A 57,998-nucleotide genomic window follows, 5' to 3' on the forward strand; every position below is an offset into this window, starting at 1 on the left:
CCCCCCCCCCCCATTTCTTGACCCGAAGTATGTAAAACTCAGGTATACTCATCCTCCTCGAGGGGCACTTTTAAATGCCCGAAGTCAGTGGTTCACATGGGTCTGTCGGAGCTCGGAATTTTGGCGCCATAAAGCCCCTCCGGACACGTGGGCTCATTTCGATGGCGGGAAAAACAGGTCTCGCAGGGGTTAGTATAATTTTCGTGCAATTCGACTTACCTGCCCGGTTCTCAGCCCCTCAGCTGTGTCCAAGAGTGTTAACCGCACGTCAGTGTCATCTTGTACTTCCTTCTGGGGCTTGAGGGGGTCCGCATCCTGCTGTGAAGTACCTGGAGTTTGCTGCAAATTACAGGGAATATATTTACTCAAGTTTGCGAGAACGGGAGATGAATATGGAAGTTTTCCAGAAATTACATTGAAAACCTTCCAACAGTGGATTTATGAGAAAATGTGGGAAATTTTCTTTTGCAGGAAATCTAATTATCCGTGAAAATAGTGAGGTGATTTTTAAACATAATATTATGATTGCCAAGTCGATTTAAATCATTGAATTGAATTTTCTGTATAGATTGAGAATTCAGAATCATAATTTCCAGGATTTTCACATTTTTCGATAACATTCCACGTCGCCTGAACCCGAAAAGGGGAATTTCATTGAACATTCCAGGAATTAGCTAATTTTCCACTAACAAAATATGAAAAAAAGTAAAGAAACTGTTTTTTGTTCATAAAAGTGAAAATGCAATGAATTATTTTTAATAATCCCCACGCGACGAAAGTTGACGAAAACACACCATAAGGAAAAAATCGGCGGGAAAACTAGTCGTTTCGCGTGTTTTTCCGTCCCTCAATCATCTCCCAGGGAGCCTTTTTCCCACACCTCCCCCCTCGCCATCAGAAGACCCGACCCACACATTTACCTTGAGCCTAATAGTTTTCCCTACCTGAAGGGCCTTTTGTCTCGAAGGTGCTCGTCAGCTGTTGGCCCCATGAGCCTGTGGCTCCCCAACCCCCGGATCCCTTTAAATTTTAAAAGCCACATCTCGTACCTTCCCTGTGTCCCTCTCCCTCCGGGATTCTACTGACTTTTTCCAAGGGTGTAAACAAAACTTGTCTCGCAAGAGGTGTGTGCGTGTGTGATGGGCAATGGATCCACAAGGCCCATGGGAAAGGTGGACGAAATTTGTAAGGAGGGTGAGCAAGTGTGCGTTGTGCATTGTGAGCCAGCACAGCAGGTCTTAAACTGCGTGAAATTTCTTCAGTACACCCTCAACCTCATTAATTCGGTGTAGAATCTGTACTGTGGGTTGAGAGGAATGAGGGATTGCCCTGCGCATAAAACCTGATTCTGACGGCAGAAGAAAGTGAAAGATTCGGAACCTTTGGGAAGAAGGCACCGAGATGAATCATGATCGTTTGAAAAAGAATAGACCATTTGGAGAATTTTGCTCGAATTTGGTCAGGCTGAGTGCTGTCAAGAAGTATCTAAGCATGTCTAACGGATTCAATTATTTCCAAACAGACGATATCATTCTGTCATTTTATCGTTTTGTTGGTTCTTCATCAAGATTAAAGAAGAGACATCTCATGACAAGCTTATCCAGCGTCAAAGAGGTATCAGCCATGTCCAAAAAGATTCGAATGGCATCGTTCGGCCTGGAAATCATCGGCCCAGATTGCTGTGACAGACCCACGTCTATGATCAATATCATAGAAAGATTTCAGGGATTCTGAAACTTGAAGATATGAAGAACAACTCCTGCTTGTCATTGCTGTACCTTTGCACACAGATCAGGAACTTAAAAACCTTGAAATTCTTCGTTCATTCTGTTATTTTTCTTCATAAACATTGAAGGAAAAGTATAATAGCCAAGTTCATAAGACAAGCTTGTCCAATTAGGTCAAGTCTAAGTAACGTCTAGAAGTATAGGTCAAGTCCAAAAAGATTCGAATGGCACCGTTTGGTCCAGGTAAATCATCGATTGAAATTGCTGTCACATACCAACATCGCTTAATCAATATCATGAAAGGTGATCAGGGGTTCCGAAACCCTCAGACAAGCTTAACCAAATTTGACCTAGTCTATGTTACATTAAAAAAGCATAGATTAGGTTCAAAGGATACTATTGCGTCCTTTAGTCTAGATGAATGGTAGAATTGAATATCACTTCATATTGTCCTGGCAACACTTTCCCCGATGAATCAAAAAATTTATAACCTCGGACTTTTTCTTTCGTTCTTCAACTTTTCATTCCAATTTTCCCCTTCATTTCATCAAGATTTTCCTTTCGCTCATTTTTTTACTAAAGTTTTTCTTCATCTGCAACACTTTTTTCGAGTTTCATGGTAAACTATAAACGAATGAGCACGCGTTCCAGAGTTTGGCCACGCGACAACCTCCTATTTCCAAGAAACCATTCACGACGATCCCGGGGATATCCCTTGTTCCCTGTTTTCCTCTTGCCTCGGTAGATCTCCGTGTCTCGACTACTGTCGGCATCTCAAAGGAACCGCACACACGCGCTCAGAATTCTTCCGTTTCTCGGCGCACAAAGAGCACCGGAACATATAAAAAAAGGTTTTCTTCCAACTTTTTTTCCACTCCTCACGGAGAAAACGAGAAGAGGATTTCTAGGCGTATCTTCTGGCAAAGTCGTAAAAAGTTTTCAGTTCTGTTCAAACTTGAAACCAAGTCACTGACAAGTTTTATGATTTGAGGTGAAGCGGTTATCAATGGTGTGTGCACGTGCGTTGTCTTCTCAGTCCTTTCTTCTGGGCCAACGTCTTTCCAACGTCCTTCTCTTCTCTCTCCAGAGGAATGCCAACCACGAGCCAGCGTCTTGGAAACACGAGGACGCAGATGGGATTGCGTTTAATGAAGTCTGGCCGGCTAGCACCTGCCACTTTCGAGAAGACCAAACGGCCGTTACACAGCCTCGAGACACAGAAATTCCCGCGCAAATTGAATTGGGCGCGGGAAAAGGAGTTTCCCGATCAATCGATAATTCAGTCTATTTTGGAACTAAATGTAGATGTCTTAATGAAAAATTCAAGTCAGTTTAGTATTTCTCTTTTTCCGTCTTTTTGAAAATTTGGAATTTCATTGAGTGTTGGGAAAAATCTAAAATTTTACGATTTTATTCCCCCTCAGTAGAATTCACTGTCATGAAACACATTCCTCACAATTAAATATTTTCCTTCACTACATTCCATGCAGCTGCATATTAGAAAATCGTGCAGTGAATTTTCCCCTGTATATTCGAAGGTTATTGAACTGCTGATGGGACGCGGGTATTTAAACGACGGTGACTCTCGCATAGATTTCAGGGGGAGGATCGACTTCCTCCTTCAGCATGGTACGAGGTAATTCGAGATCCTGCGGGGGTTGCCAAGTGTGCTGAAGAGCGGAAGGGACCCTAGTGTACACGCTCACCACACACTGATCTCTAATTACTGGCATCTGGCTATTTATCCCGGAAGACATCATCCAAATGCCACTCGACAATTTATTCCGCGAGACAAGAGTTGACGCGATGTTGGGAATTCCCTAACGGTTGCCGAATTGCAAGGCTCGTTCGGGAAAAAATACACTGAGAGAAGAAACCACTTCTGACAAAGAAGGTTAACTTGATGAAAGAAAATATTCTCATCAAGTTCTCAAGAAGAAATAAAATCTTACAGAAACTTGGCGACTTATTATGCCTCGAAAATCAAAAATTCTTGAACGTTCAACAATTTTTATGAAGCTGATGAGTTATTTCTACGTTCCGTAAAGTTTCCCAATCGTTGAGGAAAAATTATGGAACGATACTTGTTGTCCCCACAGCGGTGAGTCATCATACGGCTGGTTAATTTTTACAGAACAAATCGTAGAATTTACGTGGCGATTCGTACAATTTCAGTTCTGACTCACACTTTTTATTGAATTTTACTTCGCTCGCGAATTACGTTTCGAAACGTAATTTTTACATTTTTTTTTCTGGTAATTTTTATTGAATTGTTCTCTCCGTGCGCAGGTTTCCCCAATTTCGGAGTTTTTCTATCAGTTTACTCTTCAGAACGAACATTTACGACACGATCTATCCCCTAGGAACAAGCCCCCAATCGAAACTACCCTAGATCACCCAAAAATGATTCAGCAATTCTCATCATAAAATTTAATCACCTCGCATCTGGCAATTCCCGGTCAGAAGCGAAACGAATAATCGATATATCCTATTCCCCCACACCCCCACGAGACCGATACCACCGGAGTATCTGCGGTAAAGACGGAGTGCAAGGCGTGACCCATGTATTTTACGAGATCCTTCACAATCCAGCTGCTCTGGTGAGTGAGGTGGCTCTGTATTCTACACGTCCACCAGCAAACAAGAATTCTCACCAGCCCCCGAAAATCTTATTATCTCACTCTATCCACCGGATTGCTCTTATGTGGTTCCTGCGATAGCCAGCGGAGATAGCAACAGGATCGCTGAAGGAAGGAGACGACGCGGTGGGAAGAGAGTGGGAGGAAGGGAACAGCTGGTGCTGAAAAAAGGGACCTTTAAAAGTACACTGGCAAACTGTTCCCAACGGTCTTTAAATTTTTCCACTCTCATATCTAGAATTTCGAGACTGCAGAGAGAAAAGTTTCTGGTTTACTCACGGGGAAAACACGATAACTAAAAAAATGTTCTGAATTGATTGAATGGTGGCTTGAAATATTGTTTGGATGTCCTTTCGACTGAGTTCAAAGATGAAGGTGATAGCAATAATGGTTTTGATTCATTCAGTGACTTGAAGAGAATTAAGAGAATGAAGAGTGAAACATCAATGAATGATTTTTAATCTTTGATTAATTTTTTTTTAATTTTTTTAAATAATCTGATTAAAATGTGTAATTGTTGAAAAATTAGGGGAGGGCTATGAATTGATTTTCTAGAGAACTCAAAAAATTTCTCGAATTATTTGGGCAAGCGAAGAATTTTCATGAGTTTTGTAGAGTTTAGAATTTATGGATGAAAATCTGAGAAGCAAGAATTGATCATTTTTGCGTATGATAAATATGAAAAAATTAAAATACTATGTTAAAAAAATTTAGAAATACTGTTTCTTTTCTCATGATCAACAATTGGGAAATTTAGATATGTTTTGATATAAAGATAAACTTCACACATGAAAAATTGAAAAATATGACGCAGAATTTTTTTTTGGCATTTGAAGAATTTGAAAATACCGGGAATTTTTTTCAGCGACCACTTCACGTGACTCATTGATCAATCAGAATTGAGGATTGACAATCAGGCAGTTTCGAGATATTGCGATATAATTTTCGACTAGTCGTTGATATTCTGAAAATTGGAAATTTTTGCTGAACGCTAAAACCTTTTTTGCCCTGTGAATTGCCGAGGTTCTCTTCGGATGAAGATGAAGACAAAGATGTGGATGAAAAGGGATGACTCGGATAAATGCTTCAAACTGTTATGTCAAGAGCTCCACTAAAAAGGCGAGGTGGAGATAAAAGTTCCTTGGGCTGAGCGCGCACTTTTTATGGAGGACTGAGGCGAATTTTTTTTTGAGCATTTAAGTATTCAAACCGCCTCGAGTTGTTATGGGGTAATTGGACAAGCTTATTCACTGTCGTAAAAACATTGTTGAACCTTGGGGCCTCGAGAACTCGGTAACCGCTGGTCTGTCAGTACGTCAATGCTTTCGGTTTTGTTTTTAGAGGGCTTTGTGGACACGTCGATAATTCATGGGAGTTTTTTCTCAGTGGGGTTTGGAAATTTTCGGGTTATAATGAAGACGTCAAGTAACTTGGGAGCCGGGGTTATAATTTTAGGATGTAAAAGTGAGAGGTGAAATGGTGAATATGGGGAAAAATTGTTTTGAGAGAGATGGCGGAAGCAGTGGGAAAAAGCTCTCAATTGGAACTGCTCCGGGAATGGGAATGTGAGAACTGTACAGTGTTGAAAATTTTTTTGATGAAATTTTCGGCGTTGATGCCCTATCATTATGCCCTTTTTCATTGCAAAAAGCAAAACGCCCGATGAGAATCATATATCCCAATTTATCACCTGTTCAATTTTCATATTACAATCAATGATTCGCTCATGCTCTATTTCCCATGCTCACTGAAATAAGATTTTAATCATAATTACAATTCAGTTCCTTCTAGAACACACTTTAGAGTGTGAATATCTGAAATTCAATGTTTGTTGATACTCTGAAAGTTCTGAATTAAAAACACATCTGCCTATCAACATCCCAAACCCCTTTCCTGTTTTCAAAAATTTTGCAACCCTCCAGTGAACCGTTGCCACGAATTTTGTGAATAAGAAACCCTCGAATCCCCCGAAGAAAATCGAAGGGTTGATGATTGTCACACGTCACCTGGACCTCACGGTCAGAAACCGAAAAGGGTTGTCTCTTTATTCTCCTCCCTCCCTCGCACTCCCGAAAATAAAAATGAAAACACACCGTCATGTTCGAGTTCTCATTTTCAATTCGAGAGATTACCCGTGCTTTTTTTAGAAAGTATATTTTTGAGAAAATATTTATTTTTGTTCTCGTAGTGTCGATTTCGAATTTTTTGTGAGAGAATTGTTCGGCGTTTTTCCATGATACCATATCTCTGGCGATCGAGGGCTAACGGAAGATCTGAAGTGCCCTGTGTAGACAGCCAGGTGCTGGGGCCTAAAAGGGTAGAGTTTCAATATTTCTCGATTTCTTTTCCTCTCGGGCGGTCCCTCCTACGATTTCCAAAACAGTTATTCGAATATGGTTGTATTGAACCCTTCAATCTGCAGCGTCAGCCAGTCAGCTGGCGATAATTTCCGTTGTTAATAATGTTGTGGGGTGATGCATCGAGATTTCTCTCCTTTAAATATTCCTGTTGTCAGCGATTTTCAATCGGTGGAGGAGTGATGAGAGAGAAATCAAGATCGTTGGACAGATATCCTTGAGGGGAAGGAGTTCAGAGAAGGTTCCACGACTTTTCTTTCCCGACACTTTTTCCCCGATATTTTTTCCCAGACATTTTTCCCAATTGCCATTTTTTCCTTGTCCCTTACTTCCCCGCCATTTTCCTAAAACAAACTGTCTCCTCTTTTTCCCATCGATACCTGAACAAATAATAATCCCTACGAGCAGTAAAGTGAATGAAAAAAAATTAATACAAGTCATAATCATGTTTATAAAAATAAAAACACATGAATTCCCACTCAAAAAATATCTCCCCGATATCAATGAACACGTTTTTAAATATATCGCATCCATCTCCGGAAGAACGTGACAGGACTCTCGAGTGTCGGCTTTTTGTATCCATCAATATTCCCTTTCTGACAAAACTGCAAGCCACAATGATCACCAGTGGGATAAACATCACTTCCGGGATTGTTCACCGACAAGAGATGGCCAGGGAAAAATGGCAACACTTGTAAAAAGCTCAGGCGACCACCAAAGCGCACGCTGAGTGCACATTTACGTATTATAGTTGTAAAAAAAAATGTGCATTTATCCGTCACGCCAGGAAATGGGTGTGTTCAATGTTGGTAGGATTCACTCTGAAGTGCATCGACTTCCTCTGGGTGTAGGTATAGAATACCACTCTCGTTTGCCAACGGTCAATTTCAGAATCGCCTGTAGGCGCATCCGGTTTTGTCTTTAAAAATCAACTCAAACAATCCCTAATGATAACGTTTCTTTCATGTTTAGATCATTTTAGTCCCTCAATTTACAATTTTACGGAAAAAATGGGAGTTCCTGGGGAGGGGAAGAGGTGGTAACTAAAGCGGAAGGCATGAGCATGAAATAAACCGGAGGAGATGAATGAAGAGCTGAATGAGGATACGCAAACTTTAATTTTATTTTATTCGCATTTTTACTCCCATCGCGTAAATAGTTTCTCACTGTATTAAAAAAATCCAAATCAACTTCAGGTGATAAAAATTTGGTAGTTGAAATTAAGGTTCGCAAATTAAGGGTCACAAGGGTCGAAATAAGGGTCATAAAGGTTAGAATAAGAGTCACGAGTCGACATAAGGGTCATGAGGGTCGGTATAAGGGTCACGATGGTCAGAATAGGGGGCACAAGGCTCAGAATAAGGGCCATAAAGGTTAGAATAAGAGTCACGAGTCGAAATAAGGGTTATGAGGGTTGGTATAAGGGTCACGATGGTCAGAATAGGGGGCACAAGGGTCAGAGTAAGGGACATAAAGGTTAGAATAAGAGTCACGAGTAGAAATAAGGGTCATGAGGGTCGGTATAAGGGTCATGATGGTCAGAATAGGGGGCACAAGGGTCAGAATTTCATTCTGTCCCAGTCAGTTTATTTCATTCAAATGTGTCATTTCTCCGGGTGTATTCTCCTTGAGAATATGAGAATTCTCGGCGTGTATCAGAATACGTGAGAACGGAGTCATTGCGTGGAATAAAACATCATGATTAGCACGATATTTTTTAGAGCTGAGGATTAACTCCGTGAGGAAGGGGAGGAAATTCGCTCTTTCCTTCTGATGGTATCGGTGACGCGGAGTATGTTGATTTTAATGGGTTTTGTCTGTGTGGAGATGTTTATTTACATGGAGAGGGAATTTGCCAGTTGCATTTCAAGCGAGCATTGTTGATTAATTACGGTGGGGGGTAATTGAGGAATTTCTAATATTTCGCGAATATCTTTTGAAGGAATGGGATTGAAGAAAAACAAGAGGGAAATTGCTCTCGTTACAACATAGCCAATAAATTTTTGCCAATAAATTGGCAATTGGCTTCCAAATGGAATATCTATGAGGATTTATTTTAAATTGAATTCACTGATTAAGTGAATTCAATTTTCGAATTTTTAACTTTTAGAAAAAATTTGAAAATTGAAAAAACTAATCGGTGAATTAAATTTTAATTAATGACGATCAATACACACATCCAAAACCTGAATTTGAACGATTACAAAGCTTCCATTATTAATTGAATTCAATTTCCGAATTTTTATCTTTCAGAAAAAATTTGAAAATTAAAAAAACTAATGGACGAATTAAATTTTAATTAATAACGATCGATACACACATCCAAAACTTGAATATGAACGATTACAAAGTTCCTATTCGGAAAAAAATCGTAGTCTATGTGTATGGAGACCGAAAGGCAGAAAATTGTGAATAATTTTCGAGGAATGAGATAGCCCAGTCCTCGGGAGACTGGTTGAAGCCATCCATGACCTTTCTCGGGCATAAACCGTGGGTGGAAGGAATCGGAATTTTCAGCCCAGTCCCCTGTTCAACATCCATTCTAATTACTCCCCCCTTTATTCACGACACTGTGAATACGACATTTCTCGTCCCGAACACGAGCAGCTCGAAGGGATTCCTCTGGAAAACATAATTCAGCACTTTTCAATGCATTTTTCATTCCACCCGGTGATTTTAAAATACACGAGATGATGAATAGAGTTGGACAGGAGTCATTAAGTTAATGTCAGAATGCCAGTGTGCATGGATTCCCCGTTTGGCAAGCGCTGGAGAAAATCCGGGATAATTATGGGCAATGGGGAGATTCCTTAACATTGCACTGCCTTGGGGCAACTCGTTAAAATGTAAAATGTTATGTTCCTTGAGAAATCTCTGGGGAATCCTCACTGGGTAAATGCAGTACGAGTAACAATTGTCATTTCTCATTTTCAACATTCACTTGGGGGAATTTTTTCGTTACTGGGGGGAGTAATTTGTACCCTGAAAAAGCGAAAATTCAATCGTTTACGCCGCTAGAAATTCTTAGAAAATCGAATATAACCGGATTTCAATTCCCAATGTTCTGAGTGTGAATTCAATTCATAGTAGTTTAAATAGACTTCAGTTCATAGTAGTTTGAATGAACCGTTTACGATATTTTAATGATACAAATTAATTGATTGAATGTCGAAAAAATTGACCGGCAGCAGAGAAGAGGGTGTCATTCATCGAGAAGCGGATGTCCAGTTTCCGTGTTAATTTCGCCAGTTACAGTCTGATGCGCAGTTGCTCCCGCAAAATGGGAGGGAGAGGGCGGAATCAGGCATACAGTTAGTCTCACACACATCCTAAATTGGTGGTGCAACAGGAATTCAAACTCCGGTCAAGTGACTGTTGAATACAGACACCACTCATTACGAGGAATTTACCGACATTTCCATTAAGATAAAAATCTTCTTTTAAAAACTAAGCGAAACATTTTTGCTCAGCAATGTATTTCTATTCATTAAGCATATGCTAACTTAGGAGTTAGGGGAATCCAGCCTCAAAGTCAGTTTCGACTAATTTTTTTTTCAGATTTTCAAAATATTCTCTAACGGTTCGCCATCGAGATTTAAATTCAGAGCTGCACAGGTTAAATACTAAAATCATTGCGAAATTTCCGGTGATTTCGGGTTAAATGGGGCTCAAATGAAAGCTCCGATGTTCCATTACAGAAGTATAAAAGCATTTCACTGGAGAAAAAATAGTCAAAGCACTTGGATATCCTTAACTGAACAAAAAAAAGTTGGAGCCGTTGAAAGCCATAAAATCCAGAATTGAGATAAGGCGATGTCGCGTCGAGTGGGAATGCCCAACGGAATTGGCTGTATCTTGAATTTCCTCCACTTTAGGTATCCTTGACTGCCCCTCAAAGGGTATAGGGGCTGGGGCAGGGGGTGGCCAACTCTGTGTATCACGGTGCCAAGGTTGAATGAGGGTAGCTGCGACCGTTGGAAAAAAAAAAATATCTTCCACATTCGAAATCATGCGGGCGAGAGGACAGGTGTGTGCAGCTCCGCATTGTGCGGCGTGACCAGTGGGCGTAACGCGCTTCATTACAGCAATCGTGATTACCCCCGCAGGATTTTCTGTTTTCTCGTTGTGTAAATAATCAGTTACCCCCCGGTACAGTAGCGAAAAAAAGACGGGAGCCCGATTGAAATACGAAAGTCGCAATTTTTTTTTCATTTAGACATTCTGGGAATTTCTAATCCAGGATAATCAACAGTGAGTAAACACAGTATGCGCTGTGTTTATCGTAGAATTCACCAGACTTGAAGAATCAAATAATGGCAATGGTAATCCGGAAATTTTGGGTGAATCCTTGCTGATGACTGGTGAACGTAGATGTTGGAGTAGTTCGTCAATCATAATTGAGTTTATTGAGTAGTTCATATCTTCGTCCGATAAACACCCATAATTTCCACGGAACAAATGATAATTTCAAGAGGAAACTGCAATTTTCTCTTCGAAAACTGTGTTATTGGCAAAACTAAATAATTTCGAGGGGACAATTTTTTTGGGGAAAAAATATTCTTTCCCTAAAAGATAAATTTTCTAAAAGATATTAAATTTTCTTCTGGAGTAAATGTTTCACTTCAGCTAATTTTTTCGCTCAATGTACAGATAATGAATAAAAAATTCCCCTAAAAGTAATTTTTCAAAATCACCAACAAGATTGATATTAAAATTTCTTCTCAGAGATGCATTGAATGCGAATAAATGAGGTTTGCAAGAGATCAAATAATTTCCATTATTCATTTATGAGAACGCAATGTCGAGAAAACGATTTCTCTGCTAACGTAATCCAAATGAACAAGTAGGAGATAAAACAACGCCTGGCATTTCACAAAATTCGAAATTCAAAATAACTCTCGTTACTTCGATTCTTCCAAAAAAAATCATGTACTCAATTCGAAATTTACGAACGAAGCCAAAGCGCCAGATTCCAAGTCCCGATAAACCTCCGCAATTTCCCTATCCCCATCCCACGACGAGAATTAAATCCACGTGCGCACATGTGAAGCGCGATTGCGCGCCAAAAAATTCATCCCGTGACTCGTCCCAACCCCCTCCATTCAACCGAACAACTAACCCAGTTCAACCGCGCATTTACAACCGTCTCAGAAGACTCTCGATTTCTCCACGAGCCATGCACACCCATCCCCCCCCCCTCCCCCGGGACACGTGTGTCGACGAGAGATCTGCCCGCTTTTTTTCCCTTGTCCACCTTCTTTGTGTCCTCGCCTTCCTTTTTCTTTCGATTTTCACGTGCCCCTGCATCTCCCTTCCTCAGCACTCTTTTATAGCCGTTGCATTCGACATTGAAACGATGATGCATCGGGGAAGAAAGAGCTCGGAGTTAGTCAATACACCGAGGCCAAAAGGTATAAAATTGATGTAAAGTCTTGAAACTTGGGTACTTTATGTATTTTGATGTGGTGAAACCGAATATGTATTCTTTGCAAATAAGTTAGGCATTTAGGCAATAGTCATTGGCAATTTAATTGTTTGAATATGTTCATTGTCGCCATTTTGATTCGTATGGAAAAAAGCTTCGAGTAAAAAATGTAAAAAAATAGCAAAAAATTTCCATAAGTGTGCCAGAAATTTCCGACAAAAATTGAATTCCCCACTTTTCCTGCCGCGAGAAGTCGTCTCCCCCCTATTGCATTTATTTTCCTCCACTCCCCAGGAAAAAAACCCCAAAAAATCCCACTCACATCCCTCCATCCTCCTCAGCTCCCAACAACCTTGCCCTCTCCATCACCCCCCTTTCCGCTCCCTCCACCCCCCTCCGGCAACCGTATACCTGGAGACTTTTCAAAATCGCTTACCATAATCCGTTGGCCGGTTAGCAATAGCCAAAGCCTTGGGACATCCCGCCAATTTCACGCGCACCCTCGACGCGCGCCAATAGAATTTGAACGCTGTTCCACGTCTGTAGTGGGGGTTAACCTCGTGGTGTCGGTGCGTGCTTGCGGCGCAACCGCCGCAGCTCCGAAACACCAGAAACAGTCGGACCGCCCAACCGTGCACACACCAAATAATTTCCGAATCCATTCCAATTACATAATTTCGTCGATCATCACAGAGAACAGTCGATTCCACCGATCACAGCGGCGTAAATCCCCCGCCCCCAGTGGATTAAACCAAGTGTCGCGCCAGTTCCATAATTAATCCGATCGATTAATTGCGCGCAACCTCAACCATTTTTCTCCGCCGAGAGAAAAATCGCGCAGTCAGCGGTTTTTTTTTTCATTTCGTCTCAAGTTCTGTGAAAACCATCAAAATTACTCCGAAACGGTGTAAGATGCTGGCCGCTTCGATCCGCCGGGAGGTGCACTTGGGTAATATGCTGTCCGCAAGGATGCAGTCGCGTGTGCCTCGGTGTCTATTCGGCCCGCCAAATCCCAAAGACACGGTGGAATTGCTTCAAGAGGCTTTGGACATGGAGAGAAGTAAATTTATCAGCCGATGGGGAGTCGACCCACGTGACGAGGATAAGGAGAATTTTCAGATTGTAAAGTGCGAGGGAAGATCGCCGAGGAAAAGTAGGAGTGCGCCTTACAACAGGCAAACAAGCATTCACGGTAAGTTATCATTTTGCAAAATTTCGTCGATGAAAAATGCGAAAAATCGTTGATCAATTAACTCCATCGATCGCTTGAATCAACGAGTATTTTTCCCCGGAATTTTTTTTCGACTGAAATTGTCACTTGTTAACGATAAATTGCTTTTGACGCGAATACATCATCAATTGGCTCGATATCGAAAGCAATTCTGGAGCGGGGGATGCATGGGGAAAAGGCCCGCGACGCACGGGCGTCGGCGTCTCCACGTTGTGTCACTTTGGCGGGAAAACTAGATCGACAACGGCCCGTCGGCACTCCACTGGTGAATTACCGGGGCCTCAGAGAGAAAGAAAGGACTCGTATCGGGCGCGTGGCCGAAACCCGTTCCAGCATTTTATTCGTCTCTCTCTTCGGGTATTTCTCTCTCTTTCTGTCTAGTGGGGCTTAAAACTCGACCCTTTTTATTATTCCACCAGCCTCCTCCATCTCCGCTGGCTTCTAGTTTTACGCCACAATGCAGCGTTTGCTATTCTACTCCGGTCAACGTTGAAATACGAATTTTCAATGGATCAACTTTTTTTTCGGGGGTTTTGCTGCCGAGTGGAGGCATTGTACTCGTCAGCTCCGAAATTTTCCATTTTTTGTGGCAGGATAAATTATTTTGGGGACAGGAATTCGAATATTGTATTTTTAGAGCTTGTCCGGATGGACACTGAGGGAAAAACAGCAGTTCTCAAGCAAATTTTACTTGTGTCAATAAATCGTTTGTTATAAATTATAAAAAAAGGGTTTTTTTGTGCCAAACGTGCACTGTTAGAAAATTACTCTTGAAATTAGTTTAATGAAAAATCCACGACACTAAAAATTACTGAGAAACGTGAAAATTCGGGCAACTTTTCTTCTGAATTTTAAATCTGTTGCTTAATTTTCGCGATAGGTTTGAAAATCCAAATTGTCGTGGAAAATCCAACGACAATTCTTTCTAAAATAGTGCTCGTTTAAATTGAACATTACCGTTCGATGTACCCGAGAGTTAGAAAATGTGAAGAATTCGTGGAGAGGATGCCCCCAAACGAGTCTGGACTCGCACGCGTGAATCACTGTTCAGTCACTCCTGACTCATGCCCAAGTCCACAAGCGAAATCGCCTGTACTGGGCCCGAAGGACCTCTCTGACTCACCAAATCCCCTCCCCAGACCCATTATTCAGTGCCCATGTACCCCGACGTCACTTAAGTTTCTCCGGAGAAAAAAAAATGTGTAATTGTCGAATGGCGCGTCAATCACGTGATCATTGAGTTCTCTTATTAGAAATAATAACAAAACAGTGTCATTACTTTGGAGTGCAGAGTCGTGAGAATTCCAACCCTCGCTAACGATAAGATCTTCGCCCTTATCGGGAATAGCCACGGGTAAATACGAGGAGGGCCCTATTTATCCAAGAGCCTGAGTGTTCTTGACAAAATGGCCGCCAAGTGGCTCAACAAAGAACTAAAATAACCTTAAACTCTTTATTATATTTCTGAAGTGTTATCCAACAATCTTGAAGCACTTTGGGACAGGAAATGGGGCGCATAACGGCTGAGAATTGGGGAGATGGCGATCGCTACAATAGTTTGCTAAATCACTGATTTTCGAGAAGGGAATTCCCGAATTTTTACGGCGCGATAAAAATGTCAAATAGTCCGATACGAGAGCACAACTGATAAGAGTGAAATTATGTCGTTAATGAGTCATTTTATGAGAAAATGTCGGAAATCTTGTAGACAATTCAACTGTCTACAAAAAAATTTACTATCCCACCTCCTCCAATAACTTGGTAATGACGTAATTATCGAATTAACTGGAAATCTATTTTCGTTATCAATTTTTTAAAATTCTCTTTGTACTAAAATATTTGGGCTCAAATTGCTCGCTAGCCGCTACCCATTTACTAGGAATTTTTATCACGTTATAGTTTCATTGAAGTTTCAAAGAATTTCGTTTAAAGAATCATCACATTTGAAGAAACCATCAGAATGCTCACTTTCAGTGAAGTTCATGAAAATTTTTAAAACAAATCAAAATAACGATTATTGATATCGCCTTCCTCTTTGAACTCGGCCAAAAGAACATCCAAACAAATTTTTTAAGCCATCATTCAATCAATTCAGAACATTTTTTTAGTTATCGTGTGACAACCGATTTTCGAAATAAATCGAAAATTAAAAACCTAATCGATTAATTCAATTTTACCAATCGCAATCTCAACAATACCTACATTCTTACTCCTTAGCTCAAACTAGGTCGATATCATTCCCATCGTAAAAAGAGAAAAGAAAATCGATCTCGACATATCTAAAAATCTCGAATAAACGTAAGCGTAAGACTGAAATCGAAGCGCCACTACGTGAGGAGATGACAACGCGCGTGCGTAGCACGCGCAGCCGATCTCGTAATCCAAAAAATCCAAACCCCAAGTTAATAGCAAAACGAATCCAACTAGACAGAGTAGGAAGCCCGATCCTATCTCGGAAAAATCGAAATCTCAACGCTAGATTATCACCACCCTAGACCGGAAGAAAGCGAGTAGTCAGCGGAGCGCGACAGAACTCAGCGAATGCGGGTCCTTTCGCGACACCTGTTTAGCACCGTCGTAAGGCCCTCGTCCAGTCTCTTTTTCCCACGTTTAAATCGTTTGAACACGCGATACCCTCAGTATTGCGGAGGAGTCCTCGGTAAGGTCGTGCCACCACCTGTTCCCTTTTTTTCCAAGCAGAGACACACATCTAGGCGAAACGAAGGGAGTTCCCCCCGCAATCTTGGCACGAACGACGATCCAAGCTGTTGATAGAGCTTAAATCCGAAGGATTGTGACGCCAGGCATGACGACTAACGCCGTTATCCGTCTGGCTCTCATACCTCCATTTGAATTAACTCGTCGCTAATTCGATGACGCAAAATCTCGGCATCAAGCTAGACTCCTTAGACACGATATAATAAATAAATAAGAGAAGAAAACCCATCAGCCGAAAGCCATTATGACATTCGAGTGAAGAAATAATCGTCGGCGCTAAATTACGGTATTCCGTTCCGGTTTTACACCAACAATTCTGTCTCCATTGTTGTGAACACATAGCAACAGACGTCTCGGTTTTTTCTGATCCTTCCCAAGCGGTCGTCGACCGCGTCCAAATCATTGCGGAAGAACTTCTTCTTTCTTCTTTACACCATTTTTTCCTCACTCTCTCCATCGCCTGGTCTAAAATGCCTTCAACGCGATTGCATTTGTTCCTGAATGCCCGCAGTGTCGTAAAATGCATAACGTTCTCGGTAGGATGTATCGTGAGAAGGTCCTGAGGGGAATTGAAAAAAAAAATAATAAAAGGGAACCTCTGAGAAAAGCCAGTAGAGTTTCTTCCTTGAACTCTCAGAATGGAGAAGGGGAGACTTATGATGGAAATGGCTGTGTCGTTTGCGCCTGATTTTTCCGGGGAGAATGGTGGATCCCATTGAAATCAACTGCTGATCTTTATGGGTGGCACAATGGTCTTCTTTGTTCGGTACTTTGTCATTTGTACATCGAGACGTATTTCACTTCTTTATCGTTTGGTCATTACGTGTCTACAATGTTGTTTGGCAGATGACGTCAAGCGTTAGAGGAAAATGCAACTGATGAAGGTAATGGTGCTTTTCGATGTCATTAAATTGGATTTCGATCGTTGAACTTGGCTGATGCCAGGGGATGTGGAGGTTGGAGTCTTTATTCTGGGCCTTGAAGGAGGCAGTCGTTGGAGGGTAGGGAGATTATTACAAAGGAATCCTAGCAAGGTGTACGCCAGGTTTGGGGATTTTTTTTTTCTACGCAGTCGCTCAGGTAAACGACAGAAAGTGCCGGATCGGTTTTAAACAGATGTTGTGGGGAATTCTGGGGAGAGGAATATGTATTCGGAAATTTGGTAGCGAAGTGGTGAGGAATGAGCGCAACAAAGGTATATTTTACGATTTATTATGCGAATGTCTGTGAAGATGATGTGGGTTGTGAGAAAATGTCGAAGAACTGTTAGTGATTTTCTCGAAACCTCTTACTTTCAAAGAAATTGGCCAAATGGGAATAGCTTTCTTACGACCTTCTTCGCGACTACTTCAGGAATGGATTCGTTGAAGGATTGACTTGGAATGTAACTGAGGTGAGGTAAAAGGATATGGTAGAGGTAGCTCCAACCTTTTTCACTTATTTTTCAGTTCCACAACTTCAGAATTCAGAAAGAAAGAGCTTTTCTGAAAGAATTCTTCTTTGCTGACAATCTTACTTCTTTTAGTGGGCAATTTGGCATCGAAGTGGCGAAGAGTAAGGGCAACTTCAAATATATTTCACAAATTCTTTTGCGAATACCTGTAAAACTAAGCCATTGGGTAATAAGCAAAACTTCAAAGGACTTTTGATAATTTTTGTGAACCTCTTCCGTTCGAAAATATTCACCAAATGTAGATCTCTTCCTGTTTACCTTTCTCCTGACTACTTCAGTAAAATCTTGATTCTGGGATATCCACATTTAACAGAAAGTTTTCACCATCTCACCTGTCACGTGGCACGTCTTTTGGCATTCAGCAGAAATAGGGTCGTATGAGGTGACAAGCAGGACAAGAGGGAGAGAGAAAAGAGTAGTGTCTACAAAGAGCTAAAATAGAGAATGGAAAAAGGGAGTGCTCAGGTGCTACCTGACCAAAGAAGGGTGTTCCTTTGGACCGAGGGAGCAAACGAGAGTCCCCTCCAAGACTTTTTTGTGGTGCCCTCCTTTGTTGTGGAAATCTCGTATTTTTGGTAGGGGCGCCCCTCGCCACTGCTGTGGGGGTGAGGTAGAACCATCTGTGTCCTTGCTTTCATATTTCTTTTCGTTTTAGCTCCCAACGAATTCCCTTTCTACGTCTTGTGTTGCAATTTCCTACTGTTCCGGTCAATGTCGCGTAATACTATTGTCAGAAGCCGAAGGATTTGCAGAGTTTACTTTAATCTGATTACTCTCGCTAGATTTAGACATCGCTTTGAACAGTTTGTGGATGATTTCACTCATGATTCGCATTTTTCTTTGTTACAGACTACTGGAGAGCAAGGAAAATGTGCGATGTCAACCCGAAGAAGTCTTTAGTGTCAGCATCGGACATGTCGAAAAAACCGCAAGACCTTCAGAAGCCTCAGAATTGAGACATGCAATAGGAGAGATACATTATTGATCAAGACGAAAGTCATGGATGCTATTAGGTTCTCTTGAATCTAACTCATCGCAGTGATTAACGATTTTCGGCTATTTATTACGGATGAAGCGAACTGTATATTTATTTTCCTCCCATTCAACGAATCATTGTATCAAGCTAGATGTATTAATTTTAGACGCTATGTATGCTTGTCTTTAGCTTTTTTGTACATAACTTTTTTCGAATGATTAGTGGAGGTTTGGGTGGACTATCGTGAGACTTTTATCATCGAACTGATCAAATGGAGTGTTTCGATCTTCACGAGATGTGGAAGCCTCTTGTTCGGATCGGAATGAGTATTAAGTGATTAGATTAGATGTACTATTGTTCGATTACTGATTGATTTATTTGTTATACGATAATGGGGTGGGATCCCTTCATGATTTCGTCTCACGAAAGGTTCATCGGAAGCCTGAAACGGTTGATTCTTCATTGAAGTCAACGATGCAGCGCCTCCAAAGACTAATTAACTGATTGATCAATATCAATAATGAATTATGAAGGTCCACATAAACCTTGTTCCTTTTTATTGGGTTAATGTGAGTACTATGTATAGCTGACTCTAGGATTATATCAATTCTAGTCAATTGTGTTTAAGGCTTAATCGATATAATAAAATACTGAGGAGATTTCTTTGAATTGTTTTGTGTTTGATACTTTTTTTGTGGTACTCCTTGGCATTTATCTTTTATTATCGACGTTGTGGAGCTGGTGCGAGTGATTTTGGGATCGAATGGCGTCAGCAATGGGACGTCGTGCTGACGTTATCAGTCCTCTGACGTCGGGGGAAGTACTGGTGAATGAATTGGTTCCATAAATCAAATGTGAGAAATTTGAGTGGTGGTGGGAGTGATTGATCTTGATATCGTTGGTTTTTCGATGAATAGTGGGGGTGGCGGAGAGGGCTGAGGGACTATCGCACTGCGTCGGGTGCGTGGAATCAATTTGGTGATGAGGAACTGGAGATAAGCCCAAATGATTATTTTAGATATCTCAGGAACTGGTGGGGGGTTTAAGGATAATTTTTGAAAGGATGTTTTTCGTAGTCTCGGACATTTTTAAGAAAGAGGATTGGGGGGACTTCTTTTGACTCTTTTGGTACACGGGGACGAAAAGTTTGGGCTGACACGGACAGAAAAATTGAAGAAAAAATTTCAATTTCTCATTTTTTAATTTTTTTATTCCAAAATTAATTATTTATCGACCATTTATGGGCCATAAATAATGAATTTTTAAATTAAATCAACCAGAAGGTTTCTATTCATGGTAACTTTCGTTTAGAATTTATTTCAGATTTTAATCTTCAATATTCATGTTACGTTTCCACTGCTTTGAGACATATGCGTGAAGAGGGTGCAGTAACTATGGGGATTATTATGGGCACCATCCGTGGGGGTGCGTGAGAAGAGAAGTGGAGAAGAGCTGAGGGAAAAGTTTGAACTACTAAGGTCAAGGTCCATCTCCGTCGGTAAATCTCGTGACCCGCACATGGAAAGTTAGTGATTTATCTCGGATTTTATCATGTAGACTCACAGAAGCTGCATCTGCAGATTTGATCTCAGGGTCGTTCTTCGTCTAATGGCTTTCCGATATTCGTAAGGTGTTTCGGTTGAAAAGTCAAATAATGAAAAAACATTGGAAAATTCATGGGAGAAATTTTCTAAGTATGCTGCATCATTGAGAATTTTTGCACATTTCCTTCAGATCTCAGTTTCAAGAAAAAAAATAATGAAATTTGGATGTTTTTGTAACCCCTCCAGCTATAACCTCCGAGGTCACCCCATTCTCAATTAGGCAATTTTGCATGACACCCAAAAAAATAATGAACTATTGAGGAAAAACTAGTGGGTGATAAATCAAATCTTTCTTGAGAACACGTATAAGTTTCAGATTTTTTTTCAGATTTCATAAGAAAGTTATTTCAACTAATAATTCAGAAAATTATGAGTTTCGTATGGGTTGGACCCTGGAACCGAGAGAGAGAAAACACTCGACAGGTTTACCAACTCGAGCCGCATTTTAATATTATTTCAATAATTAGAATAACATAAAAAAAAATTATTTGACCCCCGTAGGTGATGAGAAAAAAATCAATCAATCCGATAAATAAAATCAATAATCAAAAAATGTTCAAATGCGCACTTAAATACTTACTTGAAAATTGGAAAATTTCATGCAAAATATTGGTGTGCCTGGAATGACAATTTAATGACGCAATTAGAATGCCAGGACTAGCTTCCTATCTCCGATCTCCCAGTGGCACGAGTGTTCCACCCACTGATGCCCAATTTTTTGATCGAATGTCCACGTATCTATGTATAGTACCCGCAAAATCGGTGGCACGCGTTCGGGGTGGAATCCCCGAAATTAGGCAGCTGAGTGCTAGGAAACATTGGTGAATCGCACAATTTCTAACGTACGGATCCACCTGGACGTGTGCCATGGGGGTCGTTGTCACGAAGGGGTCAATACCAATACCAGGATCAGACCGCCCTCAATCCTATCCCCATATAACGGGACAGCAGCAATACACTGATGTGCTGGCAGTGGTGTGTTGGCTCAGTTGCTGGATGGAATTGAACATGGGGGCGGCCTGTCAGAGGTATGGTTAATTATAATGTGGTGATGCGCCACAGTCTGCTGTATCGCTCGTGCCAGCTGCACCGATACTCAGTGCGTGTCGCATTATCTATTTTTTTGTAATTTCAACTAATTTTGAAGTGACCATCAACAATTTCTGGCGCCCCCTGCTGACAATTTGCTGAGTAATGAGGGGAGATAAATTGAAAGTCGAAATTTAATATTCAATTTCATGGAGAGGAACTTTTCAAGTGTGACGATATTTTTCAGTTTTTGTGGGCGAGAGGAAATTGAAAATCTACGGGTTCAACGCGACTTTGTGACTCCAATGATTGAAGAATGAAAATTTATTTCGATTACTTCAAGCGATTTTTACTATTGACAGGTTTTCAGGGAATATCTCGAAAGCTGAGGGAGATAGCAAAATTTTTGTCACAAACTTTTTTGCAGCCATAAATTCGCTCTATAAGAAAGGTCATTACGAAAATTTCGTTATCTCCTTTAGATTCGGAGATATTTCTCGAAAACTCAGCTAAGGGCTGAATCGACTTGAACAGTTCAAGAGAAACTGTTTGGCAGTTTGTGACAGTTTCTGATCATCCTCCGTTCGATTTTTTTTTGCAACATTTCACTGGAAAAATTAACCGCTCATCGAGCGCTTCACCGGCTGATTGATCCGTATTTCTCAATTCGATCTGTCGGCCCTTACGACTCAATGAGAATTTCTTTTTTCAACATCTGGAATTGGATATTGCAAACGCATAAACCCGTACGTGCGGATTGTTTACCGTTTTATTTATGGTAGGCCGTAAAGTCAGGGTGATATACGCACAAGATGACAATTATGTGGCACTTTACGATACGATGAACAACAATTCGCTGGAGGAGCGCGCTCGAGAGACTCGCCCCGGTCTTTGACGTTCAGCGATTTTTATTTTTACTCCCGAGATTTTTTTTTCAGTACTTAAACAGCCCACGAATAAAGCTAAAGGATCCTGACGCGGCGAGAATACCTGGAGTCTTAAAAAATGTCGTCTTATATTTCTTCGTGAATGGGTGGGAGTTGAGGATTAGATGAGCTACACCACGAAATCGTCGTTTGTAAATATGAAATTCACACTTGGACACACGGTGGAAGTAGACTTGGTTCTTCGCTTGGAGATAATGGAACTTGTCCTTGAGCGAGCCTAGTTTCAACAAAAGTATCGCGAGTTAGAAATTACTCGGGTCGAGATGAAACATTTTTGGCCCGAAATTTCAAGTCAAGAAGCTGGAAATTTTTAACAACCACAAAGTTACATGAAATTTCTCGATATTTCTTTGTTGACGAGTCACGCTGTTAAAAATTTTTGTCTGAAATTTCCGGTACACTTTTTGGAAATTTTTATCGAATTTATTTACCACTAGAAATTTATCGAAATAAATTTCAGGGAATTTCGTCATTGAAAATTCAGAATTTCGTGGAAAAATCAGAGAGAACTGTAAATTGTAGTTCTATTTTTTCCTGATAATGAATAAAAAAACAGAAAATCATGAAATTTCAGATTACAATGACAATTCAATGTAATTTGGCACTGAATATTCATAATAGATTGGAAATTCATTGAACAATCAAATATTCCATTAATATTCTGTTCAAATGTTCTAAAAATCAATAAAATATTTGATTTTTCAGTTCAATTATTCTACGAAAATTCAGAAAAATCAGGAAAATTCAGGGAAAAATTGAAAACCCATGTCATTTCCACTGAAAATTCAATCTAGTTCTGAAATTTCCATCTCACTCCCACCGAAAACTCTTGAATTTCCGTCAATTCTACAGAAAACTTGAAATTTCATAACTATTTTTCCCCTACCTCCGATTCGATGTCAACCGCATGAGAATGACTACCGTATTTTCCCTGAAATTCCAAAAAATTCGGTGAAATTCTCCTCAAATAACTGATAATTTCCTGAAACCTCAATCTTATTTCCCCTCTCCGCCGCAATAAATATTTTTCACGTGAAAGACTTCCAAAATATTTCGGAAACTCATTTTATCACTGCAATTGTGCCACTCGGCAATATTCCCAATCGCACGACTTTTTTCTCCGCAAGTGACTTTAAACAACTCGAGGCTTCCTCGCAGGCCCATAAATGTCCATTAAACAAAACGGTGAATATCGGCCTGGGCCAACAGGACCGGGGATCTCCGAGCCGCCTGGCATAACGAACGAACCGTCGGTAGCCAGGTCAAGCCGAAAAAAAAGATACAAAAACCGAGCGAGATGAAAAAAAAAAGCCGGAGAAATCGCGAGTCGTAACTCAGTCGCGGTGCGATAAATAACCTTGCGGAAGACGAGTAGCTCGAGGTGAACACATGTTGCTATTTATGCGAAAACATGACGGGGACTCCTCACGCCGGAATACCGGGGAACAATGACATTATCGGGAGCGCCTAATGAACTCGTTCCGTGCATTTATTATTTTCGCTGAGTCGTTTTGCCAAGGTACGTTCATCAGGTTTTATGTACCACCGGGACCATTTTCCCTCCTATTTTTTGCCCGCGCGGTTTATCAGAGACGGGTCCGTGACACTAGGTTCCATGCAAATGACTGCAATGGCGGACGGGCACGCGTCCAGAGAATAAAAGGATGTGCAACCGGCGGCTCAATTACGGCTATTCATTGGGTCATTACCGGGCCCATCAGGAGAGGAAAAAAAATCTTTTATTTTTTGTTTTTGGTCCTGTGGGTTTGTGGTAATTGGTGACTTGTGTCGCGACTTGTTTGATCGATCGAGGTGAAGAGGGAATTAATTATTTTTAACGGCTACAGTTTAGAGATTGGTGGAGGGGGCGAGAACTCCTGATTCTGCGCGATTTCGACGTTTTACATTCATCAATACTCTTTTTTTATTGTACAAATATTTGATAACAACAAGTAATGTCGACCGAATGTTTTTAATTTTCTCCCGTGAAAACTTTATCAGGAGGCACTTGCATGGAAATTAATTTTATTATTTTCATGAGGACGAATTCGTTGTACGTTGCGCATTCGTTATTTCAACCGGACCATAAATTGAGGATTGAGTTACCCGATCGGTAGCTGGATGCCGGAATTTAACTGGTGTCACTGGAGATCGCCACAGGTGGCTGAGGGTTTTGGGTTGTACATTACCACTTGCAAAACATTAACGTCCCACGGGGCTACTCGAGAGCGTTGGACCAAGACCACCGCAAAAAATGAACGATGGGATCGGATTTGAATCGGATGGTGGGGTCTTTCTCTCGCGAAATACGAGTCTGGGAATTGTGGGGGGACGACATCCGGGTGGAGTCACCATTGCGATGGGAAAGTAATCAATTTTTTGGACGAGAGAAGTCGGAATCAAAACGAACGCAGAGTTGTGACAACATTATCCAGTGGGGTCTAGGAGTCTCCCCTGGTTCAAAACCATCTTTAGCGGCATCAGCACGCCAAAACTCCAAAGACTATTTATTTGAGAATATTCGAAAACTGGGCTCTACACTGTTGAAAATTTTCGTCTGAATTTTCCGTGCCAAATTCCGGAAATTTTTATCGCGTTCAAGTACCACTGAAATTTCGGGAAATCTTGTCATTGAAAAATCAAATATTCCATTGATTTTTCGTTCAAATGAACTGGAAATCAATAAAATACTTGATTTGTCAGTTTAATTACTGTGTTAAAATTCAGAAAAATCCGAAAAATTCAGGGAAAAATTCATGTAGAAATTCCCAAAACAACGAAATAAGCAAAAAGGACTCTAAGGAGGCGGATGCCTCACCTAGATCCTGTCTGGATGCGTCTGGCAAAGATTCCTCTGAACCGTGAAATCACTTCCAGCGTGAATAAACGGCAAAATTGTGCACTGTGTCCATTTGTTTCGGCCGTTCCACCCCAGTGGTGTCGAGGAGTCATTTAAATCCGAAAACAATGGCCCGCAAAATGTAAAATGAATGGATGAGAGGGAGAAAAAGAGAATTTTTTGAAAATCATTTCGAGAGCTCGTTAGGTATGCTCCTGCGTAATGATTGACTTCCTATGGGTCCAAGAATCGGACTGAAATGATGATTGTTTTGGGGGAGGAAATTGACTCGGAATTCTGATGAACTCTCGAGCGCGGTGCAGCGACCTTTACTCAGAACTGCTACGACATTCTTCGGGCGCGTTCATTTCGCCGTCGGGAACGCTTCTACTCGATATGACGGGGCCATTCGTAAATTCGCAGATAAGACCCTGAAAGCCTCATATTTTTAAGATTTGAGTGAATAAAAAACTGGAGATTTCAACGGGCTAGAGTACATTTGAGGTCGACCTCGACTCCTTCTTTCTTGATTTTACTTCTCATGGGGGAGAGATTATGTGCTCTAAATGGATGCCCACACTGAGAGAAAAACGACGAAAGTTCTCAAACAAGTCTTACTTGTGCCAAGAGAATAGCTTTTGAAAATTATCAAAAAAGGATTTTTTTTGTGCCAAACATGCAGAGAGTGCGCCGGAATGAAAAATTTTTGTCGCAAAAATAGATTTAGCAGTTAAAAAAAATTGCATTCTCTGTACACCCAAGAAATCTCATTTCTAGCACTACTCCTTCGTTATTCGATACTCCCATTCGTATTTTGCTCCCGAAAAATCTTTGTTTTATTCAAAACAAGGGATACTAGTTTTTCGCCTGTCTAATAATCTCAGAAAACAAATGAACCCTTAAATGAAACAATAATAATGATATGATAGCAAACTTGCAACTTATGGATAAAATATTTGTTGATAAATTTTCCTCTATAAACAAGACTCGTTTGACATGTTTGGAAATCCGGGGATTGTTACCCGAAACCAGAAACCCTTTTCCTCTGCGGTTATCCAGAAATCAAACCCAGAATCAATCATACTCTTAAATTTTGCCCGCTTGCGTCTGCTATTTAGCCTCGCCACAGAATTCAATTACCATCGATTTGTCACACAATGGTTAATGACTTTTCACGGTTCTCACGTTGGTAATGTATTTGTGAACACATTACTCATATAATGGCCGCATGCCATTGTCATTTCACCATGATACGCGTCCCTTATCACGAGCATGTGCTGTAAAACGGGTCTGTTTGGTTATTGATAGACCAAACATAATCAAAACTCGAAAATACTGATAACTTGTAGAGCACATTTACACCTTCGCCTCGGACTTTTTGGATCATACTGGACCGATATACAGTGGAGGCTTCGTATAATATACCTCAGGGACAGTAGGAGAGTGGAATTCGGAGCGCGAGGTATCTTATAGAGAGGTATCTTATACAAAGCCTCTGCCGTAATCGAAAAAATCCAAAAATTAAATTAGAACGATTAGCTCCCGTTCGGAAGCAAAAGAGAAATGGGAGGATTGGGCTTTCGCTTTCATTCCGGAAATAAACTGTTGGGGCGTCCGGCCGCACGCGGTCTCTCCCCTAGCGTTTGAAACATCCCCCCTTTCACCCCTTCGTCGCTCGTCCCTTTGTCGCGACTCGATGCCTCAAAGAAAACGAGTAAAAATACAGCAACAAATGCATCCAACCCTCTCATCCAGCTGAGCACTTCCCTCCATAAATAGTTTAGTTTTGTTCCACCGCGCATTATCTCTTTGTCTCCAGAAAGACAATCAAAGGTTAAAGGTCAAGCTCCAATGGTTGGACTGTCCTCCACGCATTTTTTCCCCCTCGACACTGACCTAGAGAACTGAAAACCAGTAGGAAAGCGGTTCGCCTATCTGAAAAGTGATGAGGTTTGATGATAATTTTTTTTCTCGTTTCCTCGACGCTCGGAGATTACGGAAATAGAACCGCAGCGTGCGTGTATGGCTCTCCGGTGTTGGGTAGCGAGGGGTATTTAAACTACTTGGGGAACGGAGAAATGACTTCTATGCCCTGGAAATCTTTCATCTTTTTGAGACGTAAATAGGACTGGCGGATGCACTTCTCGAGGGGTCGAATGCAGCTTTTAAAATTCAGGGAGGGCTTTTCGCCTCTGGGAATCATTATTTCTATTGCTTATTCTGGAAGGGTATTTTTTCTCTTGACTGATGTGAAAATCATCATTATTGAGGTAAGTGAACGGTTAATTGAATTCGTTTGTAAAATATTTAAGTGGTTTTTACAATTTCTAATGGAGAAATGGTAAAAGCCACTTAAATATTTTACGTCGCACTGTTGGACGAAAATAATGACATTTCAGGTTTCGCGGAAAATTCAGTACAATTCCAGAATTTTAAGCAGCATAGAGACGAAAATTGCTTAATTTATTTGAATTTTCAACGTAATATGAATATTTCGTGTCAAATTACATCGAATTTTCCCACCGAAAGAATTACCCTCACCATCACACCCCAATTGACATTGAACCAGAGAAAGTGAAATAATAAAAAAACCTCAAACCCTCAACCGATTTTTTCCCCTCTCAACCGATAGAAAAAAAAAACATCTATCTGCAAGGGCAATGCGTCGCACACGTGTTCGAGCACGTTTATCCATCCAAGTGGGGATGCGGCGCGTGGTATGTACACTCGTGGCCGCATGCGCTTATCGCGGAATCGCGACAGTAGAGTTCACGAGTAGAGAAACAGAAAGACACAGGTTCAGTCTCCCCACGACCGAGCGAGTGAAACATATTCCAAGTGTCACATCGTAAATTTCTTCATCAACAACAAAGGTGCCTGGGACTCTCTCCAACTATCCAGGGACATGTTGGCCGCCAGACACCGGTAAAGTTATAAACCCAGACAATTTTCATCTTTCTGTGGGAAAGACTCGACCCCTTTGTTCGGATCTGTTCTATTTCCACTCGGTCATTTCCTTTCTCTCGGCTTTCATTGGCTCCATTCCTATCACTCCGAAATTTAAAAATCCGTTCTTCCTATGTAGCACATGTTTTCATTTTCCTCAACGGTGGATAATTTCCAGACTTTCATGCCACACCCAGAAAAATGATTATTTCAATCAAATAAATAGGTTTATTTAAATGGTAAAATAATGTTTTTTCTTAATTAAACAAAAATTTTCATTCCAAGTTTTGTTTATATTAAATAAATGTTTCTTTACTATTGATAAATTCGGTATTTATACCAAGTAAACAGGTTTCTATATTTTATTGGTAAAAAAAATATTTTCCGGAGTTTAAAATGCGTAAAATTTCACTTTACGCTCAAGTGATGAAAATATTCTTGAAATAAGTAAAAAAATTCAAATAAATATAAATAAATATTTAACTAAATATTATTTAATATTATTATATTATTTTTATTATTAATAATCATTATTCAATATTGATTATTTATTTATTTAATATTTAAATAAAGATTTATTTGATTCGAAAGAACTATTTTCCTGGGTGCCCCCAGGAGTTTTCAATACTCTCTTTGTTCCATGTAGTTTAAAATCCACCAAGTGACGCATATAGAGGAATGAAGATAAACAAAAAAAAGTGAGCTGCACTGTACCCTGACACTCTCAAGTGGCTACATCGAGTCGCATCCCATCCGGTCCTCATCTCCACCCCCGATATCTAACGTTACATACGGGATTTACAGTGTAACGTGTAACATTACCCCCTCACGCCCCTTTTCTCATCAACTTCTCGAATGTCTTGTGTTTCCCCGTGGTTTTTGTCATTGTCTCGACTCCCGGGGATTTTGTATTCACTCTGTGTGGCCGCAGCGGCGGGAAGCCGCGGTTTTTCGGACGAACAATTGGATCATCTCTCTGTCACCCTGATATCCGGGAAAAGGGCGGATGTAGGCTTCCGTTGGTGCGAATTTCAGTGAGAAATCGCGATTTCTTGGCGAACTGTGGGGATAACGAGGGGATAAGGAGCTGTCATGTCATGTTGTTCAGCTCATCGATATAATTCCGGGCCTAGAACATTGTCATCTCGTGGTTTCCACGCCAAATTAAAAATCAAAACTTGAGGGAAGGTTCACCCTGGAAAAAATCTTTTTCGTTTTTCGACAAAAAAAAATTGAAAATACTATTTTTCTTGCAATTTTTCCTCAGGAATCTGATTTTGTAGGTCATAATCGTCTCCTGCCACTCAAAAGTGGAGAATCAATTTTCTTCAATCGAACAATCAACTCAACGAAAATCCCCAACGTATTTTTTTTCGCAATAGTTTTTTAAATATGATCTGAAATTTTCGAAGACGCATTTTTCAATTTATTCGATTATCAAAATTTTTATTAATACCTCAACTTGCGATCATTAGTCTCAAAATAAAGCTTGTTGTTTGGTTTACGATCGTAATGATTCAATGATTCTGTTCGACTCCATCGGCGATTTAAAGTTGATTTCATCAAGAAATGGCGCCATGATGTCAGCATCACTGAGTGATAGCCCTCGCAAAAACCACTCCATTTGCTTTACTCCTCTTGTTCTTCTGTTCGAGTAAATTCTCAGTATGACTCAGGTTTATTTTGCGCTCGGGTACACGCAATTCGAGGCCGATTGCCCCGGGTAATTGCGGTCTTCAAAGGTATCCCCGAAAGATGAGAATTCCTGAGTGTTTGTACGGTGAAGAGATCCCTACGGGGTCTTCGAGGGGAATCGCAAGATGCCGAAGGGCGCCTTGGCTGCAATTTCTGGATGGTGTGCACTCGATTCTGCATGGTACGCGCAATAAACGCCCACGGCTTTCTTGGAACGCATTTCTTCTTTATGCTCCAGTTTTATTTGTTGGTTTTGGACTTTTTTATTGGCCTTTTGCCGTGTCTCTTGGCTTCATTAATCAAGGCAAAAACGATTACCGAATTGAACTGCATTTTTTTTTGCGAAATTAAGAATATCATTGTTGACAAAAAAATTATCTATTTTTTTTTACTTTCATTGTAACCCTCGTGACCCTTATTTTGACCCTGGTGACACTTGGTGTTTGACCCCCATGTTCCTTATTTCGACCCTTACTCTGACCCTTGTGAACCTTAATCTAATCCTTGTGAACCTTATTTAGACCCTTAATCTGACCTTTTTGCCCTTATTTGGACCCTTAATCTTGTGACCGTTAATCTGACCGTTGTAACCCTTATGCTGACCCTTGTACCCCTTAATTTGATCATTGTGACCTTTATTTAGGCCCTTAATCTGACCCTTTTGACCTTATTTGGATCCTTAATGATCTTTATTCTGACCCTTATGACCTTCAATCTCTTCATAACCCTTATTCGGACCCTTGTGAACCTTATTCTGACCCTCATGACCTTTGTGACAATAACAATAATTCAATTGCCGACTTGTCTGCCATGTTCTCCACAAGCTTTGACACACTCGTCATGCCATGATCAAGAAAATTATTCTTTTCTTTTCAATGACGACAATTGAAGTTGATTTATCGCTTTATCAGATGGCAATACAGTGGAGTAAAAATTATTTCGCATGGCTGTCCTCTGGGAGTGTTATCACAACGAGAAGGACGTGTTATTGTTCACTGCGTGGGGAAATTCAATTTGCAAATGTGTTTTGGAAGTTTGCGGATTGTGTTGGTACAAGAGAGAGGATTGGGTTGTGCTGTACTGGGCCGTTATAATCCGCGGCTGTGGGCCGTGCCGTCATGTACATATACGCACTGACCTCGGTTAAGAGAAGAGTGCGGGCGAGGTCAGGGCCCTCGCGAAAATATACACTAGAGACGGTGAATCATGTATAACCGAGCGATTTTGTTGTGGGGAGAAAATGTATCGATTGGGAGGTTGGCCTAGGTTGGAAACTGCCGGGTTTATGGCGGGGTTTTCTCTTTATGGCGGGGGAATTTCTACGGTGGTTTCATGGAAATAGCCGAGGGACAAAGGAGGAGACTACTTCAAGTACCTGTACAGGAACAAAAAACATCCCTGGTATTTTCATTGGAATTTTAAGGTGGTTCGAGTGAAAAGTTAAAATAGCAAAAAAAATAAGCGGGGCTTTTTGGATCATACTGGGTCGATATAACACAAAAAATTCAAGATTTAAATTAAAACAAACACAAAGCTTCCATTCCAAAGAAAAATGAAAAAATCATGGAAGAAATATCTGAATATACTGCCTCAAATGATAATGAAATTTGATGTTTTTGTTGGTTATTTCTGTTGAACATCCAAATTAAATTAAAATCATGGATGGATTCAAACAAATCATTTTTCTAATGTATGAGACAACGCAATTATTCCCTCGGGATATCATTCCGCCCTCCACGAACCGTTCTAATGACATATGAAAGAAAGGAAGAAATAATTTTTTTTGACATTAAGAGTGGAACCGATTGGAGGTACGAGCGGATGAAAGTCCATAAAAAAATAAAAACTGGAAAAGAGCGTTAAATCTGTATCCGTTCTACCACGGAAGAGGTATTTAGCCACCCTGTTTACATACGCCTGTTCGTTGACTTGAAAAAAAAAAACGACTTTTCACCCGAGGTGGAAACCTCCCTCTCCCGGATGAGGAGCGCCGTCCGGCCAGGAAGCGAGTGGAAAAGGTGGTACCCAGAAAGGGAAACCAGTGTCTTCATAACGTATATTTAAACGAGTCGAGGGGGAAGTGAATGAAATCAGGGGAGAAAATAGCGAGGGGCCACTTGGGGCCGTAACAAAAAATCACGGCCAAAGAGTTCAGGGAAATGCGACTAATGAACGCCTTTGTGTGTCACCCCAGGCCCTAAAATTCTAGAGAATAAATTTTTTAAAAACATGAATCCGCGCACAAAAAATATCGAGATATTTTGGCCGTTCCTAATATTTATCAATCACTGAAGTGAGATCTCATCAGCAATTCACTATTGTCGGAGGAATTACTCTTTTTTTTGCAGAGTCGAACTTTTTTTCAACTTTTTTTTTCACGTTTTTTTAGCATTCATCGACACTATTGTCTATTGACAGAAATCAATTGGGGATCTGCCAAACTATATATTAAAAAGAGTCGTTTGAGATAAAAATCATTTCCCCCGCAGCGGAAAAATATTCAAATGTCACTGATTCCAAAAATTGATGTCCACACGTCCCCTCGTACTTTCTTATCACAAGATTGAGTTTGGGAACAGATTTTAAGGTTGAAGAAATGGGCAGGAAACAGCAGTTGGCCCCCGAGATTCAGCATATGTCGAGGACGAGGAAGTTAATGCCGAAGGCATTAACAGGGGTTTTTCTATCTCAGTCGTCACGGTGGTGTAGCGCTGTGAATGAATATATGCATCTCAGCCCGGTGAATGAATTGCGAAGACCCTTCGGTCACCTTCTATTGGAATGAGTCACGCGAGCCTCCTCTGCCCTCCCTCTGTCAGAAGTGCCCCTCCCTAATTAGTCTCCGTCGAAGGTGTCTAAACAAACAATGTCTCTATTTCCTAATTCGCCTGCATAGAGAAGACTACACCAATTTTCGTTTCTTGGCTGATGAAACATTTCAGTTCGATGAATTAAATTACGATTACTTCGTTTTGATGAATTCATTTGCAACTGTTTTGGTTGATTCCGATGAAATTGATTTAAAGTGTTATAAATATAAACAATGTGTAATTCTACAGTATGAGGAGTGAATATACATTGAACACAGATGAAATTTTCATTTTCACTGAGTCAAGAGCCAGTTATTGGATTTTTTCAGGGCAGAAGTCGATTTTCGGCCAAATCGATTTTTTTCGCCCAGTGAAAGTGAATTCCGATTATTTGAGGGACGGGCTATCCAGAACTATCAATAGTATGGGGGAAAAGTCGAAAATGAAAAAACAAATTTTTTCACCCGAGGCCAAAAGTGTCATATCTTGGATTTTTTGAGGGGAAAAGTCAACTTTCGCCAAAATCGATTTTTTTCGCCCAGTGAAAGTGAATTCCGATTATTTGAGGGACGGGCTATCCAGAACTATCAACAGTATGGGGGAAAAGTCGAAAATGAAAAAACAAATTTTTTCACCCGAGGCCGAAAGTGTCATATCTTGGATTTTTTCAGGGGAAAAGTCAACTTTCGCCAAAATTGTTTTTTTTTGCCCAGTGAAAGTGGATTCCGGTTATTTAAGGGACGGGCTATCCAGAACCATCAACAGTATGGGGGAAAAGTCAAAATTGAAAAAAAAAATTTTTTCACCCGAGGCCGAAAGTGTCATATCTTGGATTTTTTGAGGGGAAAAGTCAACTTTCGCCAAAATCGATTTTTTTCGCCCAGTGAAAGTGAATTCCGATTATTTGAGGGACGGGCTATCCAAAACTATCAACAGTACGGGGGAAAAGTCAAAAATGAAAAAAAAAAATTTTCACCCGGGGCCAAAGTGTCAGATCTTGGATTTTTCCCGGGAAAAGTCAACTTTCGCCAAAATCGATTTTTTTCGCCCAGTGAAAGTGAATTCCGATTATTTGAGGGACGGGCTATCCAGAACTATCAACAGTATGGGGGAAAAGTCGAAAATGAAAAAACAAATTTTTTCACCCGAGGCCAAAAGTGTCATATCTTGGATTTTTTCAGGGGAAAAGTCAACTTTCGCCAAAATTGTTTTTTTTTGCCCAGTGAAAGTAGATTTCGGTTATTTGAGGGACGGGCTATCCAGAACTATCAACAGTATGGGGGAAAAGTCAAAAATGAAAAAAAAAATTTTTTCACCCGAGGCCAAAAGTGTCATATCTTGGATTTTTCCCGGGGAAAGTCGACTTTTGCCAAAATCGAATTTTTTCGCCAAGTAAATGTTGATTCCGTATTTACTGGTCCACTTTTTGTTCAAAAGACTCATCTTATTCTTCTGTGTTGAGTTATCTCATTATTCATGTTCGGAAATCCCATTTGTTTAAACAAACAAGTAAAAGGACCTCTCCTTGTTCAAATTCTTCAGCAGTTTCGACCGCAAATAAACAATTTTCATAGACCATTTTAATCTCATCCTCCCATCCACGTATGGATATCGAGAATCGTTCCTGACTATGTCTCGACCACAAGTTGAAACAATCGCATTCTCCCACTCGCTCCAAGCCGGAGCAATCGATTTAAGGCGGACGGCTCACGTATGACTCGCACTAGAAAGAATCGCATGACAACAGAACGATGCATGGACGAGTCGTGCTCGGTTAACCACGTCTCAAAGACACATAGGACATGCGCTTCGTCAAGGATTCCCATAAACTTCCGTTGCTAAGTGGATAAAAAAGGCTGCACGACTCACGTTCTCCCTCAAAAATTCTAACAGTCACATGCCCGTCGAAAATATGACAAAGCTGTCCTCAATTGCAGCAGCGATTCGATTATTTATGACTCCATGACCTCTGTTAACACGAATGCCATTTAAATGGGTAATGGGTTCGTCAACGATGAATCACCTCAAGAATTTCATGAGCAGAAAAAATAAATAGATGAGTAGAAAGAACAATGGATTGATTAAATCTATCGCCAATCACACACCAAACACAAAAAATCCAAAACTCAAATTTCAACGATTACAAAGCATCCATTCAGAATCAAAAACTAATTTCACCAAGACGAACTGTCTTCTCTCCTTCATCAAAAAATTTCCCTGCCTGTCCAATTTAATTCCAACTTTCAATCTCCAATCAACTGGAATGCACAATTAGGAAGCATTCCTCCAATCTAAAAATAATTACACCGCATCAGCCGTCATTTACCCCAGAATTAAAATGAAATTAAAGCCCCAAGAATTTCAATTAATTCAACCGCAATGATTCCTCTCCCCATTACCCCTAAAACTCTATTTACACCGTCATAAAACACTACCCCTCCTCTTAATATATTCTCCTCACCATAAACAAGAAAGAAGTGTGCCTCGTGATTTTTTTTATCCCTCTTGTTGACGAAGTAAGCCTCCACATGAGAATGCACATGGCAATGCCTTCACCGCATGATGTGGTTATCACAGAGCTCCTCCCATGAGATTTTCGCATTGGACGGAGGAGTTGCATACATACAGGAGTAGCCGTTATGTCCATGAATATTTTTATGCGGTCATTCATCCCATGTTTAAACACACGATTCTCCATTGGTCGTTCAATCTCATGAGAATCAGGAAGTCAAAGTATTGCGTGATTTTTGTAAACAAAGCTGGAGGATTGGGCATTTTCTTTTCTTCCGAGGGAGAATGCATGCCAGCGGGATGAATGACCGCACAATGGACAGTGTAGTGCATTGTCCCGGTCAAGGGGGGGAGGGAGGGGGGAACCTACCCCCCTCCCACATGGTCGCGGTCAGTGGAGAATCTAGGCTAGAACGCGAATGCACAACTAGCTGACGCGCACTTACCTTCTATTCTGTCAGTTGCACTTCAGCCTCCGTTGATCGCAGCAGAGTGAGCTTCACTTGTGGCTGGTGTGGTGGGGGATTTTTCGAGGTTGCCTCAGGGTTCGGAGCCTGGAATCGGTATTAATTGAGGAGAGGTTAGATTACGAAACAAAAAAAAATCAGCAAAAAATTGTGAAAAAAGTCAAACGAAAATTACGGAATAGCGGATCGCGAAAATTCGCTGACAATTCTGGTAAAACTCCGTTTTTTGCATAGAAAAAAATCTGGTGGGCCTTTTGAGCCCCTTCACCGCGTGCCGAAGTAGGGCATTATGCCATCACGCGATAAAGTTATTTTTTGTCACTAGGCCCGATAAACCGCGATTTTAACCTCGCTTCGCGCGGTCACATCGCGGTTTTCGGGACACAAAATATTGTATGTCACACGGCGATGAAAGTATTCCTGACGAACGTGAGTGTAATCCGAGCCGAAGGCGAGGACACATTCGTCAGATAATACTTTTTCGTCACTAAGAGAAAAAAGCGAACGAGGTTAAAATCGCGGTTTATCGGTGCTAGTAATGAAGAATGTTTTCTGTCACTGGGCGCGAAAACAGCGAATCGCGTAGAGTACGTTTCGTTTACTCCTGAACGAAAAGTCTTTTCGTTTACTTGTAAACGAAAAAAGGCACAGTTCGCGGACATAATGCAACAGATTGGCCTCGGCTTCGCCTCGACAGCGCCACCTGCTCGTGACTTTACACTCGGCCGTAATCTAGTGCATTGCGTCCTTGTGACGAGAATAACTATTTTATCATTGGGCCCGAAAACCGCAATTTTCGTCTAGTGACGAAAAAGTATTATCGTTTCACCCCAAAAACCGCGATCTGACGGAGCGAACGCGAAGCGAGGTTAGAATCGCGGTTTATCGGACCTAATGACACAATACTATATTTCTAACCTAGGGAGGCGAAATAAAGGAGTCGTGCCCGAGCCAAAGGCTCGGGTGGTAAGCTCCACTTTACGCCCAAGTGACGAAAATTTGTTACCGACGAGTAAATCATTAGATCATTGGACCAATCGAGCTCGACTTTGTTTACCCGCGAATATGTTAATTGGCGTCGCTGCAATAGTGTCAGCACATTCAGTGCCTCGCGAGGCGGGACAATACACGTGCGCGCGCAGGACCCCCAATAAACCGCTCACGCACCCCCACGATAAAGCTATCGATTCCTAGCAGTGTCTACACCGGTCGCGTCTTATCCAGTTTGTTGGCCCCGCGTTTCCAGGGGAAAAAATTGCTCCCCACACGACAACAATAGTGAATCATCGCTGAGAAGTCGTCGATGATCCCCACAGGCTCTCAATACGTCAATATCAAGCAGAAAGAGTCGCGTAATTCGCGGAAATGCTGTGAGTGTTGTCACATATTCGCAATAATTGGGATTATATGTGGATTCGAGTCTGAGTTTTGTCCTGCATTTCCACGTGGCTATCGAGATAGGAAATTCCTGGGATACACGCGATTTAAAGAGCTAGAGTGTTGACGTTTGTGTGGAGAAAAACGGCCTTGACGGACGGTCTAATCAGTGAGCGCACAGTTATTGGTGGCACGCGAGTGTGCAAAGTGTTTGCTGATAGGGAATAGTGGGATATGAAAATTTGTCTTCAAGGCTCTTTCGTTACCTTGGCAGAATGTATCTGCATTACTTGAAGTCTATAATATTGAATTTTTGAGCAATTCGCGTTCACTGGATGGGGCATATTCGTTTCGCACTTTTCCCCAAAATAATGTTAATAATAATGTTATTACGATAATTTCGCTATCTCCCTTAGATTCGGAAATATTCCTCAAAAATTCAACTGGGAGATGAGACTTGAACCGTTTTACAATTTCGCTACTGAATTTTTCTCCGATTTTTATGTAAGCAGGATATATTATTTTATTATTAGAACTTTGCAGGTCTGAATTTGAATCTCGATATTAAACCATTAGAAAATATTTAAAAACTTGCAGTTTTTTATAATTACGAGCATTGTCAATAAATAATTTATAAACAATGACTATTTAAAAAAATACTAATTCTGGGCAAAATGTAATTTGAATAACGCTGAATATTCATAGGGAGTCGCCGCGTGTTATTTAGGTTCCAGCGTTGCCGAATTCGCTCTACACTGTCCAGACACGTTTCGCAAGGTTCCGGCAACATCGCGTAACGGACAATTTGAATTGAAGTAGTATATCCAAACTCCACGTCAACCGTTGAGTGTAGTGAGGATAAATAAATTTAAAATGCTTTGAAAAAATTGTTCCTCATTGATAATTTCTTACGCGAATTCTAACTTTAACGAAACTAAAAAATTAATCCATCTAATTCTCGCTACAATTATTTTGTTAAACAATAGAAATTAAACAATATGAACTTCCGTTTAGAACTTATTTCAGAGTTGCATCTTCTGGATTTAAGTTATGTTTATTATATTATACAGTAGACTCTCGCTAGTTGCACTCCCGTTAGTTGCCCGTTTTCCCCTGATCCCCTTCTCGGACGCTCTAGCGCTGCCCCCACTCTCGGCCGTCTTATCGCTTTCTTTCGTCCTCTGTACGTAAACACAGAGGTCCAAATAATTTTATTAAAAAATAAAACTATTCTTCCCTCTCATTTTTCTGAGAACTTGGGTCGGCATTGGTTGAGGAGTGGGGGCCGCTGAAAAGTTGGTCATTCCTTGGAAATGCTACCCCTATAGCCCTTTCGATGAGCAACTAGCGAAAGTCTACTGTATCCTATACCTTAAAACGGGCAAATAATTCATCCGTTGGAAACAATTCACTTTCTTTCGAAATTTCCAGAATTATGTTGTTCAAAAAAATTCCATAATTTTCCAGATACTTCAATTTAAAAAATCAAATGTTTTAAAAAGTTTCCTATTGCGCTAAACAATTATTTAAATTGCCACGCAATTTTTCCTGTATCTTTTTCTCGATATGGAAAACATTTCAACCCAAATGAGAGCATACTTGGCCCATAAAAACGTTCATATTTTATGAAATGACTTCATCCGAAACGTCACTGGCTCTTACACATAATGATTCGCATTAAAATGCCGTCATTCCATCATGAAAATTCCAGGAATAATTGATCGATTCTTTCCAACATTGAAAGAGTTCTCTATAAATTTATTATTGGTAAAGGCATGGATTTGTGAAGCAACAGCGGAAGTTGAACCACCAATGACACATCCGTTGAACGGTACTTAGAAACTGACAGAACAATAAAACCAAGTCAACAACAACGACGAGACTATGCGGCTCTCTCGTGTCCCGTTTCTCTTGCATTCGATACAATGCGGCCTATCCCTTCTTTACCGCTTTTATTTTATCGTCATCGTGACGCACCTCGGGTCTCCATTGCCTCCAGGCACGCGCCATAGTATTTACAAAACATTAGAGTGCAAGAGTGCATTTAACTCGTGACCTTCGTCGTGACTTTATTTATTTTATCAACAGAAGTGCGGAGAATCGTTGTGATTATTTCTCTTGGTTGAATAATTGCGAAAATAACGTGTGTAAAAATATTAGTGGTCTCGGAGGGGGTATATAAGAGGAATTAATTTTGAGGAGTTGAATTTCAGTGCGAGACTGGCGATGGAGGAGGGAAATGGTGAGACTCAGGCGTTGAAGTTGAAAAATGTGAGGAGACGACTGTTCAAGGACGATGAGGACGAGGCGACCACTGAGCCACAGGGGAATGCTGATAACGAGGCCAATAGGTTCGTCGAGAAGGCGCGAGAAAGCTTCGAGCAAGTATGTAATTGTTGAGTAATTGAAATTGGTATTTATTTTTGAAGTCTCGTTGGTATCGGTTGAAAACAGCGTGTTAAAATGCATTTTTAATTTCGTGACAAAAATGCAAGATGACAATATTTTAAGTACGGAAAATAATGACTTTTTTCAGGTTGACCAATGGACTTCAAAACATATCTTCTCCCGTATTTTTCACGATTAAGAAGCGAAAATTTGTGATCATATTTAAAAAACTATTTCGAAAAAAAATACGTTGGGGATTTTACAAAAGTTGATTTTTGTTACTAGAAAAAATTCCAATCTCCAATTTTTAGCGGTCGGAAAATAGTTTTGAAGTTTTTTTCTCTCCAAAAACGCAAAAGTTTTGTTCCCGAGGCGAACCTCCCCTTGCTGAATTTTTTTTTTTTCATTTTATAGGCCAAAGAAAAATGGAATTTTGATTTCGATAAAGGTGAACCACTGCCAGGTCGCTACGAGTGGATAAAAGCAGACGAGGACTTTCCACCCGACGAATCGCCCCCTCCAGCCCAAGAGCCAGACGAAAACTCAACCACCACCGGAAATGCTCAGCTCTCAGACGAGAGCACCAGAGAGACTAGTTAATAATTCTATTCTCAAAATCGAGAATACTAATACCTAACGAAAATTCTCTCACTCATTTTTTTATTATCAATTTACTATTGGACGAGACCGTTCAGTATTTTTTACATTTATTTAAACCACGTGGTTGGAAAAGACTTGAATTTGATATTGATGATGTACCTGTAGACCATTCGAGTGAGATGAATCATGTGAAAGAATAATTTGTGATGGTTTTCAAAATTAATTAGTGATTTTAATATCTAAATTATTAAGTGTAAAATTTTTCTTCAAAATTTTCGACTCTAGTCAAATGTGAAAAACAATAATTATGCCTCCCCACGATTAATTTATTATCCCTTTGTCATATTAATGTATACAATTAATATATTTACCCCCGATTTTGTAAGCGTGATATTAATCGGCTGAATAAAAGGCCAAACGAAGAGAGTCGTAGGGCACGAAATTCACTAATTGTGCAATAACGTATGTACAAAGAACTAATGCAAGGAAAACGATAATAAATGTTGAAAAATTTCTCTTTAGAGAATGTCTTTCTGTCCCGTTATCCGGCGATTATCTCGAAAAATCAGTGAAGCGGCGGACTAAACTAATTTTGGGTAGCTTTATAATTACCATAAAAAGACGCCTTGTTTCACAGATCCGAGAAATGCTTTCTCCCAGCGTGATATTACAGATTGACGCTTGTTCAGTCGCGGCTCCCAAAGATCTACAACCTCTACTGTGTCGGATTCCCGGGACGCGCGTGTCTTCCGTCATCAAGAGAGGTCGAGTGCTGTACAGGAAGGAGGGTGCTGAAGAAAATTTCATTAAAGGGTACATCTGTCACTTAACTCGAAGAAATGAAATGTTAGAATCGAACAAGACTCTTCCTCGAATGTTTTCCTAGTTATTTCAACGATAGTTTTCGTTGAAAATCAATGAACTCGTAAGATTTATTTCAATAGAAATGTTCCAATTGTATGAATTTCATAATTGATTCCGAATAAATTCCCCATTGGAATTTTCAATCTTTTAGGGGAGCTGGTGCATGTACTGCTGACCTAAGGGGAATGAGTCTTTTTTTCCAGCCTCGTACTCTACAAGGAGTCATAAATGGTGAGAATGGGTTCTTCGAGGATGTTTCCACGGTTGAAAATTGAAAATTTCTGTTGGAATTACTTGTTATCAAATATTTGCACGTTAAGAAATTTTTTTCTTTTTTTATCATGCAATGTAAAATTATTCGACTCGGCTCGTCTTATTCTTATTCCTGCTTAGAACCTGTCGCTCTCTCGACTGTACAGATTGCATTTCCGTTACCGAAATTCCCACGGAAGTCGTACATAATTGTAGCCCCGCGAACAATGAAATTCGTCAAAGCTAAAATACAAAAAATCCCATAATCTCCTTTCGTGAAACCAAAAATACAACGCATTTCATTCAAAATAAAAATCCCAGGCTCGCAAAAAAAGAATACCTCTCATTGATTCATCCTCTGCTGATGCAATTGCTTTAATTATAAAAATCGTAACTCGTCAGAACGCGCTTGAACGGGTTTCCACGTACGATGGCTCTGATAAGCTCAATATTTTATTTCATTTTATTTCTGATTTCAGCGAACTCGTTGGCTGTATGTGTAAGCCCCGTCGCGATTGAAAGGGAAAGTATCGCAGTCGCGCTTCTAACCCAGATCTCGTTTTCCACCTCACCTTGTGCCCACTATCAAGTGGTATAAAGAATTAATCAGCGAGCTTATGAACCACTGGTGCGCGAGTACTTCTGATAACGAATAGAAGACGAAAATATGAATTTGAGGTTAATGCAAGCGGATGCTTCCGCCTTTCTCTGTGCAATTTTGGAGACAAACACTGAGCAGAAGAATTTTCCAATTTTTTTGCATTAGTTTGACTTTTCAACCGAAACATCTCAACATAATTTCACTTCATTCAATTTTGTAACTTATGAATAAAGGAAAGGAAAATATATATAATAAGAATAAGAATGGATATAACTGAATTAATCCAATTGTGAAGACGGAAATGGAAGTAAAATAAAATACTGCAATATAATCAAACGAATAAATACAAAAAAATTTAAATTCAAGCGTCGCGCCAAGGCCCCCAGCGCCACCTACACAACTCGTAACTCTAGAAAATGCCGCGGAGGCCATGGCACCCGCGTGGCTACCCAACTCCACGCCTGCATGAAAAATGAAGTCTCAGAATTTTTTATTTTTTCGTCATTCCTCCCTCAAAACCGTGAATTTCGCATTGAAAAAAATCCACTGACCCTCCGGTTACGACCCAGAGCCAAGTAAAAATGTCAAGACCCCAGAAACTCTCGCGGAACCGGCGGGGAAAAATAATTATCAACACCAAACGAGTCAATAATTTCAAAACCCCGATTTAGCTGTCCCGCGTGATCGTTCATCTACGCTTGACTCGCCGAGAGTTTTCGCTGGGTGTTTACAAGAGCATACACGAGGCCACGAGACCATCTCTCAGCTTTCCCGCCCGCCAATAAAATCGTCAGGCGGCAATGAAGTAAATTGACGATTATCAATGAAAAGTCGCGACTACTTAAACCCCACAACAATTACTCCCATTAATTCCATTAAATAAATCAACTAACTGCATTCCTCATCGGAAAAATAAACCCATTCTCCTGAATTTCGCTGATACATCTTCCGGAAATAATCGACCAACAGGTGCGAATGAAAATAAAACTTTCAGTAAAAATCAATCTCTTGGAGAAAATAAATAAATAAAATAATGATAATAATTGGTTGTTTTCGCTGTGCGTCCCTGAAAGTGGGGAATGGCGGGCTCAGTCGCGAAAACAAGATAAGACTTGGCAATATCCCCCACTCAAAATTCGTGGAGAAGCCCAGGGCGTAGTGGAACGTGTCGACGTTGACACATCGCCAAACGCACAAGGATAAACTCGGCCGAATAATCTCGGCCAGTATGCAAATAAACGGTTAAACTTGCGTTACCCGGGGATTTTTGAGTAAATACATAATACGCGTTAATCACCCCTGCAAATCAAATTGATTTTGAGAATGTAGTTTTAAGAGTACACGGAGAGAAATATTCAGTAGAAATTACGGAACAATTCACGTAATCCGCAATGGAGAATTGTTTTCCGGCAATTTTTATAGGCATGGAAGAGAAGAAATCTGAAGTGTTCGGTGAATTTTCAGGTTCATCACCGAACAAAGTACGAAATTGCCACGTAATTTATCCCGAAGAAGTAAAATCTTACAGAAACTTGGCGACTTATTGTGCCTCGAAAATAAAAAATTCTTGAACGTTCAGCAATTTTTATGAAGTCGGTGAGTTATTTCTACGTTCCGTTCCGTAAAATTTCTCAATCGTTGGGGAAAATTACGGAACAACTTGTTCCGTAACGTTTCGAAACGTCATCTTTACGTTATCTTTCCGGTAATTTTGATTGAATCTTTCTCCCCGTGTATCCAACTTTATGACTTTATGAAAAAATGAAGATATTTGAGTAGTAAATCGCCATTGACGCAAGTCACGTCGTGAGGATTTGTAATTTCTGTTGAGTTGTGAATTTCCATTCATTGTCGGGGAGTTTACCCCCGGGGAGCCTCGAGGGACCATTGAGAGGGCCAGCGGTGGTTACGCTAATCGACTTGTCAAAACATTGGATAGTATGAAACAATAACAACGGATTTCCAGTCATCACCCTGTGCTGTATTTCTCGGTATCATTAGTTCGATGATTGAAGTCGCGGTGAAGAGGGTTTATTTTGAAGGGAAGATGGGGTTGGAGTAAAAAGTTAATGGACCTTTTTTGGAAGCCATGAAAATTACCTTATTTGATTATTTGATTATAATTCTATTTGATGTTACAACAAGGGACAAAGAAGTTGATCTTTGTGCCCCTACGGACCCTTGGGACCTTTAGGCTCCTAAGGGCCAAGGGTCATAAGGGTCATAAGAAAATAATTAGAAGATATCCTAAAATTTAGGAAATAATATTGATGAGTAAAAGAAGAATAGCCATTAATTGACATAAATTCACGTATTTTTCTGTAATCCTCAATTGATGATTTTAAGATTTTAATTCTTCAATTAAAAGATATTAATTAAAAAAAATTAAATAAGTGGAAAAATCGTAATAAATCCCCGCGGGGTCAAAAAATACCATTAACCCATTTATGTTCCCCGGCCAACGGCGGTCATTTATCCCCGAATGAAAGAAAAATAATCGGCGGTAGTAACGATGCCTCGTTAAAATAATCACCATCTATTTCCACAAGACGACTCGCATTTCGACTCTATGATCTCAGTTGTATCGAAAACGAGCCTCTCCCGCCGTTTTGGTTGTAAATACGTGCGGAGCGAGAGGGGAGGCAGCTACCGAGATACGCGTTCGTCTCGTCTTTATAAATCAGTTTGGCTACCGCAATAAGAAGAAAACCAAGCGTTTTCCCCCTCCCCGGGAACTAGTCCCCTTGAAATAAATAGAATGGAACGTGAGCACTTGTGCACTAGGTTGGAAAAAGAAATTAGGGCCCCAAAACGACTCAAAAATTATCATTAAAAAACAAAAATGAAGGAAAAAACTGAAGTCAAAATATAATTTTGTTCCAAAAAATAACATCACTAATATTCCAGCAAAAAATTGAATCCCATTTTTTAAAGATTGAAAACAAAATTGTATTTTTTTGAAAAAACGGAAAGAAACAGATGATCCAAACACTTAATCAAAAATTTAAAATTCTGCTCCAAAAACAATTTGAATTATTGATAAAAAATTATACTTTTACTACAAAACAGACTGACAAAAAGAGAAAGCCCATAAAAATTTTGAAGAAAAATTCTACAAACAAATCCCTCCAAGGAGATGAAAATAATGAAAAGCAGACTAGATAAGAAATTAATTATTTTGAAATAAATCATCCACGTTCTCTCCCCATAAAATCTACAACAAAAAATTTTTTCGCTCCGAAAATTTCCCTCCAATTCCTACCAGCTCCAAAATAAAAATCGTGAACACCTAAAATAACTAGCCTAAAAATCAATCTCTGCTCCGGAATAAAAAATACAAAATAAAAATCGACTCAAAAATTTTTTTGCTCCGAAATAATTCGTGCGCTCCCCTCCCTTCGCGGCGCGCAAAACCCCCCAAAAATCAAATCTCCCCCAGCAGAAAAATCCTCCAACCCCATCAATCCCGCTAAATCCGGCCATTTCCATCCAACTCTCCACCTCATCCCATGCGCTCGCGCGGAGCAAAGTATACATGGAACCACGACTACGCAGCGCTCCCCGCCGGGGGGAGCGCGGGGTTTCGAGTTCGAAGTGGCGGTTATTTCGTCGGACACGCGGACCGCTCGACGGTGCGGGGCGGGTGAGGCTCGAAGAGAGGAAAAAAAGTTGTGGGCGAGGGACAAAGAAGGCGGGGGTAGAGGACGCTCCCCCCTCCCACCCCCCGCTAGAATTCGAAATGGAAACCAACACGAGAAGCCTTTGCTCGTAGAGCGAAGGAGTAAAGCCCACGGCCGATGCGTCTAAAAACGCCGGAGTCCCCCTCCCCGAGCCGAAAAGTCCCGACAACTCCCGACGTTCAAGCGACGAAAGTTGGAAAGCGGAGTGTCTGCGCCGCATCGGCGCGCCGCTCAGTCGCTAGAGAGCGCTTCGCACGTGCGTTACGTTCGTTCGCGCTCTCCGGAGCATTTTTTTCCCCGCCCCGCTCCCAAAGTCCACCGCACACGACTAACTGCGCACTCCCATTGATCATTAATTTCAAATATTGAGCCGTCCAAGTGTAAAAAGTTACTCCATCATTTTGCCGACAATTTTCCCAGCTAATCAAGCCCTTCCCCGAGTGTGCGCCCAATCAATTGTGAATTTCCGCACATTTTCGGTGCTTTTGGTTTTGGGCGGGAAGATTTTGTGGAGTTGATGCACGCGGATAATTTTGACTAGTGGCGTCTGTCCAGTGAGAGCGGACGAATCACGTGCCTCTGGAGGTTACGGGCGACGTGCAATACCAATCGTGAATGAATAAAATAATTACCGTACCAACAGAGTGATTTTGAGTGGCTGGATCATCGAAATTTATTGTGCATTGTCGCTAGCCGCCTGGAGATTGTTCACGAGTGATAGGGATTTTTGATGAGACTCCCGCTCCCAGCGTCTACCATTCGAATACCACGTAACCAACTCATTCCACCTCTAGCACGCAAGTGCGTGCGACGTTGCCGGTTTTCGATGCTGTGAAAGCCCCGCGGTTTTACGAACACACGGGGTAGAGGATCCGAGGAGAGGCTCGTTATTACGGTGTTGCCAGGAGAAAAAAGAAGATAGAAATAAGTGAGACGGAGAGAGCGTCCAAGTGGGAGGAGTTGATGCTGGTTTATTTGGGTGGAAGTGAGGGAACAATAGTTGAGTAGACTTTTGACCCAGTGATACTCGGGATCGTAGTAAATGAGTGTTGCTATAGTCATTAAAAATCCTATTTTCAATCACAAAAACGAGGGGAAAATCTCCCGGGGGGGGGAGATAATTGCTCAGTTAATACACGGAGCGGAATAGTGAGGTTTAACCTTTCTCCCGCGTCGACTTTCATCATCGAAAAATCGGTCTGCACGGTTGCCAAGCCGTTGATTCCGGAAAATAGTGAGAGCCTAGGACTGGAGTAGTTGATAAAAAGTTCGAGTGACTCGATTAAAGGTTAGAAACGACTGTTTCTAGTGCTGCTCCCCGAAATTGACCAATGAAGCCGAGGACAGTGACACGAGTGATCGTTCGTGTGTTCGAGTAACGGATAAACAGTGAAATTGACAATTGGGCGGGCGGTTTTAGTGACCGCGTTAATTGCTGAAAATATGAGCGCAAGGGTGATGAATCCGGCGATGATGAGTGAGATGGGCAGGAATTTAGGGGGTGGTAAGAGGGCATCGCCTAATCGCGAGGCATTGGCGAGAGTCCGACGGGATTTGTTTGGACCGGTGGATCATGCAGCAGCGCGGGCGCTGGTTGATAGAGAGCTGAAGGCGCAATCGGTGATCGATGCTAAGAGATGGGGCTTTGATTTTCGCCTGGAGATGCCCACCGGCAATTCCAAGTACGATTGGCAGGTTATTGAGCCGGGGTTGGGGGTGCAGGAGACGTATGCCCTGAGGGGGATGCCTTATCTGGGGAAGCAGTCGTCCAGGTCGCCGAGGAAGGCGAGTCCTGGGTGGAAGAGACGGGGGGTCAGTGTCTCGCCGATGGCCACCGATGGGCACTCCCAGGGGAAGACGGAGACGACACCTCCTCAGGTTGCCAGGGTGCCTGGCATTGGCGAAGGGGCCGGTGAGGAGGTGCTCGCCAACGAGAACTCCAGGAAGGAGAGGGCTCAGGTCGAGCCTACTACTCCTGTGATAACCCCGGCTGCGAGGAAGCAGAGCAGTATCACAGGTAAGGGTCTGGGGTCTGAATTATCAAAAATTATCGGTTCAATACCGTGTTGACTACATAAAATAACAGTAAAATAGTGGAATTCTATTGGCTGAAATTTGGAATTTTAAATTTGAAATTTGAATCCTCAATAAAAACCTCCCTCAACAATGTAAATTCCCCACCACCGTTTTGTCACCAGAAAAAATTGCCAAAATATTTTCGTTCATTATCCTGTCGATTTCGTCTCACCGAGGTAATCAATCCCGCATCATTCAATCGGCAGAATTAACCATCAAATATTAGCTGAGCATGCAATTAATAAATTAACTGCCAAAATCTGGAGGGAGATAACGATCCCAGCTGTGCAAAAGAATTTCATTCCTTAATTTTAGGGGAATGGTTTGGCCAAGAGTTTGTTGAGGAGTGTGAGTAATACCGGATGTTTTCTATCAGTCATTGCACTCAGTCAGATGCAAACGCGTCAGGATTCTGAGACCACGTATCGTCGCTTCTGAAGCGTCTCGAGTTTAAACTAATTCACAACGACACGTAGTCAGTTGTTTGGGTTCAATCAATCGTTAATAAAGCCCTCGGGTATTGATACGACTCGTGTTGACACGAGATGCTTGCGTATTGCGAGATGCAGGCCGAGAGTTCATGTTTGATTATTGATTTTTTATTATTTTCATTGCTACGCACCTTGTGATAACCCTGTTGATGCGTTTTATCGTTGTCAGGGGAATGAAATCACGAGAGAAAGTTTTCTTGTGTCTTGGTAAATCGCAATGCGAACAAAATAATTCTATTGAGGGAGTAAAAAATTTCCATTTTTTTCATCAATTTCTATATTCTATATTTCTTCTCTCAATTTATTGTTTATAATCATTCGCATTGGAAAAATAAATGCGACCGATGAGAATCATATGTCCTAATTTATCAGCTGTTAAATTTTTGTGATCCTGGCCCTTATTATCCTATTGTGACCCTTATTATCCTATTTAGGCCTTTAACCTGACCCTTGTGACCCAAATTTTCATCATCAGAAGTCGATTTGGATTTTTATAATATAGAGATATATTGAGACCCTGATTTTGACCCTTGCGGCCCTTATTTGGACTCTTAATTTGACCTTTGCGATTCTTAATCTGACTCTCGTGACCCCTATTCTATCCTCATGATCCTTAATCGGACCTTGGTGACCCTTACTCAGTCTCTCATGAGCCTTACTCTCAACCTATTGACCTTGTGATCCCTAATTTTGGAGTCTTAACTTCGAGGACCAAAAAAAAAGATATTTTGTTGTGATGTTGAGTGAAATTTATGAGTAAATTCAGAACATTTTTTTTTTAATCACTTTGTCATTCGCAAGGGCAATGTGCCATAGTGACGTCATGAAAATCGAGTTCACATGCAATTATTCGAATATGTTAATTAAACTTGGCTGTTGTCTTACTACTACGAACGTACGCCCGTATTTACTCGCCAAACTCCGCAGAATGCGTTATCACAAATTTTAATTTCTCTTTACGAAGGTCGTATGCACGCGACAAAAATTGTGCCTCTGTTTTTTCCTTATCGAAGATGAAGTGATTTTTTTGTAAAGCATATAATGCGCTGATAATGGGAGAGCATCGGGGTCTATTCACCCAAGTGAGCGGGAGTATTTCTGTCGTTATTATTCGCTTCGCTGCACTAACACCCACGAGGATACTATTTTGGGAAGTGAACAAGACGTTGCTGGATTTTATTGAGTGCAGGGGGAATAAATAAGAAGTGGCGAGAAAGTTGAAATCGTCAATTTCTCATTTTGGTGAAGGTCAGGGGAATTTCTTAATCGGAGATTTCCTCATTAAAAAACGACTCTTGAAATTTTTTCTAGAGTCGATTGCTTCTGAAATAGTTTCATAATTAACAAGTTTCCATTTTTTATGGGAAATTTTTTCATCTACAAAAAAAAACTAATTTCACTTGATAATTTTTCCTCTTCTCTGCAGAAGCCCTAATTTCAAATATCCAAAATAGCATAGACTATTCTGATAATTTAATACAATTTCTCACTCACAAAATTGTTAAAGAAAAATTCTGAATCACTTGAGGACGTTCACAGTTTCATAATCATTCCCATGATCTATAGAAATGAATTTTTTCCTCAATAAATTCCCACCAAAGGTCCACAGTAAAACAGTTAGATATTTCCTAAAACCGTACGTTCTCCGTATATGTTGAAAAAATTTATGAATAATAAAGAGCATTAATTTTCCCCGAAGCATGCGACGGAAATCCGTAGGATTTGAGGATCGAATGAGAGGGACGCGGTGGGGTTAGCATGCTCGGAATTTTCGTAACGTACTTTATTAATGAGAAAGCGGTCAGCTGTTACGGGCATAGGGTGACGTTGTTTTTCCCCTCGCTCCCTAACACACACTCTCTCTCTTTCTGTTTCGTTGGGGGGCACCCCAGCGATTGTGTGTGCACGCTCGACTGACGCTTCGTACCCTCACCCCCACGAGAGCGCGTGGTGCCGCTCCCACGTGCATGGGGGTATCAGCTGTGCACAGACAGGGGATTTACACGTTATTCCAGGCGTTTAAAATCGCGAGATCAGAGTCATCTGCAGAATTTTAATTTTTTCTCCATCATTTTTTGCTGCCGAACGGAAGCATTGCATTCGTCAAATCCGAAATTGCAATTTTCAGCTGAGAAAATAATTTTTTAAATGAATCCAATTGTGATTTAACATATTCTTCCCAACGCCATCTTGATGGTGTTCGATCATGAGATTAATTGCATCATCTGTTGTTGAAAAAATTTATACTGACTAGCGCCATCAAAGGTGTTGAGTTTTTCTTTGAATTAATTGTCTATAAATATCCTCATTGCAAAGAGCAACACTCTCAATTTGTTCGCTGTTAAATTTTCATGTTACAATAAATGATTTGCTCATCTCGTGTTTTCAGCACCAAATTAAAAATTAAAATCTCAGTAAACGCAATATTAAGAAAGTTGAATTATTTTCTTTTCTTCTGACCTAAATGATTTGGGCAATTATGAATCGTTTATTCATGTTTCGTAGAATAGAATTCAATTCTCTTCTGTTCGTTCAGACGATTGTACTCACGAAATGATAAACTTTAGAAAAAAAATTATCTGGTAGTTTTTTTTGTCGAGATGAAAATTAGCTTACAAGGACAATTAGTGATAGTTAGTGTTGAAATGTCTCATTAGCATGAGAATTCCATAATTTAGATGAGGTGTGTATATACTTGAACTGTTCGATCACCTTTACACAGAAAGAATAATTGCAGGTATTGTTGTTGAATGGCCTTTTGTTGATTATTTTATTCCGTAGAACCGATTGCCCGCATCACTACTGCAAATTCTTTTGATGCTGAATAACCGCTCTATGGCCTTCCCCCAAATGCATTTAGATTGAAGCTCGAGTGACCCACATGAAGCGGCATTCGTAACACTACATTGTCCCAGGTGTCCCGCATGATTATTTTATGCTTTTTCGGTCGTTCGTGTTTCATAGCGAAACCTAGACATTCCAGATGTAGATTTTTCATTCATAACCGGCCATTTGCGCTCACGATTTTAGTTTTGGAATTCACGATTCAGAAGGAAATTTAATGGTTCAATTCAGTCCAGACTCATTGCAAGGAGGCAGGATCATGCTTCTCACGAACAGAAAATTACAGGTGAACCTAAGGTGAATGAAGCGGTAACGGTACCTCTTGCATGTGTTGAATTTTAGTTCTCGTACCCGTAATTATTAAGAATATTCAAGTATCTTTTACAGTTTGGTACGGACCACACTATAAATTCAATCACTATCACTCATTAAATTTGCCAATTAAATTGCGTGAGAAAAATTGAACAAAAATCGTAAATATTCAGCGTCATTAAAATTACATTTTGCACAGAATGTAATTGCATTTTTTTTAAACATTCGCTGAGAAAAAACAAATATTTTTCCCAAGAAATCGTTTTCCTGAGAGAAGAAATCATTTGGAATCATTCTAAATGTGTTAATATTGGCTCTGGAATTATAAATTTGAGTAAATTCATTTTAGAACGGAAGAAATCATCAACTTAAGAACGAAAATGTTCTCAATTGAAACAAACATTTCTCAAAATAACCAAAACCGTGGGATAATTTGAGTTTACTTGAGGATTAAAACTTTTTTGCAACATTGTTAAGGAAAATGTTCTTTATCACAACAGAGCTGGAAAATTCAGAAGTTTTCTGCAGAAAATTCGTAATCGTCCTTCGCAATTGTGCGAGCAAAAATCTAAATTCTTTTAGAAATCAAACTCGTCTTAATAATTTCATAAAAAATGTCTGTTTTCTCCACTGCGCAAAAATATTTTGAAACTCGCCATCAACTCAACCCGACACGATTCCCTCTCTCTTGCACTGACCAACCGCAACCCAGGCGCCATTCGCGTTTTCTTCCTGTGTAAATGTGTGCGCAGTCACTCGCCCTCGATAAATTATCAAGACGGACTTCGCCATCTTGACCTTGGTGCTGAAGACCTCCAAAAATAACCTAAAATATAGGCTCCTAACCCAATAAAACTAAAAAAGCTTCAGGATGAAAACAACAACAAGATGATTAGAATGGCTACGTCTGTCCGTGAGAAACCGACATTGGGAGTGATGTTGGAACGTATTTAAGGATATCCAAGTAATTCGGCAAATTTTTCTGGGGAATCCCCCTGAGAGTTTATAAAATAGACCAACAATTTTTTAGAATATTTTCTGAATCTAAAGCACATTGCTTCTTAAAAATATCGATAACTTTCGGTAGAAAATTTGGTCAAAAATTTGAAAAATTAGCAGTCTTACCCTTCAAGGAGAAAGTCTCAATACATCCCGATTAAGGATGTTTAACCTATCAAGTGGACAACCCAGTTGAGAAGAAAAATAAAATTGACTAAATAAACCATTCATGTTACAAATTATTTTTCTCATCAAATTAGAAGTGTTATGGCGTATTTTTCCGGTCTCAAAAACAATAATTGAAGAAAATGTTCATAAATAACGGAGGACTTGACTGCGGTGGTAACAGGAATTTTGATCGGGCAACATCGCACGCTTCGGCTAGTAGTGGGGTTGTAACAGTGAGATGAATGTTTGTGTGTTATACGTGTCCATATGCTTCTAACACTGAATTATCGTCATCGATTTTACCGACATCGATCAGCTGTTGTGCGGTGTTGTCGCGTTGCTCGACTCGTAATGGCGGTCAAATTTTTTTTAGAGGAATTCGAAAATCAATCGAAGATATCACGCCTATGTGGCCCGGTCCCCTACTTGTTCTCGCCGGCGATAGATTCTCCATAGTCTAAAGTTAATGGCTTGTGGTTTTTTTTCAATATCTTGAGTGTCTAACCCATGCAACATCTCGATCAAAGTTCACACGGTCACGTTTCTTCCCTAAGCGTAATGTTACAAGGACTGATTTTCAGAAATTAATTTCTCACTAGGATGCCCCGATGGAAGGATTAAGATTATTACTACCGTGTGGCTCAAATATGAACCTGGCATACGAGACAATATCAAAATTATGGTGAATAATGTGGGTTTTGGTTAAACATCCTTAACTACATCCCGATGCAGATGTAGTTTGCCATTGGGGTAGATCAGGACCCCATTCGAATAGTAATAAATCGCACCTCTTCGGGGTGCGATGCAAATCTTCGAATACAATGGGAACGAGAGGGGTGACCAGGAGTGTAGATTTCCCCGATGGGAATTCCCTTTATGGGCGCGTGCGAGACAGACGGTCGGAGGGAAAATGTCCTGGGGTTTGAAAATTAACAGATGTTCCCACGTACCCCAGACGACCCGAACATCACACACGACTATTTTTGGAACAACTTTCTCGATTAGTTACGATTGGTGAAAATCAGTATTCAAAGCTTGAGGATTTTAAATCCTTTTTAATGGATAATAAATTGAAGTAATCCGACGTTTTTCCGTTTATCAATCTTGAGAATTGCATTTACATTGGAATTATGCGTTCAATTAATTTGTCGACAGATGTTGGGGGATCCGTGTTTCGAACGAAACATAGGACGGGTCTTTTTATCTTACGAAAGAGGAGGTGATGTAAAACCCTTAGAGGCTTGTCGCAGATGCTTTAGAATTGTATGTTAAAGTGTTTATGGCGCGGTCTTTAATACATTCTTTGATTTTTTCAAAATCCCTATGCAAAATCCCAGATAGCCTAGGAGAATGGGTGAAACAGAGGAATTTTTTTTAAGAATGCATTTTAACACGGGCTCTTACGAGAATTCGGGAAAAAAATCTCGAAAATTGGGACTTCGAAAGGGGTTGGAGGGGGGATGCATAATAGAGGAGGGCTGAAAATTTTACTCCGATCAATCGGATGTACCAAGTACATCCAAATACATTAAACTCCAACTAATCCACCACTTTTGCTGATGAATAAAATTAAAAAATCTTACTAAACTCGCCCAAAGCAAGTCTCCACAATCCTAACCACCGCCTCAATTTTATCTGTTCCAGACTTCATGAAAAGTCGCAAACGTACGCTCATCGGCACCAAGAAGATCATCGTGGAGCCCCCGGAGAAGATTGCCCGCAACGCAGGCCAAATACGCAGCTAAACCCATCATCACATATCATTTTTTACATCTCCCCTATTTTACTCATTGTCATTCACATCGGCCTCAAAAATTCTTTTCCCTAATTTTAAAATTAAATCAATTAAGTTCCTCTACCATCCTGAATTCTATCTCTTTATTTCTCTTCATGATAAACTGACTGAGGAAAATAAATGATTGCTCGGGTGGTACATCGCAGTCTGTCCAGCAATATCGAATATTAGTGGATTAATACGACGTGATTCCACCGAGTCCTTTGGCTGTGCCATTATCTTCACGTAGATTTATCCGCCTGAAGCGCGTCATCCCCTTAATTATCGACTTTTTTTCTGTTCGTTTGCGTATTGGGATTATCTCGTGACTCATTGGCGCAAACTAGTGGTACAAGCGTGAGAAATTTCTCAATATAATTAACATTTGAGGGGGGAGGGGGGGTATTGTTTTTGATTCATTTGTCTTGGCACATCATCATAATCATTGTCCCGATGATGAATTCTAAAAGAAATTGAGAATAAATTGGAAAATCTATTGCGAGAAAAGGAAGTCAACAATGAAGAAAATAATTAGGATTCATAATCGCTAGGCTTAGGCTAGCGAGAAGCTAGAAGAAAAAATATGACAAGTGTCAAAATTTATTGTAATATATTTACATATATTTTTTTTTATTCATTAACATCGATGTGCGCGATTTGGAGTTTATAAATGATTTATCTAGGTAATAGACGCTCAGCGTGGAAGCGCACACGCCAGTTTAGATAAGACTAGTTGTAATTTAGGATTAAGAACAGAGTATATGTATTTTCTAGGGGCCTCTGTCGGCACTCGAGGTGATAATCGGTTTATTTCGCGCTTGGCGAAGTGTATTATCCGCTATTTCTGCTTTTCCTGTTTTTCTTGATTCGATTTTAATGTTTCGATGAAGTTTTGATGAGTTTTTTTCCTTGAAATTCTGTCGAAATATCTGTTTTTTGGTTTCGGATGGGGATAAATATCTCTGGGGGATTTTTGAGTTGATTCCAGAGGATAATAGCGGCCAGTTGTATTGTACTATGTCACTATTATCGCTGATACCTCCTCCGGGAATATCGTTCTGTGTATTAAATCAAAAATGCTCACTAGTTGGAGATTATTTTATTCCGATTGGAATCGTAAATTAATTATCAGGAGGTGGGTTCAAATTTCCATCGCGAATATCTTCGAGAGGAAGAGGTTTAGAAGAAAATGTGTTAAGAGCTTTTTTGTGGGGAATTTTACGCCCTAGCAAAAAGGTCCTCAGGCATTTATCTGTAAACTCGATAGTTTCGGAGATAGTAGCGAGTTAAGCCGAGTGAATTTTTTGAGCTTTCACGTACTGCTCTACGTCCCGCCCGAATCAAGAAAAATTGTGACGATCAACATAAATCTTCATAAAGTAAACGGTCGGAGTGTTTGCGACGAGCCCATTAAAGCCACGTCCCCAAACTCGCGGACTAACCTTTCTTCGACCTCGACTTTTTGAAGAAAATCGTTGATTTTCAACTCATGAAACAATTTCGTACTAGAGTTAAGGAATTTTATTTGCGAGGAAAAAATGATGGGACTGATTCGATTTACAGGACGTTCATCGTAGTTGTTGGATTGTGTACAATTTTTAAAGAATTTTTCTAGATTCTATTTATACATTTTTAACAACTGAGAAGGAAAATCTGCAGACGATCCCACGTGTAAGAAGCGAATTCGCACGTGAATAACTATTAAAAATCGTACATAATCTGACGGTTATTATAAACATTCTGCCTAAATTCCGTATGAAAGTCGTCATTTGCCTTTTCCAAACAAAATACCTTAATAAACCAACAAGTCAAGCGTGAATACCGATCGATCCTCAAGGCCATCACCAGGATACCCCCGACAAAGCCTAGCCTTATTCTACGTTACCCAAGAGTTTAAGCATTGATCTCCTGTACGAACCTACAAAAGTACAGCCGATGCCAAATCACCGCCCTTTTGCTTCATTAATTAATTCTTTCTCCCTCTTAATTCCTGTTGCGAGACCAAGGAAGTTTATTTCCTTCCCCCATCTAAAAGAACTATCCAAAATAAAAGATACTTTAACCAACAGTAAAAATGTTTTTCTGATTTATTATAAAAAAATTATTCGATTGAGTGAACACCGGAAAATGGAGAATAAATGAATTTACATTGACAACAGGAGAGAGTTGATTTTGGCCAGAGTCGTGCCTCTCTTTACTCATTCATTCTTGGTCCTCAGATTGACTAAATAAATATTAATCGTGTTTTTTTCAACAGTAGCTCGGTACTTCTCGTGCATCCTTTCCTTCTCCCCCCCCCTCCCTTCCAATTTTGCGGTCTTATCACTACTATCATATCGTTCCGTCTCCCATGTTTTTTTTTCTCTTCTATTTCGTTTCGAGATTATAGTCAAAAAATACGACTAGTGGTTACAAACTATTTCTTCGATTTTAAACAAAAAAAGGTACAAAGGTGAGGGACAATTCTTTCGATTGAATTCTGTAATTATCAGTGGTGAGTTGTTTAACGTGAGGAGCAGTTATTCGTGTTCCTCAAATCATGTTGGATTAATTAAATTTGTGAAATTCGGAATTCCGCAGAAACGGTGAATCTTTGAGGTATTTTTTATCCTCAAATCGATCAAATTCAGAGATTTTTGTTGATTTTTTTTTAATCGGGAATTTATTCTTTTATTTTTTTTAAATCGAGTCGAAGGTACTTTTCTTCATAATCAAATTCTTCAGTGTAGGGAATAAGTAAATTCATCGGAAAAGTAGCTGTGGGAAGAAAAAAGCCTAGAAATACTAAAAAAAAAAAATATTGAAACAAAACAAATATGTGTAACCCTGTGATGTATTAGTATGATCTCAGTAAACATAAAACTAGTGTGTAATTTTTATGTGTAAATTTACGATTTAAAAATTATTGTGGTGACGAGACGGAGTTGCAGAGGAGTGTATGTGTGTGTCAGATTGAATGGGTGAAATTATTGAAAAAAGAAAAATTCAAAGGCAATGAGAAACAATGAATTATATCGAATAATTTTGCAACGGCCGTGCAGAGAGCATCCAGTGAATTTATGCCTCAACTTTTTCATATTTCTTCTTTAAGGTGCACATTGTAAGCATTTCACGTCTAGAAGTAATATAATTATAAAGAAAAATAGTGATAAGAGAGTCTAAATGAAATAACTAACACAGAAATAGATACAATGCTATTGTTTTTGAAGAAAAATGATTAAAAACATATGACGAATAATTATTTGGTTATTTATTTTAATATAATTCCATTCATTCTCTGCCTCCCTGAGACCGCCCTAGAATTGCAAAAACTTTGAGCGAAACTGTTAGTTTGGATGAACTGAAGGCCACTAACTCGACTAAGTGCTACACTTTGCTGATAAGAAACATTAAGGACAACTATTCTGTTTTATAATCCTCGTGAAAGCTATTGAAACATTTTTTCTGTGGGTAATATGAAGAAAAAAAGAGGATAGTGGTCGAAAATTTTCTAGTACAATTGATTTTTTTTATGAAAAAAAGGATTATCAACAGTTGAAATCTGGACATGATTAATAGTCAATTGTTAACAGTTTGACAATGTTCTCTCAGATTTTCAAGGGAGAATGTTTCAGAGAGACAAAAAGAGACGGAATTTTTCAAAAATAATTTTCTAAGAAAATGGCAGATACTCCAACTTGATTTTCATTTACGAAAAGAAAACATTTATTAACATGTAATACCTCTCCATTTGGATCGACTAAGTTGCTTATTAATTTCCAAAAAAGTATTGCTGAAATGAATAGGATAATTTGAAATAAATAATTTGATTTTATAAATGCGTCGTTTTTCTGGGGCCACTTTTCTCATTAATGAGCCCTCACTCCCCTTCATTGATTAAAATCCCCAATCCCCAATAAATCTCAATATCGCAATCCTTTCCCCGCAATTTCGCGTGTAATGTTCCCCCCTCATTATCTGACATCTTCAAAACGCAACACCGTGATTCACAAGTGGGGCAATCTTGGATCAAAGGTACGTAAGGGGGGCGGGGGGGCTAAAATTGAGACGGCAGGTGCTCGAGAATCGTTGCAACACAGGTATATAAAGAGGGACAAGAGAGTTTGCGCCGGTGTACGCGCACAGTGGCTCACTCGCCCTCTTGCCTTTCATTTTTCCATCCTCCATCCCTCTTGGTGTTTCTCTCCTCTCATTATTT

The 57,998-nt window shown here is 40.2% G+C and overlaps 3 protein-coding genes across 5 annotated transcripts; all 3 read left to right on the forward strand.

Annotated features, from left to right (window-relative positions):
• The first annotated feature begins 12,777 nt into the window (after positions 1 to 12,777).
• Positions 12,778 to 19,195, forward strand: LOC107039564. Its single transcript, XM_015259251.1, has 2 exons — positions 12,778 to 13,340; positions 18,400 to 19,195. The coding sequence occupies exons 1-2, from the start codon at positions 13,061 to 13,063 to the stop codon at positions 18,504 to 18,506; spliced, it is 387 nt and encodes a 128-aa protein (XP_015114737.1). The 5' UTR covers positions 12,778 to 13,060; the 3' UTR covers positions 18,507 to 19,195.
• An 8,542-nt stretch (positions 19,196 to 27,737) lies between these two features.
• Positions 27,738 to 40,260, forward strand: LOC107039565 (cyclin-dependent kinase inhibitor 1). 3 transcript variants are annotated; one of them, XM_015259252.1, is made up of 3 exons: positions 27,738 to 27,870; positions 38,965 to 39,136; positions 39,554 to 40,260. In XM_015259252.1, the coding sequence occupies exons 1-3, from the start codon at positions 27,851 to 27,853 to the stop codon at positions 39,737 to 39,739; spliced, it is 378 nt and encodes a 125-aa protein (XP_015114738.1). In that variant the 5' UTR covers positions 27,738 to 27,850; the 3' UTR covers positions 39,740 to 40,260. The 3 variants fall into 3 exon arrangements, with proteins under 3 accessions (XP_015114738.1, XP_015114739.1, XP_015114740.1); XM_015259253.1 differs by lacking the exon at positions 27,738 to 27,870 and adding an exon at positions 36,586 to 36,744; XM_015259254.1 differs by lacking the exon at positions 27,738 to 27,870 and adding an exon at positions 38,796 to 38,894.
• Positions 40,261 to 45,385: 5,125 nt separating this feature from the next.
• On the forward strand, positions 45,386 to 57,038 carry LOC107039566. Its single transcript, XM_015259255.1, has 2 exons — positions 45,386 to 47,153; positions 53,671 to 57,038. Exons 1-2 carry the CDS (start codon positions 46,580 to 46,582, stop codon positions 53,769 to 53,771), a joined length of 675 nt encoding a protein of 224 aa, XP_015114741.1. The 5' UTR covers positions 45,386 to 46,579; the 3' UTR covers positions 53,772 to 57,038.
• Positions 57,039 to 57,998: the final 960 nt, after the last annotated feature.

This window comes from Diachasma alloeum, unplaced genomic scaffold, assembly GCF_001412515.2.
Source record: "Diachasma alloeum isolate Michigan unplaced genomic scaffold, Dall2.0 Dall_scaffold_00301, whole genome shotgun sequence".
Classification (NCBI taxonomy): Eukaryota; Metazoa; Arthropoda; class Insecta; order Hymenoptera; family Braconidae; genus Diachasma; species Diachasma alloeum.

Coding starts and splice junctions, on each gene's coding strand:
- LOC107039564 (XM_015259251.1), top strand. CDS start 13,061: ATGCTGGCCGCTTCGATCCGCCGGGAGGTGCACTTGGGTAATATGCTG. Junction 13,341..18,399: donor CAGGCAAACAAGCATTCACG/GTAAGTTATCAT, acceptor TCTTTGTTACAG/ACTACTGGAGAGCAAGGAAA.
- LOC107039565 (XM_015259252.1), top strand. CDS start 27,851: ATGTTGGCCGCCAGACACCG. Junction 27,871..38,964: donor ATGTTGGCCGCCAGACACCG/GTAAAGTTATAA, acceptor GTTGAATTTCAG/TGCGAGACTGGCGATGGAGG. Junction 39,137..39,553: donor CGCGAGAAAGCTTCGAGCAA/GTATGTAATTGT, acceptor TTCATTTTATAG/GCCAAAGAAAAATGGAATTT.
- LOC107039566 (XM_015259255.1), top strand. CDS start 46,580: ATGAGCGCAAGGGTGATGAATCCGGCGATGATGAGTGAGATGGGCAGG. Junction 47,154..53,670: donor GAAGCAGAGCAGTATCACAG/GTAAGGGTCTGG, acceptor TATCTGTTCCAG/ACTTCATGAAAAGTCGCAAA.